This window comes from Oryzias latipes, chromosome 1 (assembly GCF_002234675.1).
Source record: "Oryzias latipes chromosome 1, ASM223467v1".
NCBI classification, from domain to species: domain Eukaryota; kingdom Metazoa; phylum Chordata; class Actinopteri; order Beloniformes; family Adrianichthyidae; genus Oryzias; species Oryzias latipes.
Genome location: NC_019859.2, coordinates 26,031,014 through 26,091,720, shown reverse-complemented (window position 1 = coordinate 26,091,720; position 60,707 = coordinate 26,031,014). Strand labels below are relative to the sequence as shown.

Here is a 60,707-nt window from a genome sequence, read left to right as displayed (position 1 = left end):
CGCCATGACAGACCGGTAAAACATGTGGAGCATCCTGCTAAAACATTGAAGCACCTAAGCTTCCTCAATAACTAAAGTCTACTAATGCCCTGCTTGTAAACAGCCTCGGTGTGCATGGACCACTCCAGTTTATTGTCCAGATGGACACCCAGGAACTTGGTGTTAGGATCTTAGGATTAGACTATTTCTACATCCATCCCACCGATACAGACTTGAGAGGGTAGAGACTTTCTCCTACTGAAGTCACCATCTCCTTTGTCTTGGCCACGTTCAGCTACAGGTAATTTTCCCCACACCACCTTGTGCCGTCTCATCCAGCCTTCGCAGATTCGGATGGTTCAGGACGTCCAAAAAATGAAATGTGCAGTTGGGAAATGAAAATACACACAAGAGTCTGCATGAATTTTCAAAACTTTTGCAAAAGGGAGAGATGAATAACACACAACCTGTTGGTAAGTGAGGTTATCTGCTCTCTCTGTCCTCAAGGCAGAAAGGCGTTGTTTTTTATCATCCAGCAGGGCAAAAATGCTTATGATCTCAAAAAGCGCAGCTTTTTTACTGCCTGCATTACCTGCTGTCTTTATGTAAAATACTGACACCAACTAAGGACAGGTATACGTAAAAATATATTTTTTATGGAAAGAAAAAGACATGTAGTAAAAATGTCAACTATAGTTTATAAATAATGCACATATAACAATAATAGCACGCGATGATCCAGGTGTTGCAAAATCGAGGCTGCGCTCCGTGCTCACCTCGCTGCCTGCACCCACTATCCCTCCCTCACTAATTCACAATTGTTTGAAATAAGAATTAGTCAGCAACTACAGAGCCCGTGTCCTGACATTAAAAAACTAAAATATATCTCGTTACCACAGATTAATATCTTGTTCCCACAAATTAATATTTTGTTCCCACAAGATAATATTCCGTTCCCTCGAAATACTATTTCGTTCCCTCGAAATAATTAATTTGTGTGAACGCAATAATTATTCACGTCATTAGTCATTCATAAACAAAGATATGGTCTCCGTCCAGCCGCAAAAGCCGCTTTCAGCTGTAACTTCCGTGCCTCTGTGACCCACATTCGTCTCAAAGAATATAAGAAAAATATATATTGTTCAGGGTCGAATAGGAATAATCATATTCAGGACTTGTCTTTTATTAACATACTCTTTAGCAGTCACTTTACATTTGAAGGCTAGTAGGCTACATGCTAACTTCTAGCCGATCATTTATCCTGTTATTCATAGACACGGATGTGAGTAATAGTTGGATTTACAGCAGATACCTTCACATTTCTGTCTGTGTGTGTCTCATTACATTGCATTGAAGACACGGAGGATGTTTTGAGATAAGATTTATTTATTTTAAAAAGCACAAAAGCATCGGTAATCACGTTCATGATCCTGGTACGCTCTCCGTCCATCTTGCTGCAAAAGCCGCTTTCTGCCGCTACTTCCGTGTCTCTGTGAGCATTCAATAGGGGTAAAAATAGAAGCAAGAATGATTGATCTATTATCATCTCAATAAAAATCAGAAAGATATCATAAGAATAGGCTGGCTGCTTCGCCTACCAGACTTAGCTCCAAGCTCCTAGCATTACAAACAAGGATGTGAGCAATATCCCGTCATGCATCACGCATGCACAAGACGCATTTTGACCAATCACCGTGTCCCTATAGCTGCAGTGTAATAACAAGACCAATGATTGGCTGTTAGAAATGCAGAGGGTGAAGTGGAATAAAGCAAAATGAATTGCAGCACACAGCAGAGGTGGGCACAATTTTCAAGGAGACTCAAGGTGGCCATAAACCAAGGCTGAGGAATGTAGCATGATGCAAACAAATTCTCTAGGAGAGCAAATGTCCTCTGTCTCTTTGCACTGGGGAGGTTGAGTGACCCTGTTCCAAAGCAATAATGGTAGTGTCACTGTATCATACTACAAATCAGTTGTTTAATTAATTTTTTTGTCTTTGTTTTTTTTTTAACAGGTAATTGTAAATTAACAACATACAATAAAAAATTATTATAATGTTTGATCAAACATTAAAGTTAATGTGTTTTTGTTATCTTTTTTGAACAGTTACTTGACAAAAATTTTAAACAATTACGTTTTCTTAAAAAATATTTATAAATGTGAAAGATACCAAAAGGAAGAATAGGGTGTTTACCTCAATTAATATTTTTTTTTCAAATATCTCAATGTTCCCAATTATGACAAACTATACTAGTCTCACCGATAAAATACATGTTTTGAATTCGAATTTAAATAAGCTTAATCCTGAATACATCTAAAGTACATTTGAAAAAAACATTTCAAAAAATGTTTCAGCCTGAACTAATATTCAAAGGATATCACTGGAATTTTGTCACATTTAACCCTTGTGCTATCTTAGATGACCCCAACCTTACATTGACGTGTTCTCCCACCATGTCAAAGGTGGATAAAGGTGGAAAGATTTCATGTAATCCATGGACACCAGTGAAGATCACATATCATTGAAGAAAAAGGTTCAGCGCACTGTCTAGTGGGTCTAGATGACCCAACTCCCAATGTTTAAGTGCCTAGGATATCACAAGGGTTAAAAAAAAAATCAGTTTATATGCAATCAAGGTCAGTTAAGTTACCATTACACAATCATCTGAGCAACTATGCACATTATCTGTCATTACAAAACACAGTTCTTGCTTTAGATAAATTTGACCTAAAACAATGGATTGCATGAGGGTCATAAAAATGTTTTAGAAAGTATTAAATTAACGACCCTGGGAGAATTTTAGGCAGTCAGCTCAGCAGTGCATTTACACTTCTCGGTTGAGCCCAATTAACTCACCCATTCCGCGGCCTACTTAAGAACCAGGTGTGCGCTCTTCATCCTTTTCATCCATTTCCACAAGCGCTGTTCGTCGCCCCGCCCTCTTCCACCTGTGAGCTCCGTTAGGGGTAGTTTTATACCCAAAGTTTTTAATGGAGATCTTGTGTTATTGTATCTGTATACCGGTGAACACATTACACCGGTTTTAAAATCGCTGCATTGGCTCCCTGTGCGTTTCAGGATTGATTTTAAAATTCTTTTAATGGTTTATAAATGTTTTTATGGTCTTGGGCCTTCTTATTTAAATGATATTCTTTTAAAATATGAGCCCTCGCGGACCTTGAGGTCCTCCGGTGCTGGCCTCTTAGTTGTTCCCAAGGTGAGGACCAAAACTTATGGTGAGGCTTCGTTCTGCCATTATAGTCCTCGCCTGTGGAACGGCCTTCCGGAGAGCCTCAGGGCCGCAGAGACTGTAGAGGTTTTTAAGAAGAGGCTCAAGACCCACCTTTTTAATTTAGCTTTTAGTTGATTTTAACTGCTAATTTATTCTATTAGTTTTAGTATAGGCTATTTTATGTATTTATTTTAATTTTACGCATCTTATTTTCAATTTTATGTTGTTTTTTTTTCTTTCTTTTTTATGTTTTTAATTTTAGCATCTTATGATTTTAGCCCCAGTGTTTCTTGAGGGGGTCTTTTCCTCCAGGGATCGCCGGCTTGGTCAGCGGTTGTTGCTGCAGTTGTTGCCCTTGCTGGGGCGGCTGGGGTCTAATTTTACAGCTTTTGGCTGTGAGGGGGACCCCGGTGTTGTCCCGGTCTGGGTGGGCACTGTGGCGATGTTCCGGTGGCCAGGCTGGCTCCTGGTATGAAAGGATTCCCAGATACTGTTTCCTCACAGCAGAGCCAAGCCATACTTGTTTGTTTGTTTATTTATTTATTTATTTATTTATTCTTTTACAGTTACATAGTCATATTTCATTGTACGTGGGAGCCATGGGTCATGTGGTTTAATGGAGGGGAGTGGGAAGGGTGAAGGGTGGGTTGGGGTTTTTATTATAATGTTGTGTGTTTACTGTTTTTAGTGTTAAAGCGCTTCGAGCTGCACAAAGTGCATGAGAAGCGCTATTTTATAAATAAAGTTTGATTTGATTTGATCTGAATGGAGCCTTATGCACCTTTTGGTTACAAAAATACGATAGCACTTAATTAATTTAGGTTTCTTAGATTTACACATTTCTGGCTGAGATCCGCCAACAACTGTAAAATAAACTGCATTTTTATCCAATCATTGCTAACAATATTGGCAACCACTATATTTGCTGCATTAAGATGATCCTTTGTCACAAACAGTGTCTTCTTTTGAAAGGTAGTCATGTGAACTGTCATTAGTTATAAACTATTTCATATTTTGAAAAAAGGCAATTTTCTCTGTATGTTCATGTTTTATTTATTCAAAGAAACAGCAGTTCATTTATATTTAATAGTTAACATAATATGAAAGTAAAACTACTCTTTAGAATAGGATTCTTTTACAAACATTTCATAAAACATTAATAAGTATTATTAATGTGTTTGTCATTTATTAGCACTGGTTGATGTCAAATCAAATCAAAAAACAAATGCCTTATAAAGTATTAATAAGATAATTAATAATGCTTATGTGTCAACGAATCTCATTTAGTTTAGTAATACCTTAAAAAGCATTTGTTAGACATCCACCAATGCCACTAAATGACCTATTAACACAATACAGCTTGCTAATGCTTTTATAAATTGTTTGTTTAGGAGTCTTATTCTGTTACTAACAACATAAATACAAATCTGTTTTCTTTTTGACAGGGGTGAATTAAGACTTTGTGGCTCCTACTGGGTTGTCTTTAGTGAGAAATCGCCCCAAATGGCTCTATAAAAGTTGAAAGTTTCGGACCCCTGAGCTAAACAAAGATACAATTTGAGTTGAACCCACATAAAACAGTTCTTGTAAAATGTCCTCAATAAAGCTGAAGAGCACTTTACTATAGTCTATTAAAGGTCCTGCATTGGCAAAGTGGCAGCAGACGCAGGGTCAGCCCTGCTCGACCCCACTGACTGACCTTTTTGGGCCAAATAGTCTTTATAGTTCCGAGTCAAAAGAGTGTAAAGGAATGGATTGATGCAGCTGTTACCATAAGTCAAACATGTAACAAAAAAATTGACATAGTTATGAGCAGCTGGAGACAAATATCGAAGGGAGTCTGGAGAGAAGAGTTTGCCAATCTGCCATCCCCAAAATGGTAAGAAGCAAGCCCAGTAAGCTAACACAATGCTTAAAACCATTGATATGACCTTCTGTTTAAGTCCTCTCCTTCTAGCAGAGCGGCTGCTTCCTCCTAACCTTGCCTGAACCTTCCAGTAACGCTTAGCTAACCCTGTGTACAGTCCAACAATCACCAATCCAGGGATTAAAACACTAGTGAAAAACAGGAGCATGATGTAAGCCTTAAAGGCCTCAGGCGTCCACGTGGGGGAACAGATTTTTTTTACCAGTCCTGCAGATGTGGGTTTACCTTCTCTGAGCCGGATCATCACCATCATGGGCAGCGTAAGGATGAAACCTATCCCCCAAATGAGACCCACAGCAACACGCCTGCTTCGGGACGATGTCCTGTGGGCGCTGAAGGGCTTTGCCACTGCGCGGTAACGCTCCATGCTCATAGCAACCAAAGTGAAAACACTGGCGTGCATGGTGAGAAGGTCCAGACTCAACAGGATGCGACAGCCAGCATCTCCAAACAGCCAGTCATGGGCAAAGTAGGTGCAGACGACAAAGGGGATGGTAGACAAGTAGAGTAGGTCAGCCAGGGCCAAGTTGACAATGTGGATATACATGGATCCGGTTCGGCACAACGCTGCGGAGCGCGTAATGATGAGCGTGTACGTGTTGCCTGCCCCTCCAACGGCGAACATCAGCATCAGCATGGCTCCAAGCATGGAGGTCATCCACACGCCTCCACTCTGGGGAGCCGCATCCTCAGCTGCTGGGCTTAGGCCAAGTCCCAGCTGGGAAGTAAAGGTGGCATTGGGAGTGCAGTTCATCCCAGACTTGCAGTTTGAAAACGTTTTTGGCAGATGGCTCCCAAAAATGTGCACTCCGACAGTCACATGAACTCTGTTAGAAGCACCCCCATTACCAATTCCTGAACACACAAAAATTCAAGCGGAATACTCACTACAGACTTTGGTCTCAAAGTTAGTTGTTGTTTGCAAAGTTAATCTCAAACTGAAATGCTTTCAATATACACTTGTAGATTTCATATTCAAAAATAGACCTGCCAATGATTCACAAGATCAAACTCTATATTTATGGGAGCTCTGGGTTTCTGCAGAGCTGAAATAAATCATTTGGGAGAACGTGTGAAGTGTGGTTCTCTTCAAACAGATAAGCTCAAAATCCTTGATGTAAGCTGGTGAAGTAACAACATGTGCTGGAGCGGACTCCAGCTGCTGTTGTTCCAGGTGGAGTCCCGGCAGCAGGCAAGAAAAAGAAAAAATGTTCCTCCTTACGTATAACTGTGTTTTAGCTCCATAGAATTTACCTCCTTGTTTTCAAAGCTTCAAATAAAAAATGAGCCATTATTCATCCAAATAACTTATCTTCAATCTTGCTCCTGAATCATACAGATTCCCAAAGCTCCTCTCTGCTTTTGTACATCACTTGGAGGCAGACGAATAATCAGTTTCCCCTTCAATCTTGAGCCCAGTTTTGAAGCACTACTATCTTTGAAGTGTGTTTAGTTCCAGTCCTCTCCTCCCTTTCACACATGTATACTCCCTCTTTTGCCACCATAGTGGAAAAATCAACGAGGGCCTCTCTGCCTGCTGCCTCTGAGCACCAACGTGTAGTTTTAGACACCAAAAAAATACTGGCAGGAGCATTTGCAATTACACAAGCAAGCTAGTGTCATTTTATTAGAAGAATGCAGTTATATCAGCTGGGATTATTATTTTTTCACATTTTCTAACCAGTAAATTATCCCATCATTTGAAAAAATAACAGTTCAACAACTACACTGTAAAACCAAATTTTAAGTTAGTAAAGGAACTAAGTCTTGCAAGAAAAAGAGTCTGATCAATTAAGCTTTTCAAAAATAAAATATTCTTAGTTTAAGAAAACATTTCTTAGTGATTAATTTTTTTCTCAAAATAAGGAATTCTCGTTAATACATTTTTCCTACTCCACTGGCAGTTTTTTTTTTTTTTTTGGCCAATTTAAAGAAGAATTCTCAAATTTCAAGTTTTTGACACACTAAGGGGCCTGTTTTTGCAATGTGGATATTTTCTGAGGATATTCAGAGGTTTTATGTTCTTTAGAAAACACATATAACTACATACACATTTCTTGCATTCAAATAAAAAGAAACTGAATATTTGGTCAAATATTTTATGTTGAGTAAAATTATACCACATGGAGGTGCTGTTACACTTTACATGGAATTAGTTCTATCTACCAACTGTTTAAAACACAGGATTTCACTTTTTTTTTTTAAATTGGTAAAGTTGTTAATAAATTGTTTCTTATGAAACAAAGTTAGAGTTTTATCAGTTTTATGGGTCTTTAAACTGTGTTTGAACTTTACAGTAAAAATCTCAAATGACATCAGTGACACAGTTCGTTTTTGAATGAAAAAAGTTTCAATTAATCACATGTCCTAAATATTTATTTTGCCTTTTTCTGACATTTTTCAGATTGTTATGTATTTTTACCATGGGCCTTTTTTTTCTGACATTTTGGGTCCAATCTAAGCTTAGGCTACAAAAGCATCATTACATGGGACAGAAGTCTAAAACTAAAGCAGACCAGAATGTATTCTATTAAACTGTATATATAAAACCCTACCCTTCTTTTACAGCAGCAACTCATCTCATGACACTTGGCGACAGCTTTTCTTTAAAACAACTCCATTAAAAACAAAAACAAAAAGGTTTTCCACATGAATAAAATAAAACTTTGTGTGTTCACAAAACTTTTAAAAACTGTAAAATATGTCTTATTTATTGATCATAACTCACAAGGAAAAATAATTTGTTTTAAAATGTGCTTGAACAAAGTCCTGGTTGACAGCAGGCTACAGCAGAGGAGAGCAGCGTTTCAGGAGCGTGGACGAGGTACCTCGTGTTTGTACATGAGCATCTTGAAGCTGCAGGTCAATAGGCATCAGATCCATCAGTGTTTGTGCCTAAATGTGGCCTCCACTTGAAATACAAACAAAAAAGATATTTAATCAAAGTGAGCAAGTCATATACAGTGGTTCCTGGCTAGCTCGTGGTTCACCTTTCCTCAGACTTACCGTTTTGTAGATTTTTTTTAAATTGTCACTATGGTTACAGGTAAAAAAAAACTCCTGTAATTTTGGCTAACGTTTACAGTATGCACCTAGTTACTTTTTTTTTTTTTTTTTTTAACAATATTATCCTCTCATTTGCCAGATATGTTAAACACTCCCTTATATTAGTAGGCGATTTTGACCCTTGTGCTATCTTAGTTGACCACACCCTTGCATTGACGTGTTCTCCCTACCATGACAAAGGTGGATAAAGGTGGAAAGATTTTATGTAATCTATGAACACCAGTGAGGTTCACAAATCATTGAAGAAAAAAGGTTCAGAGAGCTGTCTAGTGGGTCTAGATGATGCAACTTCCAATGTTAAAGTGCCTAGGATAGCACAAGGGTTACATGTTGCTTCTCCTCCCAGGACCTTAGCTCATCAAACCCTATGCTCCATTATAAAGCTGTTCAGACAGTTGATTTGATTTTCCACACATACAGGATATATAATGTTTGGCATTTCCTAAATCTCACTTTTAGGTCATACTCCTTTTTCTCTCCAGTTCACAAATAATACTCATAAATAGCTTATTTTTTCATTGATAATACTCCTTTACCATATTTTACTCAATGTTACTATAATGCTATACTTATTTCTGCTCTCTAAGCTGCAGTTAGCTGCTTCACAACCTGCTTACCATCCCTGGCCTTTGAATAAACAATGGCTATCAGTTGAAAGGTTTGTTGAATTCATCTCATCTAAAATATAATTTTTTTAGAACATAATCAGATAACGGAGATGTATTTTTCAACAATATGGGAATTAATGAAAGCATATTTATGATGATACCACCCTTACGTTGACGCGTTATCCTCCAACGGCAAAGGCGGACAGGATTTGACCTCTGCCTGGGACGCCAGTTTAAATTCAGACTAATCTAAATGACAATAAAATATCATAGTTAACTGCACTGTCTTGTGGGGTCCGTATGACCCCACCAAAAAAAGGTTCTGTGTGCTGTCTTGGTATGACCCCACCCCTACGTAAATGGTAAATGGCATATACTTGTATGGCGCCTTTCTTCCAACAAGGACAAAGCGCTTTACAGTCACAGACCCATTCACCCAGTCACACACACATTCACACACTGGTGGCGGCTCCGCTGCCAAACACAGGCGCCCGCCTACCACCAGAGGCAGGGTGGGGTTCAGTGTCTTGCCCAAGGACACTTCGACTCATGGGTGTGCAAGGTGGGAATCGAACCTGCAACCTTACAATCATGGGTCGACCGCCCTACCGCTGCACCACGGCCGCCCAACGTCAATGCGTTCTCCATCCAATGGCAAAGGCAGACAGGATTTTTTACCTGACACAGATGCCAGTTAAAATTCAGACCCTTACGTCACTGCGTTATTGCTCCAATGGTAAAGGCAGACAGTATTTTACATCTGCTAGGGACATCAGTGAAAATTCGGACAAAAGCCAAAAAATAAATGAAATAGTTCCGCTCACTGTCATGTGGGCTTGGTGTGACCCCACCCTTATATCAATGCGTTCTCCCTCCAATGGCAAAGGCAGACCGCAATTTACACCTGCCAGGGACGCCAGCAAAAATTCAGACCAAAAAATAAATAAAAGAAAAAGTTCACCACGCTATCTTGTGGGGTCTGTGTGACCCCACCATAAAAAAAAAGTTCCACACGCAGTCTTGTGGGGTCCGTATGACCACACAAGTCAACACGTTGTCCTTTCTATTTATTTGTCCTTTTTATATATTTCATTATACTTTCTTTTTTTTTGATATATTTTGTTTTCTTTGATGTGATCACCTGATGCAGTAACAATTGAAAGTAGGGGGTTAATAGGTTGTTGTTGTCTCTTGTTTTCTATACCAGTGTTTTTCAACCAGTGTGCCGCGGCACACTAGTGTGCCGTGGGAGATGGTCAAGTGTGCCGTGGGAAATTCCCCTCATTAACTGATGTAAAAACATTTCCCATCTCCAGGATTTCAGCTCTCTGTTCATCCAAACAGGCCCTGATAAAACACTGAGGAGTTAAGAATATAAAAGATCGTAAAATACTTTTTCTTTGCGTTTATTTTATTTTATTAAAGACATTTTGATAATAATGGCGGTACAGTATCACGATTCAGCTGCAGCTTCGGCTGTATTTTGGAAAAGTCCCGTCCCTTCAACTGTTTCCACCAATCATTCTTGGGGGCTTAATCACAAGTCATCAGTCTGTCCAATCAGAAGTGGTTAAAGTCTTCACTTCCTTGTCCCGATTTAGCTCGTAAAGTCGCTCAGTTCTGACAAAAATACCAGCCAAAGCTCGTCTTTAGCGGTGTAGCCTTCCACAGAATCCGATATCAGACCGTGGAACAAGTGAACAAAACAGTGAAGCTCAGAGACGCGATCTCCAGCCGTTTTATGCACTACATCTCCCATGATGCATTGGGTTGTGAGAGAGACAGCGCACAAGGAGATCTGTTGTTAAACGTCTTGAAACCAACGAACACACATCAAACTGTTTTTAAATCTTCTAACTTAACTTTTGTTGCATCTTTTAGAAGAAAACAGCTGCAGTTTCCAGCTTTTTCTGACACAATTATCTCAAAAATGCATGTGAGATTGTGGAGGGGCTGTAGATCAATACAGACTATGAGTTTCTCCTTGTTTTTTTTAATTTTTGGAGGCTGGTGTGCCGCGGGATTTTTTTTAAGGTTAAAGTGTGCCGTGGCTCAGAAAAGGTTGAAAAACACTGGTCTAGATGACCCAACTCCCAATGTTAAAGTGCCTAAGATAGCACAAGGGTTACTAAAGTCTGACTAATGGACTTGTCTATGACTCTTTTGTCCTGCTTAATGTGCCTAATAGTTTTGTGCCCCTTATTTATAAAACAGAACATTCATTGACAGTACACTTTATAATCGGGTGCACCCTACAGTGCGGAAAATTCAGCAAAAAAAATAAAAGTAAAAAATTCAATTCCCCATTGTTAGTAAAAGAATTGTTTTTGACAAAAGTTTACAAATGTAATAAAGAATTACAGTGGAGTTCTGAATACTTACTAGCAAACTCCTGAGGGGACATGGGAACACTCATGACATCACTGAAGTGTTTCATCCAGGATTCCTGGTCTTCCTCTGTCTCGCAAGTAAAGAGGAAGCAGCGTTCTGGAGTTTTAATGGTGATACCATGCTGCCAAGAGCCATTGTGGTAGGTCCCGGAGGGCAAACCAGGAAAGATTTGGTAACCATGGTCCTTGTTCCCCAGAAAAACCTCACCTTTGGCAAAGGCATCCTTCAAACACAACGAAAAAGGCTTTTGTAACAACAAAACAAATAGATCAATCCTCACTATTAATGGAATCCCCCTAAACAGTGCGTTCTTAAGAGACTAGCCTAATAAATCAGTCTGCAATGTAATCTTTTGAATGTAAATAATAGTTTTAGGTGTTTTTAACATATTCTTGCGACATTTTTCTTGTTATTAAGCCATATGCAAAGAAAATCAGGCTACAAAGTGCATTTCTGATCATTTTTTTATTCTTTATTGTTAAGCTAGCATCTAGCTCAAAACTGTACAAGTGGATAGCTCCAGTATTTCAACGTTTTTGTTTGATCGTTAATTGTAGGTTAGGGTGTGAGGGGCTGTAGGGTGTAAACAAAAGAGCTCTCAGAAGCAGGGACGGAAAGGGAGGTTACATCACTCCCAGTGCATGTCTTGGTGTCTGTGTACAGCTGCGTATGCAGCATGTGCCGCGTTGCTGCTGTGACGTCGTCAATGTGCAACTTTGTAGTTATTTGCAGAACTAACACAAACAAGCCTCCAATGACACATCTATTATTTATGTATGTATAGGATAAAGCTCGACAATGTGTGTCATAAATTATTGGGGTACGCAGAAAATGGCATAAAAATCACTCTGTACTCTGAGGGCTGAAATAACACGTCAACATGTATTATGCTAATAATAAGACGTTTTTGGTCAATATTTTTTAGATCGCTCAGAGAAGTGTTCCTACTGCTTGTATGTGTGAAATTAGAGCACTCTGGGCCTGATGTTTAGTTCTTTTTTTTTTGTTTTGTTTTTTCTTAATTTTTCAAGATTGAAAAATATACCCCTTGCAAAAGTCTATTATATAAGGAAAACTTCATAAAGCCAGGTTTTTAGCTGTAAATTGATCTTTTACTGCATCACAATGTCATGAATTTTGAATGAAAATATCTAAAAAAGAAAGCTTGTTACAGAAATTATTAGATAAAAAAAACGTGATTTCCGTCATGCAGGAAACCTGGGTCGCTTCCCAGGGCGTGCAATGAGCTAAATCCAGTGTGGGTCCTTAGGCAAGACCCTTTGCGCTGCTGTCCATCTGGGTCTCTTTGTTCCTTGAAAATACAGAGTTGTTTCAGGAAGTGCATCTGACATAAAAACTCTCTGCCAAACCACCTATGCGAATAAGTGAAAGCTGATTCACTGTGGCAATCCCTAATAGGATATGCTGAATGGTGAACAACAATTACAGGTCACGATTAATTATTTACACAAAAAAATAATTTGCATGACAGCACTAGATAACATTTCGAGATTTTTGTTTTACAGGCATGACAGAAACACAGGCATGAAGTAATTTTAAGAAAATATTAGAAAGAAAAACTGATTAATTGGTAAATATGAATTAAATTTGATCAGTGGAAATGGTTCTTTGGTAGTTCTTGGGACCAAGTCATAATTTGGAGGGCATCCTTTTCTCCCACACCGACCACCCTTTGGCCTTTTGCCTGGTAGCTCCAACCTCAGCATCCTTCTGCCAACAATATCATGTCGTTCTTGTCAACATGTCTAAATCATCTCATTTTAGTTTTTATCTCCTAAATATCTAACATGGTCTGTCCCTCTGTCATTTCTGATCCTATCTATCCTTGTCACTCTTCAGCTATGCCTCCTGTATGTTGCTCAACCATTAAAAACAGTACACACATCCACTCAGCCTAGGGGTAGTGTCTCTTCTAAAGCAGAGAGGTCATGGGTTCCAGCCATCCATAAGACTCTAAAACTTGAGCTAAATTGTTTTCCCTTCATGACAGCCTTAAAGACCCACTCCTACAAAAAACATTTTTGGATGTTTTTACCATGTTATTGTGGGATTTTTCTGATGATAGAGGACAAATTCAGCTCAAAATTGCATTTCTGAGTATTTCCGTGTTCAAATTGTGGTGAATCAGGTGCAGACAAAAGAAAATGCTGTTGGAAAAAGCTGTGACGTTGAATCCACAATCGGCACCCTGCTCCACTCCATACTAATGCATCAATGTAGATGACTAGATCAGTGTACATCTTTGTTTTCCTCGTCCAAACTGGCATCTGGCTCAAACTTTTACGGCTGGATAGCTTCAATGTTGCTCTTCATTTTTGCCACGACTTTTCAGAAACCCTAGGTTGGGTTTCTAAAAACTGTAAGCTACCGGGAGAGAGTGTAAACAGATGTATTATAGGAATTGGGGGCAGGCAGCTGCATCACCCGCCTACAACTCAAGGGTGAATTTCTAATGAACTGTTGCGGCTTTGCAAAAGACCACTGGTAACACTGTTGTAAATGATGATTAACCCTTGTACTATCTTAGATGACCCCACCCTTACATTGACATGTTCTCCGTACCATGATAAAGGTGGATAAAGGTGGAAAGATTTCATCTAATCCATGGACACGAGTGAAGATCACAAATCATTGAAGAAAAAGGGTTTAACGCACTGTCTAGTGAGTCTAGATGACCCAATTCCCAAAGTTAAAGTGCCTAGGATAGCACAAGGGTTACAGTGGGACTTTACAAGTCCAAATAACCTGCCAAATGCAGGGAACAAATTTTGCACACCCAGGCGTTTGACAACTGATGGCTCTTTAACAAATACATCTAGTTATTCACTCTAGATAAGAGAATAGATGGAAGATAATATTTATAACTATACAGGTCTTCTGTTTGTTAGTGTACAGCTGACATACCAGAGGATCTTTGAAGTACATGAGTCGTCTGTGGTCCAGTGTGAACCAGCGCTTCTTAAACCCTTCTGTTTGCTATGAAGACAAAGACAGTGAGCCGTATTATCAGTTAAAGCTCTTTTGTGCAGTTTTACTCATTTTAAATGAGTCACAGTCAAAAAAAGTGTCTTAGTACAGATCAATCTTACACTTACAGAATTGCATAAACACATCATAAGGCATGAAGTGCTTCTATTTTCACTGTACTTACACTTTTTTATTTGATAATTTGATTTGGAGTGGTTTATTTCAAGCAATCAAAGCAAGAATAATGCACAAAGCAATATAAACAGCAGTTATACATTCTGAAATTTAGGTATCAGTATAAGACAGCTGGGTCCGACGGAGGGCTGGTCGTATAGCTGCAGACCACACCCACCCAGGATATCCACTGTTTGTACCTCTTCCCATCAGGAGCATCAGAACCCACAAGCAGACTGAGAAACAGCTTCTTCCCCATAGCTGTGAGGTCCATCCAACCCCCCCTTTGGGATGAATTTTAGCGCAGACTGAGAGTCGAGCCTTCTCAACAAACATAAGTGTTTGACATCACCATTGCGCTTCTGGAAGAATGTTCTAAAATTCCTATAAATTCACTCCTTCCCAGAAGGATTGAAGCCGTTTTAGCCAGAAAAGGACGACCGACATCATATTGAAATCTATGGGTTAGGAATGGGTGGCACCTAAGTTCATATCGAGGCAAGGCAGGTGACAGAATACTATTGGCAATTTAGTGTATGTAAATGCGGGCTTCCACATTAAAAACTACCGCGTTCACGCATTGCTGCGCACATTTTTTAGAAAGTTTTCAGGCTCTACGTACAAAATGTGCGAGCTTTGAATGCACGTCAAAAGGTAAACCAGGTTGAGCTTTGACCAGTCAGGAACTCTGATTTGGTAGTGACGTATGGATGGCATTCCCTTTAATTCATAAAAGTCCCAACTATTTCACAATTGATCATGGAAGAGAACTTATTAACTGTGGTTTCTCCCCGGCCGGAATTATATGACACCAAGTCTTTCATTTATCAGAGTAGGTCTCCATCCATCCATCCATCTTCCTCCGCTTATCTGGGACTGGGTCACGGGGACAGCAGTCTAAGTAGAGATGCCCAAACTTCCCAGGCCAGCCGAGAGACATAGTCTCTCCAGGGTGTCCTGGGTCTTCCCCGGGGCCTACGCCCAGTGGTACATGCCCGTAACACCTCTCCAGGGGGGCGTCCTGGAGGCATCCGGACTAGATGCCCGAGCCACCTCAACTGGCTCCTTTCGATGTGGAGGAGAAGCGGTTCTACTCCGAGCTCTCCGCGGGTGACCAAGCTTCTCACCCTATCTCTGAGGGAGTTCCCAGCCACCCTGTGGAGAGAGCTCATTTCAGCCGCTTGTATTCGGGACCTTATTCTTTGGGTCATGACCCATAGCTCATGACCATAGGTAAGTATTGGAACGAAGATCGACCGGTAAATTGAGAGCTTTGCTTTGTGGCTCAGCTCTCTCTTCACCACAACGGACCGATACAGCGACGTCATAACTACGGATGCCGCTCCGATCCGCCTGTCAATCTCACGCTACGTTCTTCCCTCACTCGTGAACAAGACCCCAAGGTATTTAAACTCCTCCACCTGGGGCAGGGACACTCCATCCACCGAGAGATGGCAAACTACCTTTCTCCGGTCAAGAACCATGGCCTCAGATTTAGTGGTGCTGACCCTCATCCCAGCCGCTTCACACCAAGGTTATAATAGTTTCGGAGTTTTTATTAGTTTTAGTTTTTATTTAGTTTTGAATTTTTGTTTTTAAATTTATTTAGTTTTAATTAGTTTTTAGAGGCTGCTTTACTAGTTTTTATTAGTTTTTATTTTTTGAAATTGCTTCGTTTTAGTTTAGTTTTTATTAGTTTTAGTGTTAGTTTTAGTTTTTTTTTTGTAAATTAGGATACTTGTCAGGTGCATGATTCAAAATCCCCAGAATAAGTATTGTATGATAAAAACGCAATCAAAGATACATTTTGAAACACTTATTCTTCAGAGGACACAAGGACAACCATCCTTAAATTAAAATACAACAGCCGATAACAGCATTACGTTATCTGCTCTGGCTTCTTTTTCGGGGGAGGGCGGGCGACAGGCTAGCTTGTCTAGGTACTGTTGATTTGCGTTGTTGTGTGCGCTTTTTAAATGTACTTTTAGATTCGTAGGGTTTTTCCCTTTGAGGAGCGTTCCACAAATTTTGTCTCCTGCTTCGACTACAAGGCACTTACTTTAGTTTTCGACGCTGTTATATTCAAACCAACTTTTAATGCAGCCATCACGCTCATGTAAATGTCTATGACCACGCTAGCCGGCAGTGTCCGACAGACATCATGTGATGTCACAGACTACGTGATGCCGTAAGGTTCAGATTAAAGCCCTGCGCGGGACTATTTTCTTCATCCCGCGCCCGCTGAATTTCTGACCAATCCCGCCCGCTCCCGCAACGTATGCGTTACACTCCCGCCCACACCCGCAATATGTATGTCCACTCCCGCCCGCACCCGCAAAACTCATAGACTTTAGTCCCGCACAGTAATAGAGATGCATTGATTTTGTATTGTCTCCCGTCCCGCAGGAAAAAAAACACGTATTTGTATTGATATTATTAAAGAGATTCATGTCCCTCCTCCAGCCTCATCTTTTCATGCATTCCTCTTGTGTAATTTGCAACTTAATTATTAAATATATTTTCACAAATCCCGTTCGGTTAAAAGTGTGCGCGCGCAGACAGACGGCCTGAAGCGCGCTCTTAGTAAGAGGCGGGGCGGGGCGCACCCCCAACAACAGGTTAGATGACAGAGGCCATTGGGCGTCTCTACCTGGTGCCCTCACGGAGCTTCAGTACATAAGAATCCAACAGCCGCTCAGCCGAACGTAGTCCGCTAATATGTATTCATGAGATATTCATGGCAGCACTGATCCCTCGGGGGTTTTTTCTGCCGCCCGCTCCCGCCCGCAGCACAATTCCAACCGCCCAATCCCGCGAGATTTGGGTTGGGTCCCGCGGGACCCGGCGGGACCCAATCCCAATGCAGCCCTCTAGTTCAGATACACAGTAAAACTAGCAGGGTGAAGTAAATAGACTTTATTTCAACCCAAAAGACTTATGTATTAACAAAGACGAAAACGAAGTATTTTTTGGGGTTGATATTAGTTAGTTTCAGTTAGTTTTATACACACAACAAACAGTTTTAGTTAGTTTTCGTTTTTTTAAAAACTCTCGTTTTTATTTTTATTTCAGTTAACGAAAATGTTTTTTCAGTTCTAGTTTTAGTTTTTTCGTTCGTTTTCGTTAACTATGATAACCTTGCTTCACACTCGGCCGCAAACCGCCCTGATGCACGCTGGAGGTCCTGGCTCGATGAAGCCAACAGGACAACATCATCTGCAAAAAGCAGAGAGGAAATCCTGTGGTCCCCAAACCAGACCCCCTCCAGGCCCTGACTGTGCCTAGAAATTCTGTCCATAAAAACTATGAACAGAACCGGTGATAAGGGAAGCCCTGCCGGAGTCCAACGAGGACAGGGAACAGGTCTGACGTACTGCCGGCTATGCGAACCAAGCTCCTACTCTGGTCATACAGAGACCGCTAGTATTGGGTAGTCACAGTCCTATTTGAACACCATGGGCTAAATACTGTATGCCCACTATAGAGCATGAAAGATGTGCCCCCTGGGAACTTTCTAAACTTTCTTTGGAAAAAGACAAGAAAACAGCATTCACTGTTTTCTAAAAATGGTCAACATATATGAAACAGAAATGACTTGCTGTTGAACTGGAGAAAGAAAAAAAGGAGGAAACTAAAGAAACTGATAAAAAAAAGGATAATCAATTCCCAAATAAAAGGTTTACTCGCCCTGGGTCCTGTTTTCTCCATGTAGCCTTCCTTGAGAAAGTTTCGAGTGAGTTTGGGTACCAACTGAAATAAACAAGTACCAAAGTGTCAAATCATAAAGATAAAAAAACAGTAACCAAAAAATGTTGGCACTTTGTGTTGAGTGTCAGAAAAAAAGAACAGGATACGTTGGGGATGCTCACCTCAGCATCAGTTGCTCCTGGAAAGGCCACCTTTAGATAGTGAAGCTGAACAGCTCGAATTGAATTGAACCAATCAACAATCTCCTGAGAAAAACAACAGAAAATAGGAGAAAGTGTCACTTTTTAGAATCACTTAAATTAACCAAGTTTTTAGCGCACATTTTTTTTAATGTGACTTCAAGACAACTGCACATAAAAAAAATGCAAAAATTGCCTCTAAAAGCTATTGCATAATGAAGAAAATATTGATCTTCATTACTGGTGCAAATGTTTCTACATCTGTCAACAAATGTGTTAGGAATACCTAACAGATGCACAGTTATGTATGCCAGTCCAGGATCAACATTGTGAGAAAGTGATGCACATTGCACACTCCAGGCGCACTTCAGCCCTGGTCAACGACCAGCCAGCAATAAATGATGCAATTTGTTTCAGCGTTACAAATATTAGTAGAAGTCATTTCTCATTGCTGGCAACTCATTATTTAGAGTGTTTCTGGTTCAGGGATAAAGACTGCAAGGTCAGGGATTTTGCCACTGTGGACAGCACCACAGCCTTAAACCTCTTCTTTTTCAGCACACATTCTTTAGAACAGAGACACTATGATTGGAGGTATACTAAAACATGTTTTAAAAAATATAGGGATGTTTACACCAAACGTGATTCAAAAATCAAATGTTTCTCCTTTCTCTCTATGACGCAAGTCAAATTTACATCTAGATGCTTGTCCAAAAATGTGTTCTTAAACTTAAAACTCCTGACGTATGTGGGAGGAGCTACAGTTAAAGGTTTTTTAGCCTCATTGCTAAATTGCTACATGGAAGCATTGATTTTGCAAAGCTTTACAAAAGTGTTAGTCAAGTAGATGGGTTCATGAGATCATTCACAAAATCTCCCAGTAAAGTTCATCATCTACTGCCGGAGCTGTGTCTGGATACATGTACTTCCATCTCTCTGTGACCCACGTTTGATGACTTGCTGTCCCGCAATAGTCAAAGGAGGGAAAACATAAAAATGAGAATCACATTTGCTGAACTTCTTACTATTGTCTTGATACAAATAAGAAATGCATAGAGTTCAGGAAAATAAAAAGCAACAATCAGCCTCTTCTCTATGTTGGTTTTGGACTCCACCCACTGATCACATCAGTAACAGCTCATGGGCCAAAGCTGAGGTCATGATTGGTTGAAGTGATCATTTTTTGCCTAAGTTCAGATATTTGAACTCTGGAAACACAGTGCCACTAAAAATGCACTGCGGCGTGACCGCCACGCTGTGCCTGATGCACAAAACGCACAATGGGACCTCTGATTGTGTCTGTAAACTGACTTAACATTGAAACTGGATTCTGCCTGGAATCGCATTTGGTATAAACATTGCTTTAGAATAACACAAGACATATTTTTTAACAACGTTTATAAGCATGAATAAAAATAGAAGCCATGCTTGAAGGTTATCTGATATTATATTCCATGAAGAATTTGACAATGTTAAAATGGATATCTAAAGAAGTAAGTTGCACTTGTAAAATTATGAACTTGTGCTTTTGAAAACTGTAAAGAAACGTCTTATTGCTCACCTTGCTACTGTCATGATAAACAAAGATGTTCCGGGTGCTGTAAGCTTTGAGGTAGGTGATCTGCAGGCCGTTGGGGTTCCCTATTTTTTCTGGCTTGAATGTTGCATTGATTGTGTCTACTTTGATCACAGCCTTGGGATCCTTAGCCTATAGAATTGGGAAAAAAAAGGGTAAAAGTTAGAGATAAACAAAAATGTTAACTTGAAGAGCATTGGTTTGACACAATAATGATCACCAATGTGTAGTTATTTTGGGGTTCTACAACATTTGACATTAGATAGCTAACTGTCACTAGCACTGGTTGCACTGGCTGAAATTGCATGCATTATATGTTCGGCAGGAGTCTTTCGGATAATTTTTTTTAGATACCTTTAATAATTTATTTAAGGATACATCCCCTCAGAAACAATCCTCCACCAAAGTTAATTTTGTTTTTTGTCCAGCATGTCACTGAATGAAGACATGCTTTGAAACAATATTTCTCTCAGGGAGTTGGTACAGTTTCCTTTGAAACATTTTGCCAAATGCCTTTTATCACATTTGTTGCATCATATTTTGAACAGAAATGACAATCTAGATTTGTGTAATCCCACTTCAGATACAAAAGAAGAAATAAGCAACATGTTTCTTTCTTAAGAAGTAAAATATGGCAAGCTTAACATGATAAAAAAAGAAAGTACTTTATGTTATGTTTATAAAGAGTCACATCAGTTTGATATTCGGTCTTACCTGCTTTCTGATTGGCTGATTCACCTAGAGGATCTTGATTTTTGAATGCTTTCGCTTGTGTTGTGTTTAAAGATATTAATTTAATGTCTTTTAAAAACCCACTTTATCAAAAAATAGAAAAAAAAATGCTCAAAACATGGTGACACGGCTTTTGAATGCTATCTGATTACATTTTTGTTGTATGTGTGCTATGAGTAAAAGAAAAAAAATGTTTTTGTAAAGGCCCTGTTGCGAGTCATTGGCAAACGTTTTGATCAAATTTGCTTACATCAAATTTTGTGAAATACTTTAAAGTGCCTTCTCTCTCTGAGAGAACGAATCGTCTGTTTAGGAACTGTCCGTTGTCCCGCCCCCTCTTCATCAACATGCCATCCCTAGTTCCTGTGGGAAGCCAGCAAGTCATTTATTAACATTTAGCTTATTAGTTAAGTTTTATTGCAACTACTGTGTGAGCAGTTCAGTGGTCAAATATGCACTTACCTTCCTCATATATCAAGTTTCTGCCAGCCTCAGAAAACTCTTTCCTCTCATACTTTGCTCTAATCCATTGCTCTCGTAGCACCCTGAATGTACAGATAAAAAGGCAAAACTAATTTAAAAAGAATGGTATATGTATTCATGTATAAAGTTGCCCCTAAACTCAGGACATTAAAAGCCTGGTCAAATGCTGAACTACTTAAAAGCGTTTCTTCATTGTAGAATTATGGCTTGCACCATCATCTTCTAAAGATTTTGAGAAAAGGTTAATTACAGTTTTATTTAGTTTTTTAGCAAAAGTTGAACCTTTTGGAGGTGTGAATAACATTATGAAGAATTTCATGAAGAGATCAACACAGAAATAGTTAAATATGGGGGTAGTAGTGCCATGATATGGAGTGCTTTTGCAGCAACAAGGCCCAGACAATTCCTTGTAATTGTCAGTATCAATAATCAAGGGGTCTAACAAAAAAAAACAAAAATCCTTAAAAAGCCTTCAGTAATGATAATTTGATCAGTGGGTGGATACTAAAACCAACAAGGTCACTCTTGCCATTTGTGCTCGTCCCAAACATTATGATGTTACTTTGTATTCATACCCAGACAAGGAATAATTAAGGTTCTCTACTTTTATATTTTCCTTTGTGGTTAACCATTGTGCTATCTATCTTAGATGACCCCACCCTTGCATTGACGTGTTCTCCCTACCATGACAAAGGTGGATAAAGGTGGAAAGATTTCATGTAATCCATGGACACCAGTGAGGTTCACAAATCATTGAAAAAAAAAGGTTTAGCACACTGTCTAGTGGGTCTAGATGACCCAACTCCCAATGTTAAAGTGTTTAGGATAGCACAAGGGTTAAAAGTGCAACTGACAGTCGTCAGACTGGGTCATCAAGAGATAGAAGTACCATTGAAAGTGAATGTCATTCAAAAACAGTTCCTGCAGTAGATAGTGAACCTCACCACACTGGGAGTCTCTGAATTATCTTGTAAACTGAGACACAACGATGTGCTTGCCAGCACATTTGGAGTGCCCCTCAAAATAATTTAATTCAAGCTATTCACTCAACATCATTCATGTTTGGTTTAATTTAGCAATGAGCGCAGTAGAATAATGGTGAGCAATAGTTCCTCCCACATCAGGTTTATGAACACACTTTTGGATTAGAGTTTAGAAGCAAATTTGACGTCCATGAAAATAGAAGCGAAGAAAAAAATAATCTTCTTGAGCTCATGGGAACTTGAGGAAATGTATGTGGAAAAACACGTAAACCTTTAACAATGGAGATGTTGCCAGCGAAAAAAAATAACACATGCACTTTGAAATACAAAAACTCTTCGTCCCTTTACATGATCAACGTGAATCAGCCGATTCCAAAGCAGAGAAACGTCTTTGCGCCATTATGAAACACATCTTGCATATCGGCCCAAAGACCTTATTTCCCTGTGTCAGAATCAGTTGAGTTGTGCTGATTGTGTGAACACATTAAATTGTTGACACAATCAGCCCAAAGTTGCTTTACTCCACTTAAGAATCTGCAGGAATTATATTTATTGCATTAACAGTTGAAAAGTTATGGTAGTTTAAAGAATGAAAAAATGAGAAAAAAATGTAGCCATATAAATTTCTTTCCTTCTTATGTTTGTCTTTTATTGTTGTTGCTTTTAATTTCATGTGTCTTATGACATGTTATTTTAACTAATGTATAAATTTTTTAATGTCAAGCAACTTATGTTCAACAGCATGTTTGATGAAAAGTGCCATCCTAGGCACTTTAACATTGGGAGTTGGGTCATCTAGGCATGAACCTTTTTTCTTCAATGATTTTTGATCTTCACTGGTGTCCATGGATTACATGAAATCTAGGGAAAACACGTCAATGTAAGGGTGGGGTCATCTAAGATAGCACAAGGGTTAAGAAGGAGCATGAAGCTGCAGCGGAATGCGAGACCAGCTCTCCCCTCCTTCCGCCTGTAACACAGCAGCAATGTGGAAATAACAGGGCTGGTTTAAAAAACATACCAGTAAAAGAGCGCAGCAGTGACTTATAAGCAAGCACCAATGTTCTAATCTGTTCTAATCTTCCTAATTTTTTCTAGTCACTGTGCTGCTTTTCCCTTTTTCCTATATGTATGCCAACCAGTGCTGTATGTGATGGAGATGTCAATTTCCATGCGGGAACCTCCCAAATGGATGAATAAACTTGTCTATCTATCTATCTATCTATCAATGCGCGCGCTCTCCGAAACCCCTCGCGCACCAGGGAGGAGCGCTTTGTGCCCCCACATCTGCCTTAAAGCATGAACCTCACTTCTGCTCACAGTTCCCTCAGTTATGGTGAGGAAATTTACAACTGCGATTCCCCACTTCCCATGAGTCTTAGGGGCTTAAGGTGGGGCTAACCCCCAGGTCGCCACATTGTGTTGTAGATTGAAGACTGCGTGCGTGTTTAAGAAGGAGCAGTGAGCGGCAGCGGAAGGAGGGGAGAATGGGAGAGCAGCTCTCCTTCCGCCTGTGACACGGCAGCAATATGGTAGTAACAGGGCTTGTTAAAAAACAGACCAGTAAAAGAGAGCAGCAGTGACTTAAAAGCGCGCACCTCAGCGCGGCATGCGCTGCGCGTGCGCCAGAAGTTTCCTTCCACAACAGTGATACACTGTTGTGGAAGTGCAAAGTGCTGACGCCTCTGCACTCCGCCTATGTCCCGTGGGCTCCTTGTCTCTCTCTTCCTATCTTCTCAGACACCCCTCGCGGGGGGGGCAGGGAGGAGCGCTTTGTGCCACCTGACTTCCGGTCCCTGTACTCAGGGCGCGACTGCCGGTGGCCGGAGCGAACCATGTCTCTCAGCAGAGCAGCTGGACAAAATACGTTTTGTGTTTGAGGGGCGTGGAGGAAGCTTTGTTACGTGTGGGAGGCCATCCGTCCCGCAGCTCTATGTGAACGAGCGGCCAAATTTAGGAAAACCATGTCTCCATATCACACAGCGGCTTTGGGACGGTGTGAGCTTTTCAAAGCAAAATGCCGCCTGGTCCTTAGAAACTTTTCAAACAATCACGTGGATTTGTGTTTCTAGTCATGTCCTGACAAAATAAAGGCTGATGTTATTCCCACATATTTACGTGCAGCCAAGCTGCAGATTGTGGCATTTCCCGCATCCATTTATGTTCATCCAGGCTAAATGTCGTTGTTAGCGCATGTTAGCCTTCACCTAACCGTTATTCCGGCTTCGTTCTGCCACAAAAAAGCACTGACCACACAGATTAAAAATAAAATGATGAGCGAACAGGCGCTTCATAATAACCATAATAATAAAAGCACGTTTAAAAGATCATCTCGTATATTACGGAGCTGCTAAATATATGGGCTGCTATCTCCGTCAAGCAGCAGACCGGCTTTTCGAAACCTGTTGGTGATGGTGGATTTTTTCACACTGCTTTTAACGATTGCTTTTAACTTGAAAGCTGCGTCATATTGTATTGGCGGTCACGTGCACGTTGGGTCTAATGGCACCAAAGGATTGTGGGATGCGGCTGAGCATGGGTGTTTCTTTTATTGCACCATGACTTAAGTGTCTAACAACTGAAGCTAGGTCCACACTGTTTGGCTGCGTAACGATATTTTAAAGCAATCGCGCTTGTTGCTGGACATAGAATTATGCAGGCAGTCTCTACTCAGGCTGCTGGAGCACTCCCGGCGGCTGTTAAAGAAAAGCACAAATTAGCCACATCATCGAATAAGCCGCAGGGTTGAAAGTTGGTGACAAAAGTAGTGGCTTACAGTCCGGAAAATACGGTACTCCTGGAAAATTGGCTTAATATTGAGAATAATAATTAAAAATGAACTATGAATTTAAATGAACATGTGATCCCCTCCTTTTTTTGTCAAATAAAAACCATAAACAACATCCATTGTACCATCCAGCCCTAGACTTGCATTTGTGTGGACGTAACACACTTTGGAATAAGCAAAACTTAGAAGAAATACAGATTTTAGATGGAGTATTTCCCAATATGGTTACTCACTGGCAGTCCTTGTGGTTTGGTATGTAGTAGTAGACTGGAACGGTAGCCTCATAAATCTTCTTTGTTGGCTCGTTACCATTCTTAGCCATGAACTATTAAAGCACAAACACAAAAGTTTTAGGATACAAAGGACTTTAAGGCTATCAGAAAATAAGAACAAATCGCAAGAAAAATACTTTTTTTTTTCTTAATTCAGGTACAGACTAATTTTTACCTAATTTAAACCTCCCGGTGTAGTAAAAAGTGAAACTTCATATACCATTTATGAACATGCAGCTACACTTGTATTTCTTTTACTCTGTTTACCTTTTTAATGACTATCAGTTAAATCCACGATTTTTGGTTATATTAAACTGGTAAATAAATCACTTGCAAATTTAGAGCTCTCATGGAACTGCAAATGTTTAATAAAACAATTAGGTCACTATAAAATTACATTTTTAATGTCTGACATGCCTATATTTAAAGTGCATTTAAGTTCTCATAGAAGGGTTTTGCTGGTGAAGCACACTAAAACTCTGGTGCTGATCAAGTAAGAATTAAGTTAAATAAATAAAAGAACGAAAAAATTAATAAATAAAGTAACAGGTTTACATGTTGGGTTAGTTCATCTCAGTCTTTGGTTTGCTTTCCACAGGTAAAGAAGTTTGCCGCGACAGAAAACCTCATTGAGAATAGGTCTTTTTTTTTCTAGTAAAAAAATGACTTTAGATTCGAGGAAAAAATGTTGAACACATAGTGTATGTAAAATCAATTGAAAAGATGCAATAATATAAAGCAAAGATTTGAGGCAATAGGGATTCAGAAAACAATCATCATACCACCATAAAGAACCAAGAAAGAAGAATTTCAAAGATGATGTAGCACAGCACTAACCTCAAGCTCATGATCCTCCCAGTGGGACAAGCCCACAGACTTGACCTTGCTGATTTCTTGGATGTTACGGTGGATCCCAGAGCAGGCTAAACAAATGAACACACCCAGGGAACATGAGGCCCATTCAGGATCTACAGATGCAAGTAATGGTTAGGTTAGAAACTTAATGGTAAAGGAAGCATGGCACTTTCAAATAAATATGTACAGGCAAAAAAGAGAGGATATGCTGCAATTACAAAAATCCTCAATTGTTTACAGTGAACTAATTGAATCACTGCAGAATTGAAAGATCTTTTAACCTTAATATGTTCTTCATTTCTCCCTGTAAAATAAAGTAGCCATGTGAAACTTAAAGTTGTGTCCAAATTTCCTCACTACTTAGTGCACTATATAGGGCATTTGCCATTTTGTCTGGGGGTCCGAATCTGCAATTCCAAAGTGCCCTGGAAATTACCCAGAAAACTCCATGAAAAACTAGTCTGTATTGTTGCTACTCGATCTGTAACCGCTACCCGATCTGTCCATGCATGCACAAATATGTCACTTCCTCTTTGTGACCACCATTGCGACAGAAGCAATTTGAATTGGGGTGTATTCAGACCGGACACATTTGGTTCACCTAAAGTGAACCAGAGTTCGTTTCCCCCAATAATCTGAAACAAATTTTCAGCCTGAATACACCCAAGCAGACCCTGGTCCGGGACCAGGAACCGTTCTCGGACCCATCTTTCGAGGTGGTCTCGGTTTGTTTCCAATTGGACTATGGTGAGCTATAGTTCTGAATACAATCCGTTCCTGGAGCTGAGCAACTGAACCAAAACAGCCACCATAGCCGACGTAAACAGAGTAGGGATGTAACAACAGATTAGTTGCAGACAAATGTAAAGCAACGATTGTTGTGTTATCAAACAGAACAAAAGAGTCCAACTGTTTATTTGTTAGAACGTTTATTTTAACACAGCTGAAAACCCTTTCCTGCTTTTCTGTGCAAAAAAATAATAATAATAATCCAGAAAACATGTTTTTTCATTTGTTAATAGATGAGCAAAAACTTGACACTTTGGATGCAATTATGTATCAGACCACTTTGGCTCCAGAATTATGTTATTTAGCATCTACTTAAAAGAAAAAGAAGTTTTTCAATTGTTTCATAGCTGGAAATACATTTAGACTTTAAAGGGTATAGAAAAGAACTTTCAATTAGCTTGTACTAAGCCTGGTGTAATGTAATAAAACAATGATAAATCCTTCTTAAATTTAGCACAATACGAGCTTGATACCTTAAAGCAGTGTTTTTCAACCAGTGTGCCGCGGCACACTAGTGTGCCGTGGGAGATGGTCAAGTGTGCCGTGGGAAATTGCCCTCATTAACTGATCTAAAAACATTTTCCATCTCCAGGAAATCAGCTCTTTGTTCATCCAAACAAACCCTGATGAAACACTTAGAAGTTAGGAATATAAAAGATCTTAAAATTACTTTTTCTTTGTGTTTATTTAATTCTATTAAAGACATTTTGATAAGAATAACGGTACTGCGATTGACCTGCAGCTATAACAGTTTGCGGAAAAGTCCCGCCCCTTTAACTGTCTCCGCCAATCATTTTTGAAGGCTTAATCTCATGTCATCAGTCTGACCAGTCAGAAGTGGTTAAAGTCTTCACTTCCTTGTTCTTAATTCTGCTAATAAAGTCGCTCAGTTCTAACAAAAATACCAGCTAAAGCTCGTCTTTAGCGGTGGAGCTTTCCACAGTGTCCGGTGTCAGACCGTAGAACAAATGAACAAAACAATGAAGCTCAGAGACGCGAGTCTCCCTGCCCTTTTTCGGCAGTTTTCACACTACATCTCCCATGATGCATTGGCTAAAAGGGACAGTGTCTCAGCGCACAATGAGTCATCCTTGTCAAACAAACAGTTTCTAAATTTTCTACTTTAACTTTTATTTCGTCTCCTAGAAAAAACAGCCGCAACTTCCTGCTTATTCTGCCACAATTATCACCCAAATGCACGTGAGATTGCGGGGGGCTGTCGATCAATATAGACCATGAATTTCGCTTTTTTTTTTTTCTTTTGGATGCTGGTGTGCCGCGGGATTTTTGTCAAGGTTAAAGTGTGCCTTGGCTCAAAAAAGGTTGAAAAACACTGCCTTAAAGAGCCTGTGCCGTGCAAAATCAATTTTCTGAGATTTTAAATGTAGTATAATGTTCATTCCTTACGAAAAAAAATAAAAACCGTTAATTGCTCTGTTTACGCATTTCTGAGTATACCTCTAAAAACCTGTGCAACAGTTCCTCTCCACCCAAGAAAACGAGTGGGTTCTCACAAGCTGTTGTAGACCAGTGAGAACAGCCACTTTTCAGGAAGAGTCTGCACTGCCAGCACTGCCCCCAGGCTAACACAAAGACCCACTTTCTCTGTGGAGCTAGCGGTGTTAGACAAAAACGCTTTGCTTTTATATGCACAATATTCACATCCATCTTTGCAAGGGCTTGGATGTTGTTTGTTTTCCTGGGTGAAACACAGACACGTTGCCGAGGCCAGCTTGAGGTTGACGTCAAGAAATGGGCAGAACCAACGCGGAGCGAAAGCCGGTGATCAAATCGTTTAATTCCGGATTGGAAAAGAACTCAGGAAAATAACTAATATTTAATAAAAATGTGCTCTTTTGTGTGCCAAAAGTAATATATTATTATATAGATGCATATTGTTTACTATAAAAGGCTTAAGAATAGCATGGAATAGGCCTTTAGAAATTAACCAAACAGTATGCACTAGGGATGCAACAATACGCTTTTCCCATAATTTTATTCAATGGTGTAGTATAGGTTTCAGTTTTAAACTAAAAAATGTTACATCCCTATTACACAGTGGATTCAAAAATATTCTAAAATCTTACTAGATTTTTACTCCACCAAATGGGTGACATCATGTAAGTTGTTCGGCATATCCCGTCAGCTCCCCCAACAGTGAATCAGCTTCCACTGAGGCTCACAAGTGGTTTGGCAGAGATTTTAACGCCACATACCCTTCCGGACACAATCCTGTATTTTATCTAGGCTAGGGGACAGGGAGACCCAGACTAGGGCCCTCTTGTGGCTACATAGTTTTATCCCATTTTGGGGGGGGGAAGTAGTGGGCATGTGTCTGAATCCCGTTAAAATCCAATTATGTAATCATTTACATTCACAAACAGTATTGAAGAATTTGATTTTCAAACCCTTTACCCTATTTATATTAGAAAAAAACATACAAATAATTCTTAACAATTTAAGTTGTGTTCTATTGAAAGGATCTAGCTACAGGCTAACCAGAGTTTGACACGGCGGAAGCATAAATATTGCAGCGTGGAGGGATACATGAGTGAATCGACAGTGATCCAACTGTCAGTCTCTGTCAGTGTCGATCAAATGTGGGAGGATGGCACCTCGACATTTATCCATGGAGGATTAAACCACGGAGTTATTTAATTTTGGGATAGAGGTCACTGAAGATGAGAGAAGTAAATTCAAAGGTAAAGTATTTGAATTTTTAATCTTGTTTGTGGTGTTAATTCAAAGTTGGAAGTTAACTTTTACTGTTAATGTTAGCGCTAGCCAAGTTCAAACTCTGTCAACATGAGCTAGCTAGACTCACATTGAGGATTGCTATTATTAACGTTAACTAGTTAACGTTAGTTAAAACATTATTATATAATAATAGTATAAATAAATATTATAAGTAAGTTAGCAGTACTATCTTGGCTACAGTTCACAATCGAGCTAACGTTAACTTTTCTGCGGCAAAAACACTTCTCATCCAACTCTGACGCCGAAAATTTAACGTTAACGTGAAATATTAATAAAATATTTCAGATCAAAAGACTAATGGGCGGCAAAAATGTTTTTTTTTTCTCTCCACCCCCCCACACCCCCCATCATAGCTTAGCCATAAAAATACTGTGTCAGAGTTGGATGAGAAGCGTTTTTGCTGCCGAAAAGTATTTTGTTCTGACTTTGTGAGCTAGCTGGACTGTGTCATAGGAGAACGATAAAAAAAAAACTTTTTGCCGCCCAACAGTGTCTTGTTCTGGAATATTTTAATGCTAAAGCAAAGCCATTTGGGCGGAATGTGACTATCGATAGCCAGTGAGGGTTTGAAAGTATGATTTAGTCTTTATTTTGTTGTCCAACGGTCTTAGAACATCTTCGTAAAACCATGTACGTTAACGCTAAATTACAACATCAGGTTAACTGACAGAACCGACCAACGGTTGCTAACCTCCCTTTCGAGTAACGTTAACATTACTAACTTTATATAGCTGCTGTTATACAAATAAATAGGGGTGTGTATTGGCAAGACTCTGTCACGGTTTCTGTTTCTTTGCCCTTGTGGTTTGTTTCCTTTTTGTTCTGGCATGTTTTGAGTTACTTCCTGTTTTATTTTGTAGTGTTTCCTGGTTTGTTGTAGTTTTGAGTTTTACTTTGGTCCCCATCCTTCCTGAGTGTTTCCACCTGTGTCTCGTTTGCCTGCATGTATTTAAGTCTTGTCATTCCCTTCCTCCTGTGCTGGTCCATAGTTTGTAATTGTGCTGTTCCTTGGTTTTGAGTGTTTCTGTATTTCGAGTATTCTAGCCTGCTGAAGCAGTGGTTTTGTTTTTTTTGTAGTTTTTGTTATTAAACCCCCATTCCCTGCATCCTCCTGCCTCCTCTCCTCTCTGCGCCTGGGTACTTCCCTTCTCCCCCGTTACATTATGGACCAGCCAAATCAGTACCCAGCAGAGAGGAACATGCTTCATTTTGGAGCATTCTTTCAGGAGGCAGACGAGAACCAGCCGGACGAGTTCCTCTGCCCGGGGATGAGGGACATGCGGCTCCTGGAGGCCTACTGCCAGCAGGACGAGAGGACCAGGATCTATGGGTCTTCTGACTGGGTCCAGTTCCACAGTGTTGGGTCGGACCAAGGACGTCTGGCTTCGGGAGGGGGCCACCGTCACCGCCGACGCCCTCATCGTCCTTCCTCCACTGTTCCCGGGGTGGAGCCGGAGGATATCCAGGGGGCCTCCTTCCTGGCCACTCTCAACCAGGATATGTGGTTATGGGAGGCCTACTGCCGAGAGGAGGAGAGGGTCGATTCTACTGACTGGTTCGAGCTCCCCGCCTCAGCGTTTAACGGCAGTCGCCTGGCTATGAGGGGGGGCCACCGTCGTCGTCGCCGCCACCGCCCTTCTCGGCGTCCCGTCGTGGTTCCGGAGGTGGACCTGGAGGCACCCCAACCCGGTCCTGCGTCCAGGAGGGCGCCTGATGCACCCCAACCCGTTCCGGCTCCGAGGAGGGTGCTGGACCCACCACGACCGGTTCCCGCTCCGAGGGGGGTGTCGGACCCGCCACGACCCGTTCCTGCTCCCAGGCGGGCCCTGGACAGGGGGAGGGAAGACCGGAGGGAGCCGGACCCACCTCAACCTTTTCCTGCACCAGACGTCTGGCCCGAGGCCCCTTCAACGGACGTCTGGCCCGAGGCCCCTTCACCGGACGTCTGGCCCGAGCCCCCTGCACCGGACGTCTGGCCCGAGCCCCCTGCACCGGACGTCTGGCCCGAGCCCCCTGCACCGGACGTCTGGCCCGAGCCCCCTGCACCGGACGTCTGGCCCGAGCCCCCTGCACCGGACGTCTGGCCCGAGCCCCCTGCACCGGACGTCTGGCCCGAGCCCCCTGCACCGGACGTCTGGCCCGAGCCCCCTGCACCGGACGCCTGGCCCGAGCCCCCTGCACAGGACGCCTGGCCCGAGCTCCCGGCTCCGCATCCTGAGCCCGAGCCCCCGGCTCCGCATCCTGAGCCCGAGCCCCTGGCTCCTCATCCTGAGCCCGAGCCCCCGGCTCCTCATCCTGAGCCCGAGCCCCCGGCTCCGCATCCTGAGCCCGAGCCCCCGGCTCCGCATCCTGAGCCCGGGCCCCCGGCTCCAGACGCCTGGCCCGAGCCCCCGGCTCCAGACGCCTGGCCCGAGCCCCCGGCTCCAGACGCCTGGCCCGAGCCGCCTGCCGCGGACCCTGAGCCCGAGCCGCCTGCCGCGGACCCTGGGCCCGAGTTGCCAGCCGTTTGCTGGTCGGACGATCAAGGCCGGACGGCGCGGCCTCCCGGCCGCCCTCCACACCCGCCTCGACGGACAGAGCGGCCTCATGGCCGTCCCCCGGACCCGCCTCGACGGACAGAGCGGCCTCATGGCCGTCCTCCGGACCCGTCACGTCTAACTGAGCGGCCTCCCGGCCGTCCTCCCGGCCCGTCTCACCAGACTATGTTGGCCCTTGTACTGGCCTTTCGGGCCCCCTCCTCTTGGACTCTAGTAGGAACCTCGGTGCGGTTCCTTGAGGGGGGGGTTATGTCACGGTTTCTGTTTCTTTGCCCTTGTGGTTTGTTTCCTTTTTGTTCTGGCATGTTTTGAGTTACTTCCTGTTTTATTTTGTAGTGTTTCCTGGTTTGTTGTAGTTTTGAGTTTTACTTTGGTCCCCATCCTTCCTGAGTGTTTCCACCTGTGTCTCGTTTGCCTGCATGTATTTAAGTCTTGTCATTCCCTTCCTCCTGTGCTGGTCCATAGTTTGTAATTGTGCTGTTCCTTGGTTTTGAGTGTTTCTGTATTTCGAGTATTCTAGCCTGCTGAAGCAGTGGTTTTGGTTTTTTTGTAGTTTTTGTTATTAAACCCCCATTCCCTGCATCCTCCTGCCTACTCTCCTCTCTGCGCCTGGGTACTTCCCTTCTCCCCCGTTACAGACTCTGGCGATACGATACATATCCCGATATTTTACCGAAACATGTTTTCTTTCTGTTTTTTTAAATATGACTTTGAAAAAGCTCAACCTGAATTTTAATGTCTTCCACTGTAATAAAATGGTCATATTCGGTTTAATGATCACAATGTTAAGCACTGCAATTGTATCTCATATATAAGTTGAGTTTACCAAAGCAAATTCATAGTGCTTTTATTTTGGTAAGTTAATATATAGAAAGGGAACAGTCAACATTGTCTGATTTAAAAAATATCTACATTTTTCAGTGTAAGAAAAAACAAAGAATGAATGAGCCTTAACCAATAAGTTTCTATTGGGGAAATAAAATGCTGTTTATTTTCAGCATTAATGTAGCTTCTCTAGTGCTTTTAAACAGTTCAGGAGCCTGAATGGAGCTTCAAAAATAAAGAGTGGGGAGGACACTGATTCTTTCCAGAAACAATAAACTGGGATGATGAGGCAGCATGACAGAACGAAGGAAAGTTGCTTTAATGTGACAAAAAAGGGGCTTTTTTTTACAATCTGCTCTGTTGCACCTTTGCAGCCACGCTTCTCCCACACAGAAGTAAACTAGTAACACTGATCACCACAATATCAGCCTTTTTCAGAGCGTTGTACACATCCCTCTGAGCCATCAGGTCGCTAAACTAGAATCTATTGCTGGGAGGTTTTGCAGAACTTTAGCCCGCTTTGCTGATAGCATGTTAGCAGATGCTAAGCGCATTAGCCTATTAGCTGCTGCCGTGCTTCATCGTCTATCTTATTTATCTGAGCCGCTAAAAAGCACAGCAATCCACGATTTTATATCTTACTGGCAGCAACATGGCTCAGAGTTTCTGTTTGGTATCCATTCAAGTAAAAACTAAGTAGTTCATGTCTCATAACAACAGAACAAGCTGCCTCTGGCTGCAGTCTTCCTGTTGTCTTGTGCAGAGTAGAGCTGCTCAAAGAGGCTCCGTGTTCTCTGCTGCCAACTAGCGGTCGGAGGGTGAAGTAGACAACAAGAGTCAGACGCTGAAGGACGCTCAGAAATAATTAAATAAATCTCGTCCTGGCAGCATTTTGAATCGATACAAGTATTGCCAAATGACTTATTGCGATATATAGCTGAATCGATTTTTTCTTACACCCCTACAAATAAACATATTACTATCATTAATGGTTTTAACTTCTTTCATTACTTCCCCCGCTGTCCTGAAAAAAAAATAAGATAGGCCTAACGTTACATTATATTAATATTCTGGGCTGTGTGTGTGTGAGAGAGAGAGAGTGAGAGAGACGCATTTCTAGCGTCTCTAATGAGGTAGTTATGCCTAATAACTTTCAATGTGTTTTATATGGATATTAGGGCTTCTCAAAGTCCGGACCAAATGGCAAGCCCATAACTTACCTCTGTATAGGAGAAAAATACTCAAAACTCAAAACTAATTTTTTCCCATTGACTTACACTAACGTTACAGTCTGAAATAATGTGCCTTTTTAAATTGTTGTATTTTGTTACCAAAGTGGTGGTTAACATTGCTGTTTTTCTTTTCTCTATTGTCTAGATAATGAAGTTGACGGAGAAGCAGTGGACTATGGATTGATTGGGAGGATGATTTCATGCCTCTTTGAAGGATCGTTTAAGAAGCAAGCCAAATTTAACTGATTTGTTCAGCAGTGGAAAGAAACCGTGACACTAACCCTCGAGCCTGTCCCAGTACATTCAGAGACGGCAACAGCGGAATCAAGGTACCGGTAACAGTAATGTTATGTCATTGTTATAAAGTTAGGCCTAAGTACCATATTTTTCTGACTATAAGTCGCACTTGAGGATAAGTCGCATCAGTCCAAAAATATGTCATGATGAGGAAAAAAACATATATGTCGCACTGGACTATAAGTTGCATTTATTTAGAACCAAGAGAAAACATTACCATCTATAGCCGCAAGAGGTTACTACTGAAGAAGTTTTTTATCTGGATCTGAATTCACCTCTCTCTCTGGTAGTTTATGTAGTGTAACATTATGCATTAGTGTGTACACACTAATGCATAATGTTACACTGTCTGTGTAGTCTTAATGCAGGGGTAGAAAGTAACTAAGTACATTTACTCCAGTACTGTACTTCAGACCTAATGTTGAGGTACTTGTAGTTTACTTGAGTCTTTTCTTTTCATGCCACTTTCTACTTTATTCCATTACATTCATCTGTTCCAGCTTTAGTTACTCCACTACATTTATCTGTTCCAGCTTTAGTTACTCCTCTACATTCAAGTCCAACTGAGATGATGAGATCATTAAACACAACACAACTGATTGGATCCTTTACTCTTTCTGCAACGGTTTAATACTTAACTACATTTTCCTGATGATACTTGCACACTTTTACTGATGTAACATCTACTCTGTAGGACTTTAACTTGTATTGTTACAGTGTGGTTAATTTGCCAAAATTTTAAGACTATTGTTTTATTTTATCATAGTCATGCCCTCCCATCATCAGCCTTCCCAGCAGTTTTCATCATTCCTAAATTTCCCAGAGATGTTCAGACAAAGTTGGATCAAAAACCGCCATGCAAAATTGAGAGATCCAATCACAACAAAATCATAAGAACATTGTATGAAACCATGGCCCTGATCAAAATGGAAGTTTTGCAACCCAACTGGATCACAGCATTTGAGTTATTAATACTATGTCTGTTACATTCCTCACCTTATTTTGCATCGCTGTTACAGGTTTCCGACCAATGATGACTATGTGAAAGTGTTTAAGGCCCTGATTTTGAAATACCCTTTCTTAAAGGACAAAGAAGGCAATGGTTATGTGAGTTGACAGAATATTAATTGCCAACCTTTATTTATTATACTAGAGTACTGATCCAGTCAAGATAGTAACTCTGTTTTCTGCATTTTGTTGCGCACATTGTTTTTCACTATGTATTTTCATGCTTGTGCTTTCAGTTTTCTGCAAGTGGTTTGTATGCTTATTTAATTGTTCTGTTTTATATTATTTTAAATAGCATACCTGGCACATGTCTCTCAAACGTAAGTTCAAATATGAGCGGGTGCCACTGGTAGATAATGAAGAGGTGTGAAAAATGAAACATAATTTTGGTCATCACAGAAAACCTTTACAACTGGAAGAAAACACAAGTAAACGAGCCAAGGCATCAAAGGTCAGAGCATCTTCTTTGGTTTGCTTTGTATCTATGTGTGCATGTTTTACACACAAGCAGTGTGACCCAATGGTTAGCCCCTTAACCCAGAATGGTATAGAATGGTCCCCCCTGTAAAGTGCTTTAAGTAGCTATGATAAAGCGCTTAGAAAATGTAATAAATTATTATTAGGGGCTCATTTTTCATAAACATTAAAAAGGGTAAAAGCAACTGTCAAATGAGCAAATGTTTGTCATCCCTCTGTGTCGTAGAAGGTGGATATTATTGAGGAAGATGATACCTCAGTAGCGAGCCATGTGAAAGTCCTGCAGGACCAGTACCGGAAGATACAGCCAGATGCCCGAACGGTGGAGGAACAGATGATGAGGACATTTGCTTGGAGAGGGCGAGAGATTGCCAATGGGATGACTGTCAAAGATGACTGTCAAAGAAGAAACAGTCCATGCGGGGTGTGTCTACATTTATTTCCTTACATTTGTGTTGGGAGTTCATAGTAAATTACTAAAGGCTGTCTTTTTTTTATTTTAAAATCCTATGATAATGTTGTGACATGTTTCCATGTTGCAGCTATTTCAGGAAATGGGCCGGCTTCATGATGAAATGAATATCTGCCGAAGATTCGAAGATGGCTTTAAGGTCCTAGTTCACAAAGTGCTTAGCTTGACTCAAACGAAATTTCCCCTTGCAGATCTGGCTTTGGAGGAAAGAGAGGCTGCCCTCACCGAAGATGTCCCTGGTAAGTGGTCACCCCTAGTGTTGTGGAGCCATTTAAGCTTAATTTATTTTCTATTTGTCTATAAGATAACATCTAACTAACCAAAATACACTGTACATTCACGTAATACACTTGCTTTTTTGAATTTATTTTTGTACTTAATTTTCATGGATTGATTTCAGAGCGGCAATCCTGCTGTTGCCGATTCTTTTCAAGGAGAAAAATGACATACTCGTCATACTTGGGGAGGTGTGTAATATGCATATAGTTTTATTTTTTTATTTTTTTACATTACTTCCCACAGAGACAGTCCCACAGTTTTTTTTTGTGTATGTATGTGTGTTTATATACAAATATATGAAGAGTTGTTGTTGTGTTAGTGTTGTTTTTCTTTTTAATGAATGCTTGTGGTAGACTTAAGGTAACTACTTTATGATCTTTATGATCGCTTCAAGAACGAGTGCGTGTGTCGCGTTGCTACTTCTCTGACGCTACCATTTTGGTCTGATAATCATATTTTGCATCGCCATATTTCATTTTTTTGCTGTCCCACCCCTAGTTGTTTTGATTGTTAAAAATCAATAATTAATCAATATTGAACTTACTTATTACAATTTTCACGAATTGTGACTGTAAAGCTCCTTTGACACAATTTGCATTGTGAAAGGCGCTATATAAATAAATGTGACTTGACTTGACTTGAATCTCTTGCAGGAACAGCCACCATCGCCATATCCTACTGTACAACTCAAAGCTGTCACTGACTGGAGAAGTGTGCTGACTCAAAGGGTCCCTGCAGTGGTCAAACTGGATGGGCAGTCAGTCTGCAGGGCGCTCGGTTTGGAGGAAAGTGTTATTGCTGCTTTTTGTGCTTACTTCATCTACAACATTGTATATCCATCTCGCCTGAAGAACACCCTGATTTTCATTCAGCGGTATGTTCTAAAAATGTCTGAGGTTAATGATAAGCCTCTACCTGTTATTTTGACAAGAGTAATCAACATTTTAGCTTGATCAACAATCGCAATGCCTACACAATTCAGCTGTCCTAAATGCTCTCGAAGAGCCTTCACATTGATGAAGTTAATCCAGTTAATCAGTTAATCAGCAGCTTGAAGGGAAACATCAGTATTTCAAACAGGTAGCTAGTTCCTCAAGGAACTTTATCAATGTTACATCAACTTTAAGCAGCTGCCATCAGTTTAGACAATGTTGGGAATTTTTCTCAACTAATATGTTTGGGGAGTATGAGGGGGTTATGGGACGCAGTGTTAACACACTGTTACAGTCTCTTCCTTCAGCTCTTAGGCATTCCATAACTGTTAGTGAGCATTACAAACATGTTAATTTTCAGGACATTACACTCAACCGAGTAACAGAGGTTGTGATTTACAGTGTTAAATACTGTGTGGGAGATGTCTTTGTGGTGGGTCATTTGCACTGTGAAAAAATACCTTTGTTTTTCAGGTCAAATATGTTCTAAACATACACACAGATTGGGCGTTATGTGGAAAAATATTAATTCCTATTTCTTTCTGTCATCACTATTACGCCTACTTGGTGAAATATGAACAGGACTGGACTGTCCTTGACCCTTTTGAGGTGATGGATTTTCATGCTTTGGATACATACTGTTTCGATGATAAACTGTTTGTTAGTATGCGGCATTTATGTTAAGATGTGTTGGGAGGGTTGTAGAGCATTGTGGATGAGCTCAAAGCTTGTGTTTTTTAATCCAGAACACATCAAGTGTCATGAAGTTTATTCGTTAAGTGACTCTCTTCACTTTGATGTGGTGTGCTAAAGTGTTTTGCTTGGTCTTTGAGTTTGAATAAACTCGTGTGTTTCTGCACTAGATTGCTGTTCTTATTAGTGATGTTCATGAAATTGAAAGAAGGAAAATATAAATGGTTCCATTGTATTTATTCCCTGTATCTGATATCGCTGTTCATTTTGTTTTTGGAGTGGCAGTAAGTTGTCAGTTGGTCAGTGAAATGCTTCTTAAAAACTAATAATTTTTAATGTTTATTTATATCAGACATGACATCCTAAATATTGTGGCATTTTATTTTGGGATGTTACATTGTATGGTTGTGAGATGAATTATTATTGAATCTGTGAATTAAACTGTTTTCCATTTAAGGACTAAAATAAATGTCTAAAATTCAGTTAGTTGTTTGTCTTTATTTTCTTTCACTCCTTAAGGAATAAAAATGAACTTTTTTGCCACCTAAAGCTACAAAATGGCTTTGTCACTGGGGCGGTACCTTAATGGGACAAAATTGTACCTTTTTCCAGAGGTACTTTATTGTACCTTTGTCTAAGGTACATTATTGATCCTCAAAGGTACAGTATTGGCCCTTAGAAGGTACAAACAAGTAAGGTACAAATTTGCTCCTCTGACTCAAGGTACAATAATGTACCTTTGAGGGTACCACCCCAGTTACAAGCTTTTGTTCCTTAAAGGTACAGTTTTGTACTTTTATTTCTGAGAGTGTTGAGGGAATAGACGAAGACTTCACAGTGGCAATGCCACACTGCTTCTAGTTAACCTGATGCATACTTGTGAAATTCATCTTAACTCACCGTTTATTAAAAATTGCTTTTGTTTGATTTGAAAATGCCAATCATACCTTTCTGGCAATGGTCCTGCACTGTCAATGAAAAGAACTTGTTACTGTGTTTCCCAATCATGGTCCTCGGAACACACAGTCCTGCATGTTTTCCATGTTGCCCTGCTTATAAACACCTGATTCTGCTTATCATCAGGCTCTGCAGTATGGAAGTATTTGTGTAGCATAAGTTAAAGAAAAGGCAATACCAGAAATGCTTTTTCATTTTGAAAATAAAGCTGCATTTGTTGACTGAAACCGCTTTTTCTTTTTCTTCTTCTTCTTCAACACCGCTCATTTTGTCACTTAATTAAAATGAGTAAAAAAAAAAATTAAATTTTATTTTCGAAAAGTTGTTTAATAAATGTGTAGCAAAATTCAGTTAGAAATATATAATTTGACCATTAAAATTGATTAACAGAAATGCTTTTTCATTTTCAAAATGAAGCTGCATTTATTGACTCAAGGTTAGAAGGAAAAAGATATCCGCCAAACCGTTCTTTTTTTCAACGCCGCTTGTTCTGTCACTTAATTAAAATTAATAAAGATTATGGTATTTGACACTTAATTACGTGTCATTTTCTAAATGTGTTGCAATTAGAAAAATCCTTCAAAATGCTTTTTCGTTTTCTACGTAAAAAACGCCTATTCTGTGTCATAAATAAAATGAAAATGCAAAGAGGATTTGATAATTTGTGTTTTCACATCCATCCTGCGAAAGGTGTCGCATAACTCAATCCCACTCAGCATTTCCAGGGGGGAAGTGGGGCGATGACGTCAGTGCTTTCTCTGTGTGTCCAGCTGTTAAGAGACACAGACATGTATAGGAGCAGTGTGCCCAGGCTTGTAGCATTGTGTTATCGGCAGGGGAGAGGGCTTTGTGACGGCTGTGCACTCCTGATGATTGTACACAGCTTCTCAGGACTACGTAGCAGCATTTCCACCTTCTGCGGCCCTCCTTTGGATGCACAGCAGTTCGTCAAAGCTTCCCCCGGACTACCTTTGTCTTTGGACTGGCAGCTGCCTTGGCCTAGCGCGCTCACGAATCCCCGCTTTCCGCAACTCCGCATCGCCGAAGGTGAAGTGCTGCAATGCAGACTCGAGATAATGTAAACCATTTTATTAATTTGTGTTTCTAGTAGTGTCCAGACAATAATAGGCTGATGTTATTCCCTCATATATTTACTTACAAGATGCTCATTGTGGCATTTTGGAGTTTGAAGTTACTCCACGGCTAATGTTTTTAGCACGTCAGCTTAAACTTTTGCCGTATGCTGGTTGGACCAACACGCACTGACGTCATCACACTACCTTCCCCCTGGAAATGCTGAGTGGGATTGAGTTATGCGACACCTTTCGCAGAATTGATGTGAAAACGCAAATGCAATCCCCTCTTTGCATTTTTGTTTTAAGTGTGACGCAGGATAATTGGTTATTAAGTAGAAAATGAAAAAGCATTTTGAAGGATTGATTTGCAATTTATTTTTGAGTTATTTCATGCAGTTACATTGTGAAAATGAAAAAGCATTTCTGTTAATCCATTTTAATGATCAAATTAGATATTTATGGCCCGCAGCAGCAGTCACTGACTGCAAGGACCATATTGTTTTCGCAGTTGGAACGACGACTTCGTCGCCTTTCAGCGAGAATGTGACCCCCGCCGCATGCTCGAAAAGTCACCAAAACGTGCACACACCTGGGATAAATTGCAAATGAATTTTCCACAAAGTCAACGTCACCCCCCCGAAGACGATGACATCACGGCCAGCGATCCCGTCAAAAAAATGAATGGGCCGAAAATCGCGTATGGGGCCCAACAAAATGTACCTCAAAATACAGTCGCGAAACCAAAACACACGTGTCGGGGATATCCCAAAGAAGTTTTGAAATCATTACGGCGTGGCCACACGACCTACGGCTTGGCGGCCATTTTGTGGCGAACTCTGAGAATTGGCGATTTTCGTGTTTTCTCACGATATGGGGAAACGACACTTTTGTTTGAGCGATTTTCACGCAATTGCACACACTTGCTGCCAGCTCCAGCCTACAAACACCACAGAAGTGTCGTTGACCTGTGACCTTGGGAAAAGGCCGCCATCTGTAATTTTCTCAAAAAAGCACCTTTAGCACCAGATACAAACGAAAACTCGTCGTTGAAATTTTCATCAATCGTCTCGTAACTTTTCGGGCATCAACGGCCAGCTACTCTGGACAAAATGTTGGAATTAGAAGTTGTAGAATTTGAACGGCGTGCGCGTGGCGAGCTCGCAACCGTTGCCATCTTAGCTAGCTCGCACATTTTTCATCGGAATGTCGTGAAGAGGAAATATGCAATTCCCTGGCCCGCGCTGAACAGACGATGTCACGCACGACAAGATCGATAAAGGAATGTGGGCGTGGTAAGCAAAAAACCGTCGCCAAAAAATGTGCCGACTCAGCAAAAACGGAAAAATTCTGAACTTTTTTTTTGAGAATCGCCAAACGAAACCAATCTACCCTTGTTCGCGATATCCAAAGGAAGTTTTGAAATCATTACGGGATGGTGACACGACCTACGGTTTGGCGGCCATTTTGTGCCAAAATACAATACAATATGAAAAAATGAACTTTTTTTCCAGGGATTTTCACGAAATTTCACTCACATGTTGCTAGAGCGAGTCCACAACTACCTCTGGAGTTTCGTCGACCTTTGACCTCAGGAAAAGGCCGCCATCTTGAATTTTCTATAAAAAACACCTGTACCGCTGGATTCAATCGTAAACTTATCTCGAAATCATCTCAAAACTTTTTGGGAATCAGTGGCAAGCTACTGTGGAAAAAATGTTGGAATAGGAAGTTGTAGATTTTAAAGGGCGTGCGCGTGGCGCACTGAAATAAGTCCTATGTTTTTCACAGGACTACTGTGAAATTTGAATGCATGCAATAATGCCTGAAACTGCATACATTGAAAAACACTGGATATGGACATATAAGGAATGTGGGCGTGGTTAGAATAAAACCACTGTTGCTAAGGACGACAAAAAGTTTACTTTTACCGATTTGTCTGAAACTGACGTCGATCTGTTCGTCCCCCCGAGGGGACCAAAACATAATATGGTTTCTATGGAGATAAAATCAACAGAAAAGCCGCCATTTTGAAAAAAGTGTTTTTTTTTACTAACTTATGACGTATAGCTCTCACCAATGGAGGAATGTGTTTTTCTGAGTCAGTTGATGATGCTGCACGCTATGCTAGCACTTTTAGCCACATTAGCATAGCTAACATAGTTAGCACAATTAGCATTTTAGGTAATGTGTTTTTTCTGTGTCAGTTGATGATGCTGATCGCTATGCTAGCACTTTTAGCCACATTAGCATAGCTAGCATAGTTAGCATAATTAGCATTTTAGGTAATGTGTTTTTCTGAGTCAGTTGATGATGCTGATCGCTATGCTAGCAATTTTAGCCACATTAGCATAGTTAGCATAATTAGCATTTTAGGTAATGTGTTTTTCTGAGTTAGTTGATGATGATGATCGCTATGCTAGCACTTTTAGCCAAATTAGCATAGTAAGCATAATTAGCAAAATCAGCCTTGACTAGCTTTTAATTTGTGGGCGGTGAGGGCGGTGAAGGCGGCGGTGGTGCGTAGAGTTGGGCGTAGAAGGCGGTTTGCGTCTGCGGGCCATACAACGCCGCTTGCGGCTTTAATTCTAATTGAATTTTGCTACACATTTACTAGAGAACTTTTTTGAAAAGGAAATGTCAAATACTATTTTCTTTATCATTTTAATTAAGTGACAGAATAAGCGGTGTTGTAGAAGAGAAGAAAAAGTGATTTGGCGGATTGCTTTTTCTTTTTAATTTTGAGTCAACAAATGCAGCTTAATTGTGAAAATGAAAATGCATTTTCTGGTATTGACTTTTATTTTTAATTATGCTACACAAATGCTTCCATACTGCAGAAGCCTGCCAATGACAGTCATCAAAGCCAGGTGTGTTTGAACAGGACTAGATTGAAATAAAATATAGGACAGTGTTCCCCGAGGACAGTGGCGGTTTTTCCTATGGGCAATGTGGGTGGTTGTGCAGTGCTCAATCTTGCAGGGGGAGCACACACCAAAAAAATAAAGAAATAATTACCACCCTCGTGCAGTTTTTCTAGACTAAAACTGCTCATTTTCACATAATGCTAATGAAATGTGGGCCAGGGCGCCCCTACTATTGTGTCAAGTTGCTGCTTAACAACAGTAAAGTATTGACAGTATTTTGTACTGTCTGTGTAGAATATGCTAGAGGAGTCCATGTGTGCAGGGGGAAACAAACTTGCAACTGCAGAGGATGTGAACAGGTAGAGAGGAAAAGCAGGTAGAAAGGCGGGGGAGGGGCTTTGACTCACCGCTTATGAGTCCAGACCCCACAACAAACCAACTGCTGCTTCCTAATAAAAAAAAAGTTTTTATTCATAAAATCATTATTATACTTTATTGGGTTTTCTGGATTTTTTGAAAAAGTAAAAAAAAAACAAAAAACAATAGGAGTCTGCATCAAAGTGAATTTGTTTCCATCCTCTCATTCATCCTAACTCTGGGTGTCTGACAGACAGAAAAGTCTATTCAGGGTTGGGGAAAAAGGACAACAGGTCAAAGAAAATATCAGGTGCCCAGTTTATAAATAAAAGAAGAGAAGAGGAACCAGGGCTCCAGACTGCGACCAATTGGTCGCATTTTGCGACCAAAATTTGAGAGTGTGCGAGTAAATTTTACATCCACTCGCACATGTGCTACCAGTAAATTTGCCTCCCCCACCCTTTGTATTTTTAATACATAAAACGTAGAAGGGTCACGTCAATGATCAATGAAATAATCAATGAGACGCGAGCCCACACGCACGCAGGCAGACACACACACTCACGCACATACTCATGAAACGCGAGCACACATTCGCGGGAAGCCTAGGGGGTGGGGCCTAGAGATATTCGCGCGCGCGTAAACATCTGTGGGAAGGAAACGGAGACATATATCATCACAACCTGATATGTGCGTGCGCCTGAGCTACGGGTAAGCGAACTATTGATTCATTCTTCCGACCTGCGTCTGGTGTACCAGGGCCAGATTCTACAGCAGGGGTCTCAAACTCGCGGCCCCCAAGATGATATTTTGCGGCCCCTGCCTTAATATGAGCGTTCAATTTTAATGCGGCTCGCCAGTTTGTATGTGAGACACTTTTTCATTGTCGTGCGTGGAGCTGACCAACCAATCACAGTGGGGTATATGACTCTTGGGGGGCATAACAATGACAGGGTTTGAAAGCAGGACACCTGACAGCCCCCTCCCCGGACCACATTCCTTACTTTCCTTTAGAACGTATTTTTTCGCTCGTAATTTTCTACATACATGCAGTCCGTGCTCAACTTTTCTCTGGGTCGCACAGAACCGGAGGAAGGTTTAGGTTTTGGTTACGGTTACGGCGGCACATCAAACGGTTTATGCACGGCTGTTAGGGCAGCTCACCGCTCCCGCGGGAGTCGGGTCAGCCGAGGAGATTAAATGTCCCACACCTACATGCATGACAGCTAACGAGGCTTGAACTTTAAATATGTGCGAGTGACAAGATACACTGAAAACACGTTGGGGAAAATGCAACGATAGACGTGTTTAAGATGATCCAGCATCCTGGATCGTTGGGGAGACCAGGCGGGGGGCGAAGGCGAATGAAGGACAACAGGAAATTGGAGTTGTCCTTACCATTCAATTTAGTTTTAATATTCCTCTCCCCCTCAGTATGATCTGTGTTATTATATATTTTATGCTTATTTGAATGTTTTGTAATGTATGTAGCCTTTTTTTAATCAATTGGTATTTTAAATTATTTTGATTGATCACTTAACTACAAAAACCATCAGGACACATGTCCCATAATGCATTGTTTTGTAGTCATCAGGGCAGCTTTCAGTCAGTGCAGTACTAAATTTCCAGCTGTGTTCGCTCAGGTTGGGGCCTTGCTCCCACCCCTTTCTCTGATATTTTTGTTTTGATTGACAGGTGATGTTGGAGCAAAAACAAAAATATACCTCACACACCAGGTGATCTGTGCAGCGTTGAGTCCACCTGGGTGATCTCAAACACTCTTTTGGTGTCACCAACATACATTTCCATCCGTTTTCTTTACTTATTTGTACTGTCATGACAGCGATGCTTTTGTCAGTTTACCTTGTTGTTACATCTTCAAAAGTGCAGATTAAAATGTGACACTGAATTTGAAATGGCACATTGTAATTTTTGTATCTATTATTAAACTATTTATTAGTAATACAGTGGAAATTAGTAGATTTGGTTAGCATGTTGATTTACGGTATGCGCCCCTAAATTTTCTGGTTGTGCCCCTAAAATTTTCAGTTGGGGGCCACTATGCTCCTAGTGAAAAAAGTTAGTCTGGAGCCCTGGGAACAAAAACACTCCAACGATAAAGGAATGCAGGCGGTCTAAGATTAACGTTCGCTAGGCGCCAAATTACTGTTTAAGAAGTAATTTTTTGAGAAACATTTGCCACATGGCTAATGAAAGTTTGCATTTAATTAGTCTTGTTAATTAGCTTATTGGTGTATGTCATCCAAGCTCTTCTGGCATTTTCATATTTAGTCAATGTTTCAGATGCAATGTACATAATCAATAGTGTTGTTTTGTGCAGTTTTACGTGGAACCGAAGCACATGAACAGATTCTTTAGTTTCCATCATTGATGTTCATTCATGAAGCCAACGGAAATTACTGGAATTATTTAATTTATAATTTGTCAGGGTTGTATACAGCTCAAGAAAAAAAATAACTGAAAAATGTGGCAATTTCATTTTTTTTCACCAGAGCCAGCCAGCCTTTAAAAAGAAAACACAAACTGAGCAAACTGTTAAGTGTGAAATAACTTGCATACTATATCTTAATTGTGCATTCAACTATAAAAGTATGTTTTATTTATATGATTAATGAAGTAAAATAAATAATGTATTTTGTTCTTGTGTTTGTGTGTATGCAGGCTTTGAGTTGTTGAGGACGGGGCTGGAAAGGGGAGGGGAGTGACAGTCAGGGTGGGTGGGCTCCGTCCAGTGTTTATGCCCAGGGCGTCAAACTAGTCAGAACCGCCTCTGGCTGAAGACGAGGGTTGAGAAACTCTAGGTTAAAGTGAGATACTGTAATTGGAGGAGGGCCATTTTTTCCTTCTTCCTGTATGTAAGAGTTTAGGTTGCTGATACCAGTAGTGACTATTATAAGCAGGTGATTTACAGGGAAAGATTCAATTTAAAAACAACTCATTTAGAAAAGCACACACACCAAAAGAAATAGAAAAAGGAAAAAAATCAAAAAGGGATTAATCCCTTTTTGGTTCATGTTGGATTTAAATCCAATGTTGGAATTAAACATCCAACATGAAACCAAAGCTACATTCTAGAAAGGCTGGACCAAAATCATTCTGCTGTGTACAATACCAAAAAAAAAGTGATAAGCTAAAAACTTTGTATATCCTGCAGGCAAACTTTAAACCATTAATGACTTCAGTTCCTGTACTGTTGAATATTTAAAGACAGACTGTGTAGGTCTTGAATTATATTTCACTTTTTAAAGAGTTGTAGCAAACCAGCAAAAGATATTGGGAATTTTACAAGTATAATTGCAAGACAGCTTATACTGTTACCATATACAGATGAGCAACAACTTGTTTTTTTTTCCATATCTCAAATACCAACATTGAAAAACTTTGAATTGAAAAAATGTTCTCATACTGGGGATATAATTAATTGTTTTAAACAGGTCAAAGAGGCCAAAATGGGGCTTTAAACTGATTTCGCTAGGACTGGTGAGGGTGCACCCGCCGTTCATGGCAGGTCAAGACACGTTCAGCTCTTTTCTCGGGTACTCCATGCCAAAGCCCTTCCAGCGAAGGTATTTCTTCCCGGTGTTACTTAAAGTTCCTAAGTTTTAATGTTACTCAAAACAAGTTGTTATTAAGGTCTTTTTTTGGGGGGCGAAAAGTATCGTACCAAGTTAAGGCTGGTGAAAATGGAAGACGAGGAGGAAAAAAGCAACGCTTTCATCAAAGTTGTATGACGAGATTAATTACTACGTCTCATCATGAAACTTTTAATGCCACGGTTGTTGTTTTTGTCTTACCTGGTGCGCCACAGTCTGCACAGGTGTTGTTTCCAGGTTTCTGGAGGATCTCTCTTAAAGCCCGGATTTTTCTTTCACTTCCCGACATTTTAGCGTGCAGATCTGTAAATCATCCACTCGTAGAGGTTACAAAAATTGATAAACACCCGATCCAGGTGTGTCTAATGGCCTCCACCCCCACACACACACACCTAAAAGTGCTGACAAGTCCGGACAGGTAAGTTTGGTCGCCAACTCCACAAGTTGTGCAATTCTAGTGAGGAAGACCGAAGATCGTGCTTTCTTCTTCCTTGGAGAGAAAAAAAATATATCAACACAGACATTCCTTTAAAATTCTTGACGAAGTTATTCAAACCATGTCTGTCTGCCAAGTGAGCATGCGCCAAAGACAAGGAAGTGAAGCGTGGAGGATATTTATGGCACCACATTGCAAACAAAACTTTCTAAGTTGAAAATGAAAATATTAAATATTTGCTTTCAAATACTTTTTCTCTGTTTTCATTTTTTTCTTTCAATTTTTTTTTTGCTCTCAACATTTTTTATTTTGTTTTCATTTTATTTTTTTTGCTTTCAAAAAATATTTTTGCAATTGCAACGCAAATGTTTTTGCATACGTTGTGTCTCATCTGGGAGGTATTCCAGGAAGTGTGTTTAATCTAGCCTGACTTTAACCCTGAACTATGGCTGAAATCCGCCTGAACTTGCTTACTCGGGGTATGTCGGTTCCAAAAGACCGGATTTGAGTTGGCGTAATTACGCTCGACTTGGTAACCCTGGGTTAATGCACCTGCATGTCAAGTACATAAAGACATACTCAATAGATCGCCGATTTCCGGAGTCACCATGGAAACGCGTGGAGAAAAAAAGAAAGCGCTATACGTCAGTGAGACGGAGTCTGAGATTAATGACGGCGTATGAAGATTATACGTCCATCAAAAAAGTGATACGGCTGCATCTGCAAAAGGAAGAGTTTCTGCTTGTAGTAGAAGAACAGACAAAGTAAACGCACGAGTTTCTGATCTTATTTCCATTTTCATGTGACGCATATATATATATATATATATAACTTATCCAATTTTGTCAACTTAAATGAATTACTTCTATTGGTAACAAGTAATTGAGTTAAATTTATTCAACCTAATTTCTTACGTCTATAAAACTCAATAGTTGTTTATACAACGCAAATTTACATATTTATTTAACTAAATGTCATATTACTCCAATTCAAGTAATTTTTTTCCCATCATAATGAATTATAATTCTTGAACTCTCATATGTCTAAGTTTGAGCCGGCAGATCCTCATTTTTATAACAATAAAAAGAACAAAACAGTATGTGCTTAGTATGTTCATCCATTTAGGAATTTTCCAACATTGTCATTATACAGTCTGACTTTAGGGGTGCTATATGAACTCATCATCCTCTCCCTCCCTCTCCCTCATGGTGCAGAGACTTGAGCAAAGTAAAAATAATAATAATAATAATACATTTTATTTAAAAGCGCCTTTCAAAACACCCAAGGTCACTGTACAAAGTTAGAGGTAAAACACAATAAAATCACAACATGTTAAAAACAATAAATAAATTGGATTCATTTGTAAAATCAGCTGACAGAGAATGAGAAATTGTGTTCCGGAAATGCAAGCTTAAACAGATAGGTTTTTAGTCTGGATTTAAAGATCAGAAAGGAGTCAGTGTTACGGAAGTCTGGGGGGAGAGAGTTCCAGAGTTGGGGAGCAGAGCGACTGAAGGCACGGCTCCCCATGGTGACCATACAGGCCGGAGGGACAGAGAGCTGAAGGGAGGAAGAAGAACAAAGTAGGACAAAATAACTCGGAAAAACACGGTAAAACAGCTAAACAACTAAACACATTTGGTCAAAAACCCACACTTAAACCCAAATCCGTCCAGACAGGCACAGGGAATGGTATCCCACAATCCCTTGCGGTTCCGATCTATCAGCAGCACCAAAGTTACACCTACTTAATTGAATTAATTTGAATGAAAGCAAAATAACTGTCTGAAAACTATGTGTTATTTTTAAACTGAATTAAAAAAAAAGATTTTTAATTATCTTAACTGAAGCAAATAATTAAGTTAGATCGAAGTAAAAAAGTTTATTTTTCCAACATCCATATGTGGTCTTATCACCCTCTCACGGTGGAAAAAGTATTATCTGAGCTTCTTCCTCCACTGAATCATCTTCAAATGGACACGGCATGCTGCTTCACCTCTCTGTAAACAAACTAACCTTCAACTAAACCAGGGGCCTGTTGCACAAAAGTAGAATTAAGACATCCGGGATAAATGACTGAGCTGATCTCAATGAATCCAAAACATGTGCGTCCAGGCTTAATCGGTTGCACAAAGACCAAGCCAGGATGAGCAGAAACGGATTCATCAAGCCAGGTGTAACCAATCCTGGATAGGTGCGCGCTCAAGGCTCACTCAAACAGACCCCGCCGAAGATCACAGATAAACTGATTTACCATGGCAACTAGAGCTGCGTACCTTTCCCCGTCGGAAGCACAAATCCTCATGGAGGCATACGAGGAGGTAAAAGATATAATTAAGAAGAAAGGCAACACCACCACAGTGATAAAACACACTCAAGATTATTTTAAATTAAATTACCAGCCAATTAATTTTATGAAAATGTAAGTTGTCATTTCAACCAGAAAATGTTATGTTTGTAAATCTTACGTGAATGAATCATGTCGATCGTACATAAAAATAATCCATTTAAAAGTTACTAATTTCAATCATGTTGATCCAATATGATACCGTTAAATTGGATACATTAGTAATCGCAAGGAATTGTGGGATTCCATTTTCTTTGTCTATCTGGGCAGATTGGGGTCTAAGTGTGAGTTTTTGTCCATGGGTTTTATTGTCTAGCTGTTTTACTCTGTTTTAACAAGTGATTTAAACTGATATGTTTATTCCTTTTCTGCACCATGAGTTAGAGTGTGGGAGAGGATGATGACCAAACCCCTTGTGCGGTAAACTGTTCATGTAACTTAAAACAGAATTCGCGTTATTTGAGCTCCTGTCTTGTGATGTGGGACATTACTGCGTATTTAATGTCTTTGATGTGAAAATTAAAAGACCCATTGGAAAACATTATCAATGTCAGATGTATAAATAAAATTAAAGCAATAAATTAAGTTATATCAACATAAATTGTGTTAGGTAGTCATAAAAATTTAAGTTGAATAAACTTAATTTAATGAGGTGTGACCAATTGAAGTGATTCAATTTAGTTGGATCAACTTTTGTCCTTTGAGAGTGAGCAACAATATTAATTTAAACTTGGGTCCAACTGCAGTATTTAGATTGAATCAACTTAAATTTATTAGTTTGAACCTAAGTACATTAAGGAGGACCAATATGATTCATTTTTGTTCAAGTAACCCTATCTAATCATGTGGAAATCATTTCCATAATTTTTTTATGTTCATTCAAAGTGAACCTTTTTTTGAGTGTAGTTTACCTGCTTTGTTTTGTCCTTATTCAATAAAGTAACATAATGTTACACATTGTGTTTTTATATTTTAATGGAATGTGTATTATTTTATATGACAGAGTACTAGGGCCCACTAAGGCAAAAAGGATAAAGTCATAAATTTATGAGGCTGGTTCTTTCTGCAAAAAAGCAACATATTCTTTTTACAGTTTTGATAGTTATGAAAATGTGATACTTCATATTCTGGCACATCAGCATGTCTTCGTTTATGAAACCATACTGAAGGACAATTTCACGAAATGCCCCACATCTGTCATTTTAACAACTCTCCTCCTTTAAAACAACTGGTTACAATATTATGACTTGTCTTTTTTTCCCTCTGTGGCCCTAATATTCTATCATTTTATATATAGCCTTAGTATGGGAAACTGTAAATTATCTAATGATAGCAACATCATCTAAAACTCATTATTTATCCAAAATGATTGAAATTAATGATCACGAACGTTTAAATAATGACAGCGGGTCTAGTTATATGTGATAACAATGTATAGTGAGCAATGAAATAACTATTGGTTTCCATTTGTGGCGACTGCTGACTGACATTAGGGATGGGATTAAATAGATCCTGGAATTTAGCCTGGTCTGGAGCAGGCTAGCTCCACAGAATAAATCTCCATGGTAACTTATACCATAACATATCCTCCTGCCCCCTATCCAGCTTTAGTGCAACCGGATTGGGGATCAATTGAGCCAGGATCACCAAGATATCCTGGCTTAATCCCTTATCCTACTTTTGTGCAACAGGCCCCTGCTCAGGACCAGGTTATGTTCAGAGCATGAGTTGCCATGGCAACTTGACCTACCCTGAAAGATACCTCCATTTCTGGAACCGAAAGCTGAGGTTATCAAATTCCTTAGCCTCAAACCTACCGTGGGAGCTAGCATAACCTGCTTTCTGGAATACCCCCCTGGCTTTTTACCTGTCATTGATTTTGTGTTCATAAGTTTCAGTTTAGTATGACATAGCTGCCATCAAACAGCCGATGACAATCAACAACAGGATGACTACTGGGGGGTATTCCAGGGGGGGATTCAAGAAGGCTCGAATTTACTACCCTGACTTTATTTTTATTTTTTTAATTAGGACAGTGCATATTAAACAATGTTTCAGCAGCTGCTTTGACTTAAATATGCCAGAGTTAGCACGGAAGCTTAATTTCATCCATTGTTCTAAGGCAGGATAAAAGGTTCAACAATTACATTTACAACATAATAATATAATAGCACAATATTAGTGATAAAAATATTTTCAAAGGAGGTTTACAATGACGATGAAATTACTTTTAGAACATCAGGAGCAGATATTTCCTTAATATGAAATATTTGCTTACTATTTTCTACAGATTTACATGGGATATCAGGACATTTTAGTTGTCTTGTTAAATATTCAATTGAACTAATAAAAAAGTTATAAAAAATGTTGACAATTCTATTCAAATTGTCCATTAATGCACCATTTATCTGAAGCTGTAGCTCTCTGGTGTTGTGCTCTTTCTTAAGTTCTAATAGCTTATTTAGGTGCTTCCACACAATCTTTCCATTTCCATGTGCTTTATTAATTGAATTATCAACAAGCTGTTTCAATTTCTTCCTGTCTGGTATATTGTCCCAATTGATGTTGAGATCACCCATAACAATAATCTCTCTTAAAGAATTACAGTGATTTAAAATAGACTCAAACTGATCATAAAAGATGTCCTTGGTGGAGGGAGGCCTATACATACAAATCACAGTAAAAGACTTTGTAGAAAGAATTGTTACATTTAGACCTATACATTTTTAAATTTGATTGATTTGATTTCAATTCATTGATTTACTTCAAGCATTGTAGTTAAAGCAATAAAGAATTTACACATATTCATCAAACTCATTACAGAAATGACGAAAAGCATATATTAACCCTTGTGCTATCTTAGATGACCCCACCCTTCCATTGACGTGTTCTCCCTACCATGATAAAGGTGAATAAACGTGGAAAGATTTCATGTAATCTATGGACACCAGTGAAGATCACAAAACATTGAAGAAAAAAGGTTTAGTGCACTGTCTAGAGCAGGGGTGCCCAAAGTGGGGCCCGCGGGCAAAATTTGGCCCGCCAAAGGTTTTCTTCTGGCCCGCTGAGTCATGGCTGCGACCCCTTAACCTCACATCCATTGTCAATGATGGTGAAAACTCTATGGCTGTAATTTACTTTCGTTCTCCAGGTGGCGCTGTTAGCCCCTTAGCTGCCCACCGCTGCCACCCCTTCTCAACCCCCTGCACAGGGTGTCTACTTTTATGTCCTCACTGCTCTCCCTACCGGCATTTTAAACAAAAGTGGGAGGAGGATTATTTTTTTGCAGGAATCTCTTCTAAGGCTGTTTGTCTTATTTGCCAGCAATCTGTGGCTGCAGTGAAAGAGTACAATATATGTCGCCACTATGAGACTAAACATGCGGTAGCGATGTAGCGATGTAGTGATAGCCTGTGGTGTTAGCTGTAGTCCATCCAAAATGGAGCTCAAAAAAGGTCCAGGATTTAAGGTATTTTGACTTTTACGGTATTGTCACTTTTCAACTTACTCTGACAATGGAAAACACTTTGTTGCTCAAATATGAGAAAATGTGTCTTCAAGTGCTCAAAAGCACCAAAAAGGTGAAAAAAAGGCTATTTTAATTAAATTCTTACCATTTTGACTTGTCAACTTACTCTGACAGTGGAAAACACTTTTTTGCTCAAAAATGAGAAAAGGTGTCTTCAAATGACTTTTGTGCTCAAAAACACCAAAAAGTTGAAAACAAGACAATTTTGCTCAAGTTCTTACTATTTTGACTTTTCCACTTACTCTGACAGTGGAAAACACTTTTTCGCTCAAAATGAGAAAATGTATCTTCAAGTTCCTTTCGTGCTCCAAAACACAAAAAAGGTGAAAAAAATGGAATTATGCTCAAATTCTTACCATTTTGACTTTTTATCTGACAGCGGAAAACACGTTTCTAATCAAAAATGAAAAAAATGTGTCTTCAATGAGTTTTGTGCTCAAAAAGAACAAAAAGGTGAAAAAAGGCACTATTGCTAATATTCTTACTATTTCAACTTTTCAACTTACTCTGACAGTGGAAAACACATTGTTTCTAAAAAATGAGAAAATGTGTCTCAGTTTGACTTTTGTGCTCAAAAACACCAAAAAGGTGAGACAAGGCTCTTTTAATTAAATTCTTACTATTTTGACTTTTTGTGAGGAAACTGGCGATTCTAAACAGGACTGTAAGATAATGAAATTAGGTTGGTTCGTTCCCTTCAGTTTCCTGCACACAGAAATGAATGAATAATGTCTCAGAGACAGTTACTTATCTTTTGTGGATGTTTTACTTCGTACAAACACGAAGGGGACAGACAGATGAACATGGTGCATTCAAAAGTCCGAAGCCTCAGAGATGGACTTGGTATATAAACCTTGCATTTGCATATTCAGAAGATTGTCCGATGGACCTTGTGTAAAAATCACGCCCACAAGTTGCTGCTGGAGAGAAGCTCCAAGGCTAAAGTGAAGACAACTCTGAGGCCTTCTCAGCAGTTCACACATGAACAGAAAAAAGGGAGTATGAGAATAAACTGTGAGAACAATAGCTTGGCTGTGCTGTCTTCAAATGTAATACAATTTTGAGATGACAATACATGCTTAGTGAATTAAGTTTAAACCATTAGTATAATAAAAGTTAAAGGCAGTTTCTAACTATTGTTCACATACCCCCCTGTTTGTCAAATCAAAATTATATATGGAAAAGCATAGGCAGCATATTGGCTCTGCATCGAAAACAAAAGTGTATAGGTATGTGTAAATACACAAGAATACATAAAATAAACGTGAATAAATGAACATAACAGAGGCGGTAGGTGATGCATGTGTGTGCTAGCAAAAACCTCCAGGGCAAAACTTATACCATCTGTGTGAAACATTCATTGAGCAGTCAGAGAGGACAAAAGTCTTGCAACCGCCCAGCGCCCCTCGGTGGCCATCCCTAAGGATACGCATGCATCACCAGTCCGAACCTCGGCACAATTTCGTCAATTAAAGTTACATAGAACAATAAACAAAGTAGGAAATAAAGAAAAAAAAAATCAAATCCAATAAAAGAAATACAACAAAAGAAAATAACCCTTCAAAGACCAGTGTCAACCACGAGCGGATGTGAACCAGGTGTATCGTAGGCATATTGTTGATAAAGTCGGCCTGACAGCATCTTGTCAATCATTGATCTGATACAGGGAACCACACAGGTGACGAAAAGAAAAATGAAAAACAACACACAGAGGACTGGAGTGATTAGTTTTATCAGTACACTCCACCAGAAGTAAACCAATAAAGCGGGGACCCAGACCAGTAGGTGTCAGTCATCTGAGAAGAAATGTGCTATTCAAGGGTTTTGACCTCATAGATGATGTGAGTGAGATTTCCAGGGGAAGATGGAATACATGTACAAGATGAAGCCACGAGGAACAGCTGGACCCATGTTAGCTGGTTCGAAGCTCACTGTAGCTGGAAAGAGAGCAGTGCGAGAGGAAACACTCCAGGGAGCGCCCTTTGCAGAAGTAGTGTCACACTGCGGCGGCTGCGTAGTTGAACTTCAACCAGGGATGTGTCTCAAAATGTCAGTCTCCTAGGCTCTCAGCAATTTACAGTGGCTTACGTGAATCCAGAAGGGTCATTCAGCAATTTGTACTGCAGTTGGCATTCGGAAGAGAACCCTGAAGGGTCCTGTCCACCTTGGGTGTGACCAATGAGTCCGTTGAATGGCCTTCAGGAAAACCAGGTCAGAGAGATCAGAGATCTTCTGGTCGGGATTCAGAGTTCTGGTCGGGATTCAGAGTCTGTGGGAAGGAGAGAGCTGGAGGCAGACTCAATGCGTTCCTTTGTTCTCACAGCTTTCTTCAAATAATCATGTAAATCATCAATGGTATCATTAGAGCCAGGCATGAAAGTAGAAAAAAATCAGGCAAAAAATGAAAAAAATTGTGAAAAACACATTCAAAGGGAAACAGACAAGAACCCAACTCATTTTAACAGCACCATGAGCGTTAGGTCGTAAATAAATAAATCATGCACGGACACAGTAAAAACAGGCCTCTGCCAGGTCAGGCACGTCGACTAATGGGAAAGTTGGAATGGAAGGGAGTAGAGCATACTGCACATGCTCCTTGAGAATTCGCACAAGAGAATCACAGTTCTCATCGTTTCCACTATCAGCCGCACAAGCAGCTTCAGCATACAGCGAGTGAGTAAGGGTGGGAGGCTGATTAGATAAGGTGGTGAGGTCCGGGGAAGAATATAATTTTGCCAGAAGCAGAAACTAAATGTCCCAAAATTTTCAACCCGAGTATGGGCCAGCTGGAGTTCAGATGTACTGCAGTCATGGCCCGGGAGGTTGAAACTTAAAAAGGTTTGCAGACATTGCCATTGAAAAAATAGAAGGAGAGTCAGTGAAGCCCTGAGGCAGCCGGGCAAAGGTCAGTCTTTTGCCCTCAAAGGTAAATGCAAACCAAAATTGAGATCATTCAGAAACAGGGATTGAAAAAAAAAGCATTTGCTAAATCCACAACAGAGAATAAACAATGTTGTGGTTGCAGGTCATTTAACAAAGTATGTGGGTCAGACAAAAGACGCCTGACTTCAAAAAGGCCTCAATCATAGGACGAATGCCAGCGACGGCATCCGGGTTCAAAGGTTATTGTCGAACATAGGGCCGAAAATTTAGATTAAATTTAGATTTAGGTGTTATAACGATAGGGGCCACGTCATTAATCAGACCCACATCAGAAGGGCCTGCAGACCAGAGGTCCTCAGGAATGCTTTTAAGGGGTCAGTCCCGGTTATCAAGCAGAAATGCAGAGACCTGATCATTGGGGTCAGAAGGTTGGAAGGAAACATGTTTTACAGGCAGGGGAGGGGGATCAGAGGAGCGTCTGCTTTCTGATCCACACTGACGTTCCACGTGAAAAGTGCCTACAGCTGTAAAAACGAATGGCATCCTAAATAGTCCTGTCAGGCGAGAGTGGAAGATATCTTTACGATCTCCACAGGGCAACCAATCATGTGCTGATAAGCCGTCACGCACAAGGTCACCACAGTCCTTCAAAAACACACCAAAGGAACCAGATAAAGCAATGTGAGGGGCCACCTCAGTGAAGAAAGGTTTGAGATAAGGAGGGAGCATCACTGCTGGAGCAGAGAGGCCAGAGACATTAAAGAAAAGATCTGTGATTTGAAAAATCTTGGTCTGAAAATCGTCAAACTGGCCAATGTATGCGTCATCGGTTAAAGTAAAAGGATCGTATCGCAAAGTGAAATGCAGATCTCCAGACAGGCATACATCAGCAACATCTGGGGCTACATGCTTCAAAGCGGATGAAGAGACGTCACGAAGAGGTTTTGCATAGTGTTCAGGCAGCATATAGGCATTTAAAATGCCAGTACCCTGCCAGTCACCGTCATCCTCATTCCACATGAATTGCTGCGGGAGAGTCTGACGTATGACCCTGTAGTCATCCCCTTGACGACCCACAGCTAAATGCAGATCAAAGGCAGCATCCCTGCCGAGGAGTTTAACAGGACAGGACGGGCAGTAAATAGCAGGGAGCACAGTTTGCAAATTACTGACAGGATCGACAAACAGAAATGGATTTGTAACTTTTTCTTTAGTTTATTCACCATTGGCTGATCTGACTGTAATAGTCTGTCCGCTGAGAGTCATGTCACTCATTTTAAAGTTACGCCACTATCACAAAGGAAGAGAACTTCCTGGCCAGAAACCAGTGACGTAATAGTTGGAGTGGAAAGAGAGCTGTTTTATGCAACAGTGACTATGTCCGTGTCCGCAGGGATCTCAGTGGTCTGTCTGTGATGTCCGTCTAACAACTGCTGCTGTTGTTATATGACATGTGTCTGTTCGGCGGTTAGTCATGCTCTGTCATTCATAGGAGGTCGTCCCTGCACAAACTGATTCACATCTGCTTTGTAAGAAATGATACTTTCTATAGCTTTTTCTGAACATCTTCCCTTGTCCATGTCCTAAACACTAAAATACACACTAAAACACGTCCCATTATTATTCTGAGAGCATAGAAAGCCGTTACATCTGCTTACAATGGAGAAATCATCCCTCCCCTCTGCAAGTTCTCATCCTCCTGTCTGCAGGCTCGGGCACGCGCACTCTGATCTGTAAAGCTGCTCCCCCCTCCTTCTGCTCTCTCCTGCACTCTGAGGTTGCTCTGCCCTTTTTTATTTGTTATAATTTTTTATTTTTTTATTTTATTTGCCGCTCTCAACCAACGTGCAGGAGACCCAAATTCCACTTTTTCTGCATTTCCTCTGAACTTTTTTCTTCTCTAAACGCATCCTGCAATGCAATTATTCTCTGAGTGTTTAACTTTCCATTAAATCCATAATCTTTAACCCATATATCCAAATACTTGATTTATCTCTGATCCTGACTTTCCACATACTTCCAAACCTAATGAAAAGCGCTCCGGACCTGAGCAATGTGCCGTCTTTCTCTTTAGTGAGATTTTGTGAATGAGCCCAAATCTTCTTTTTTAAGGTGTATGATCGACGATCAGCCACAAACACTCTCAGGAATTCATCGACCACGTCAAGCTTCTACAAAGATAGTCTTTGCGGACGTAGCTGTCCTGAAAACCAGCTTCTCAATTTCAATCACAAACCAGAGCTCCCACCCAAGTAAGCCGTTTTATGGACTCTCCAGCGCTGAATCTAATCAGCAGAAAAACGCTTGGAGAATCAGAAAAGAAGCCTAATTATTTGTCAACTGAGTCACTATTTTAATTTTAGAACGAGTCATTAATCAAAGCAAGCACACGCCACAGAAGCTGTCGAAGAAAGCACACTCAGACACAGACAGAGAGACATAAAAAGTGTTACACACAGGGCTTCCGCAAAGTTTCGGCCTTCACGAGGCAACTTCATCCATTTGTCTTTTTCCGTCCCGTGGAAAGTCTAACCGGCCCATCAGAGGGCAAATTGTATTTATCCAATTCCGTCCTTTCATACGAGGAAATCCTAACTGGCCCTATGACAGGGCAAAATTTAATGTATCCAAATCCGTCCCTGTGTCGGGGAAAATTCCATCCGGCCCTATGACGGGGCAAAATTTAACTTATTCAATTCCGTCCCTTTATCGGGGAAATCCGTCCTCATCTGTCGAGGAAAGACACTGGCCCATCACAAGGCAAAATTTGACATACTCAATTCCGTCCCCTCACCGGGAAATCCATCCTCATCCGTCGAGGAAATTCAAACCGATACCGACGACACTGTTTGTCGTAAAAATAACTTCCGCTTTATTTTATTCTACACCGTTCCCACCGCGAAGGGAATGACCCTACACATGCAGCCTCGCGCGCTGCTCTCACTCCTTTTTCCGACCGCAAAGGAGGACATGTGCACGCGCAGCACCAAGGCTGCAAACGCTTCTCTATTCCTCCCCAAGAGATGATGCGCTCACACACAAGGACACAGACAAAATTAACATAACACCCTAACAAGTAAAGAAAGGACAGACTTTCTGTGTGGCATACTCACTTCAAGCAATGAATCTCGTTATCTGATGAGGGTCTGACGTCGCCGAGGGCACCACTGGATCCAGGGGCAGGGCCACCGATCCTTAAGTCAAATGGGTCAATGCTGAGACTGTGCTCTCAGACCGCGTGTGGTTTTCGGACAACCTCCCCCCAGAGGTTCCAGCGATGTCCAGGGCTCTCGTCTCGGCTCGAAGGACCAAATGTGAGGAAACTGGCGATTCTAAACAGGACTGTAAGATAATGAAATTAGGCTGGTTCGTTCCCTTCAGTTTCCTGCACACAGAAATGAATGAATAATGACTCAGAGACAGTTACTTATCTTTTGTGGATGTTTTACTTCGTACAAACACGAAGGGGACAGACAGATGAACATGGTGCATTCAAAAGTCCGAACCCCCGAGCCTCAGAGATGGACTTGGTATATAAACCTTGCATTTGCATATTCAGAAGATTGTCCGATGGACCCTGTGTAAAAATCACGCCCACAAGTTGCTGCTGGAGAGAAGCTCCAAGGCCAAAGTGAAGAAACTGTGAGAACAATAGCTTGGCTGTGCTGTCTTCAAATGTAATACAGTTTTGAGATGACAATACATGCTTAGTGAATTAAGCTTAAACCATTAGTGCAATAAAAGTTAAAGGCAGTTTCTAACTATTCTTCACACTTTTCTACTTACTTTGACAGTGGAAAACACTTTTTTGCTCAAAAATTTGCAAATGTGTCTTTGAGTGACTTTTGTTATAAAAAACATCAAAAAGGTGAAAAAAAGCCATTTTTCTCAAATTCATACAATTCAGGATTTTTTCATCTGACAATGAAAAACACTTTTTTGCTCAAAAAAGAGAAAATGTGTCTTCAAGTGACTTTTTTGCTCAAAAACAACAAAAGGTTAAAAAATACAATTTTGCTCAAATTCTTACTGTTTTGACTTTTCACTTGCTCTGACAGTCAAAAACACTTTTTTGCTCAAATATGTGCAAATGTCCACACCCACAAACAAAATGGCGGTAACCTCCCCCCAGCATTGCACACTTTATTTTTAATTTTATTATTTCAGATTCTTTATTCTTAAATAAATGCACACATTTCTTTGAGTTAAAATATACATTTATTATCTATTTTCAATAATTTCTAGCACATGTACATTTGTTTAGTTTACTTATTTTGGTTTGTTTAATGTCACCTGTTTTTTGAGTTGCCAGTGCTGAGGGTTATAGAAAATGTATGTTTTAATATCTTTTTTTTTCATTATGTTACAGCTTTATCTTTAGTGTGAAGTGAACTCATTTTGAA

General features: G+C 40.4%; 2 protein-coding genes across 3 annotated transcripts; both read right to left on the bottom strand.

Moving 5' to 3' along the window:
- Positions 1 to 4,252: 4,252 nt before the first annotated feature.
- On the bottom strand, positions 4,253 to 6,830 carry LOC101155401 (urotensin-2 receptor-like). The gene has a single exon (XM_004084757.3). The coding sequence runs from the start codon at positions 5,892 to 5,894 to the stop codon at positions 4,845 to 4,847; it is 1,050 nt and encodes a 349-aa protein (XP_004084805.1). The 5' UTR covers positions 5,895 to 6,830; the 3' UTR covers positions 4,253 to 4,844.
- Positions 6,831 to 7,044: 214 nt separating this feature from the next.
- On the bottom strand, positions 7,045 to 47,681 carry LOC101155162 (arf-GAP with dual PH domain-containing protein 1). Of its 2 annotated transcripts, XM_004084756.4 has the most exons (12): positions 47,502 to 47,681; positions 47,311 to 47,412; positions 25,926 to 26,056; positions 25,050 to 25,141; positions 21,025 to 21,107; positions 20,813 to 20,925; positions 19,816 to 19,962; positions 18,237 to 18,320; positions 18,055 to 18,117; positions 14,131 to 14,202; positions 11,197 to 11,428; positions 7,045 to 8,051 (listed from the first exon to the last, which is right to left on the bottom strand). In XM_004084756.4, the coding sequence occupies exons 2-12, from the start codon at positions 47,396 to 47,398 to the stop codon at positions 8,023 to 8,025; spliced, it is 1,134 nt and encodes a 377-aa protein (XP_004084804.1). In that variant the 5' UTR covers positions 47,399 to 47,412; positions 47,502 to 47,681; the 3' UTR covers positions 7,045 to 8,022. The 2 variants fall into 2 exon arrangements, with proteins under 2 accessions (XP_004084804.1, XP_023814835.1); XM_023959067.1 differs by lacking the exon at positions 47,502 to 47,681 and having other exon boundaries at positions 47,311 to 47,485.
- Positions 47,682 to 60,707: the final 13,026 nt, after the last annotated feature.

Coding starts and splice junctions, on each gene's coding strand:
- LOC101155401 (XM_004084757.3), bottom strand. CDS start 5,894: ATGAACTGCACTCCCAATGCCACCTTTACTTCCCAGCTGGGACTTGGC.
- LOC101155162 (XM_004084756.4), bottom strand. CDS start 47,398: ATGTCGGGAAGTGAAAGAAAAATCCGGGCTTTAAGAGAGATCCTCCAG. Junction 18,118..18,236: donor CAGGAGCAACTGATGCTGAG/GTGAGCATCCCC, acceptor TGTTTATTTCAG/TTGGTACCCAAACTCACTCG. Junction 11,429..14,130: donor TGTACTTCAAAGATCCTCTG/GTATGTCAGCTG, acceptor TTGTGTTTGAAG/GATGCCTTTGCCAAAGGTGA.